This window comes from Mustelus asterias, chromosome 21 (genome assembly GCF_964213995.1).
Source record: "Mustelus asterias chromosome 21, sMusAst1.hap1.1, whole genome shotgun sequence".
NCBI classification, from domain to species: Eukaryota; Metazoa; Chordata; class Chondrichthyes; order Carcharhiniformes; family Triakidae; genus Mustelus; species Mustelus asterias.
Genome location: NC_135821.1, coordinates 15831711 through 15903799, shown reverse-complemented (window position 1 = coordinate 15903799; position 72089 = coordinate 15831711). Strand labels below are relative to the sequence as shown.

Below are 72089 nucleotides of genomic sequence, written 5' to 3'. Positions count from 1 at the left end.
ATCATAGTCTCATGGTCACCATTACCAAGATTAGCTTTTCAATTTATTAATGGAATTCAAATTCCATTGTGCCTTGGTGGGATTTGAACCCATGTCCCCAGAGCATTAGCCTTGACCTCTGGATGACCAATCCAGTGACATTAAAACTATACTGCCATCTCCCCTAGTGAACAGGAGTGAACATTGAGATGTTGAACTAGGGCCAGTGTGAATGTTAGTGAAAAATTCCACATCACTGTTGAGAGTTCACTCTGAAAAGTGATAAGATTTTTGTTATTCATAGTATGTGGATGTCGCTGGCTAGGCCAGCATTTATTGCCCATCCCTAATTGCTCGGCCATTTCAGAGGGCGTTTAAGTGTCAAGCACATTGCTGTGGGTCTGTTATCACATGTAGGCCAGACTGGGTAAGGATGGCAGATTTCCTTCCCGAAAGGAAGTGAACCAGATAGGGTTTTTTTTTTAAAGTTTTAGTTTTAAGTTTATTTATCAGTGTCACAAGCACTAACACTGTTACATTAACACTGCAATAAATTTACTGTGAAAATCCCCTAGCTGCCACACTCCGGCGCCTGTTCGCGTACACTGAGGGGGGAATTTAGCACGGCCAATGCACCTAACCAGCACGTCTTTCGGACTGTGGGAGGAAACCGGAGCACCCGGAAGAAACCCATGCAGACACGGGGAGAATGTGCAAACTTCGCACGGAGAGTGACCCAAGCTGGGAATCGAAATCCGGGTCCCTGGCGCTGTGAGGCAGTAGTGCCACCTGTGCCACCCATTGTTTTCACAACAATGGTTTCACGATTATCAATAGATTTTTAATTCCAAATTTTTACTGAATTCAAATTTCACCATCTGCTGTGGTGGGATTCGAACCCTGCTCCCCAGAGCATTACCCTGGATCCCTGGATTACTAACTAGTCCAGCGACAGTACCATTATACCACAGCTTCCCCATACTTTTGCTTTTGAATTTGAGTGATTAGATACATAGGTAAATGTGCCAGTAACACTCTGCAAGCAGGCACAAAGTGAATGGGTGGTGGTGTTGATTTAGGGCTGAATGTTGACCAAGATACTAAGAGAACTTGTTACACCCTCAACAGTGATGTGGAATTTCTCACTAACATTCACACTGGACCTAGTTCAACATCTCAATGTTCACTCCTGTTCACTAGGGGAGATGGCAGTATAGTTTTAATGTCACTGGACTGGTCATCCAGAGGTCAAGGCTAATGCTCTGGGGACATGGGTTCAAATCCCACCAAGGCACAATGGAATTTGAATTCCATTAATAAATTGAAAAGCTAATCTTGGTAATGGTGACCATGAGACTATGATCGATTGTTGTAAAAACCCATCTGATTCACTAAATATCCTTCAGTGAAGGGAATCTGCCATCCTTACCCGGTCTGACCTACATGTGACTCCAGACCCACAGCAATGTGGTTCACTCTGAAATGGCCAAGCAAACTATTCAATTCATAGAATCCCTACAGTGCAGAAGGAGGCCATTCGGTCCATCCAGTCTGCACCAACTCTCCGACAGAGCATCCCACCCATGTGCACCCCATCCCCATGTATTTACCCAGCTGACGTCACAGGTGGAGAAGGTGGTGAATGACGTCACAGGTGGAGAAGGTGGTGAAGAAGGCTTATGGCATGCTTGCCTTTATAGGACGGGGCATAGAGTATAAAAGTTGGGGTCTGATGTTGCAGATGTATAGAACGTTGGTTCGGCCGCATCTGGAATACTACGTCCAGTTCTGGTCGCCACACTACCAGAAGGACGTGGAGGCTTTGGAGAGAGTACAGAGGAGGTTTACCAGGATGTTACCTGGTATGGAGGGGCTTAGTTATGAGGAGAGATTGGGTAAACTGGGGTTGTTCTCCCTGGAAAGATGGAGGATGAGGGGAGACTTAATAGAGGTGTATAAAATTATGAAAGGCATAGATAGGGTGAACGGTGGGAAGCTTTTCCCCAGGTCGGTGGTGACGTTCACGAGGGGTCATAGATTCAAGGTGAAGGGGGGGAGGTTTAACACAGATATCAGATGGACATATTTCACACAGAGGGTGGTGGGGGCCTGGAATGCGCTGCCAGGCAGGGTGGTGGAGGCGGACACACTGGGAACGTTTAAGACTTACCTAGACAGCCATATGAACGGAGTGGGAATGGAGGGATACAAAAGAATGGTCTAGTTTGGACCAGGGAGCGGCGCGGGCTTGGAGGGCCGAAGGGCCTGTTCCTGTGCTGTATTGTTCTTTGTTTAATCCCCCTAACCTACACAGCTTGAGACACTAAGGGGACAATTTAGCATGGCCAGTCCAGCAAAGCTGCACATCTTTGAACTGTGGGAGGAAACCGGAGTGTGCAGGCATGGGGAGAACGTGCAAGCTTCCACAAACTCTCACCCCAGAGGAACCGTCACTCTCACTGGAAAACGGTGAGAGTGACGGTTCCTCTGGGGAGTGCAGCCAGAGCCAAGTTCACGGCACTGTGGGGGGGCTCGGCAGTACGAGGCGGGAGGAGTAAGAGTGGAAGAGCGATAGTGGTGGGAGACTCGATAGTGAGGGGTGCAGACAGGCGTTTCTGCTGCTGCAGATGTGACTCCAGGATGGTGTGTTGTCACCCGAAGCCAGAATCGAACTCGGTTCCCTGCGCTGTGAGGCAGCAGTGCTAACCACCGTGCCACCATTCACTGGGCAACAAATGCTGGCCTAAATAAATAGGCAAGCTCAGGTCCTGGACTAGATATTGACTCACTGTGCGACCAATTCCGTGAATAGGAACATAGAATCAAAGAATCCCTACAGTGCAGAAGATGGCCATTCGGTCCATCGAGTCTGCACCAGCTCTCCGACGGAGAATCGGTACATCACATCGTTATCCAATGGGACTGATGTAATGGAACTGTAGAAAGATACAACACAGAGGGAGGACCTTCAGCGCATTGTTCCAGGTCCTAATCCAGTCGAATTAATTCTACTTCCCTGAGTAAGATTCACCACACTGGGAGAGACATCACCTGAGTGAGACACAGCCAGAGTGAGTGGATTTAGGAATTTGGAAGAAAGTGGGAGTTCTGTGTGGAGGGGAAAGAGGTGACCTTTTTTGCTTTCTAACTGTTTCATCTTCAGAGAGTGGTCTTGCCCTGCTGCAGGAGTAGAGGTTACAGCAGAGAGAGAGCTGACCGGTAGGTAGTGGGTAAGTTATTGTGATAACCCCCAGGACTAACACTGCAATATATTTACTGTGAAAATCCCCTAGTTGCCACAGTCCGGCGGCCAATTGGCACAGTGGTTAGCACTGCTGCTTCACAGCTCCAGGGACCTGGGTTTGATTCCCGGCTTGGGTCACTGTCTGTGTGGAGTTTGCACATTCTCCTCGTGTCTGTGTGGGTTTCTTCCGGGTGCTCCGGTTTCCTCCCACAGTCCAAAGATGTGCGGGTTAGGTTGATTGGCCATGCTAAAATTGCCCCTTAATGTCCTGAGATGCGTAGGTTAGAGGGATTAGTGGGTAAAATATGTAGGGATATGGGGATAGGGCCTGGGTGGGATTGTGGTCGGGGCAGACTCGATGGGCCGAATGGCCTCTTTCTGTACTGTAGGGTTTCTATGATTTCTATGACTTGCACGGGGGAATCACTGATTGACCTCCCTGTAGAATACGAGCTCCCCGGTGATTGGTAATTACCTTACCAAGTGGAGCTCCTATACCGAGCCCCGTATAAAGCAGGCCCCTGAGTGGGTCAAATAACAAAGAAAAGTACAGCACAGGAACAGGCCTTTCGGCCATCCAAGCCTGTACCAATCATGATGCCTGCCTGAAATAAAACCATGTGCACTGACAGAGTCCGTATCCTGCCATTCCCATCCTATTCATATATTCGTCTAGTTGTCCCTTAAATGCCGCTATCGTACCTGCTCCCACCACCTCCCGGGGCAGCGCGTTCCAGATATTCACCACCCTCTGTGTAAAAAACTTGCCTCTAAACTTTTCCCCATGCACCTTAAACCTATGTCCCCGAGTACTTGACTTTTTTACCCTAGGAAAGAGCATCTGACTATCCAATACATTATTGTATTATCCTGCTTGGGACCTGTGTGTTCACCACAGGCTTGTGATTTTTGCTTTACTTCATTTTGTGCAATAAACCACTGTTCCTTTACAGCCGACTCCTGGAGTTACTGTAGTTATTTTCTCCACCTGAAAGCTACATTAAGGAAAGGTAAGAGTTCTCGCTTTTTCAAAAAAAACCGGCATGAATAATTTTCTAATTGGCGTGAATTTAATGCAAGTCTTTTAACTACGTGTGACTGGGGGAGCTCAGTACTGTGATTTGCACGGCCTGCAGCATGTGTAGGAGTCTTTAACCCTCTGTGCAGTCTGGGTGACCACATGTACAGGAGGTGGCACCGGTCTGACCAGCTTGAGAGCCAGGGTTTGGAGCGCTGGCTGGAGGCAGAGCAGTGTAACCGCGAGGCTGAGAGGTGGGTGGGTCGCACCTTTTTAAACATGGGGTCACCCCGCAGCTTAAGGAAGTGCAGTCAGAGAGGGAATGGGTGACCCACCAGTCAGAAGGACGCGGGGGGGGGGGGGGGGGGGGGGTGGGGGAGGGGGGGGGGAGGGTGGGGGGGCGGGGGGGGGGAGGGTGGGGGGGCGGGGGAGGGGAGGGTGGGGGGGCGGGGGGGGGGGGAGGGTGGGGGGGGGGGGGAGGGTGGGGGGGGGAGGGTGGGGGGGGGGCGGGGGGGGGGGGGAGGGTGGGGGGGGGGGAGGGTGGGGGGGGGGGAGGGTGGGGGGGGGGGAGGGTGGGGGTCAGGCAGGTAGTCAGGAAAGCCCCAAAGTGCATCTCACTCCAGAACCGTTTCTCTGTGTTGGAAAACGGTTAGAGTGACGGTTCCTCTGGGGAGTGCAGCCAGAGCCAGGTTCACGGCACGGTGTGGCGGGGCCAGAGCCAGGTTCACGGCACGGTGTGGCGGGGCCAGAGCCAGGTTCACGGCACGGTGTGGCGGGGCCAGAGCCAGGTTCACGGCACGGTGTGGCGGGGCCAGAGCCAGGTTCACGGCACGATATCTCAGCAGCACAAGAGGGGAGGAGTAAGAGTGGAAGAGTAATAATGGTAGGAGACTCGATAGTGAGGGGTGCAGACGGATGTTTGTGCGGCCGCAGATGTGACTCCAGGATGGTGTGTTGGCTTCCCTGGTGCCAGGGTCAGGGATGGCACTGAATGGCTGCAGGGCATTCTGAAGGGGGAGGGTAGACAGTCAGAGGTCATGGTTCACATTGGTACCAATGACATTGGTAGAAAGAAGGATGAGCTCCTGCAACAAGAAATAAGGGAGCGAGGAAGCACTTTGAAAAGCAGGAGCTAAAGGTTGTAACCTCTGGATTACTCCCCGTGTCATGTGCCAATGCGGCACGGTGGCACAGTGGTTAGCACTGCTGCCTCACAGCGCCAGTCACCCGGGTTCAATTCCGGCCTTGATTGACTGTCTGTGTGGAGTCTGCACATTCTCCCCGTCTCTGCGTGGGTTTCCTCCGGGTGCTCCGGTTTCCTCCCACACTCCAAAGACGTGCGGATTAGGTTGATTGGCCACGCTAAATTGCCCCTTAATGTCAGGGGGATTAGCAGGGGAAACAGATGGGATTACGAGGATAGGGCTTGGGTGGGATTGTTGTTGGTGCAGGCTTGATGGGCCGAATGGCCTCCTTCTGCACTGTAGAGATTCTACGAGTGCGGTTCAGGCTATGGCACCAATGGGCAAGGAACTGTAGGTGGGGGAGAAAGCAAAGAGTGGAAACACTGGGTGCGATCTTACCGACTGTTCACGCCACGCTCCCTCTGTAGCGAAGTCGGAGAATTTGACACCCAGCCAAATCTCTGTTCGCTGCAGCGGGAAGGGAAAATTCCGGTGGTGTGAATGGCCGTAACATTCCGGCCAATATGGTTATCGGAAATTCATTAGTCAGGCGGGCATTTCTGTAACCCTCATTGCGAGTCGAGCATGGTGTGGTTTTTTTATTTGTTTGTTCCTGGGATGTGTGGGCCTCATTGTCTAGACCCAGCATTTATTGCCCATCCCTAATTACCCTTGAGAAGGTGATGGTGAGCTGCCTTCTTGAGCCGCTGCAGTCCATGTGGTGTAGCATGCTTAGAGGATTGGTTAACAGGAAACAAGAGTCGAGATAAATGGGTCATTTTCTGGTTGGCAATCCATAACTAGTGAAATGCCCCAGGGATCAGTGCTGGGGCTTCAACTGTTTATGACTTACGTGGATGACTTGGATGAAGGGACCATGTGTATCGTAGACAAATTTGCTGATACGATGGTTGGTAGGAGGGAACACGAGTCTGAACTAGAATGTAGATAGATTCCGTGAGTGGGCAGAAGTTTGGCAGGTGGAGTATAGAATCATAGAAACCCTACAGTGCAGAAAGAGGCCATTCGGCCCATGGAGTCTGCACCGACCACAATCCCACCCAGGCCCTATGCCCATATCCCTACATATTTACCCGCTAATCCCTCTAACCTACACATCTCAGGACACTAAGGGGCAATTTTAACATGGCCAATCAACCTAACCCGCACATCTTTGGACTGTGGGAGGAGCACCCGGAGGAAACCCACGCAGACACGAGGAGAATGTGCAAACTCCACACGGACAGTGACCCGAGCCGGGAATCGAACCCAGGTCCCTGGAGCTGTGAAGCAGCAGTGCTAACCACTGTGCTACCGTGCCGCCCGTGTAAATGAGTATAACGTGGGAACCTTTGGTCACTTTGGCAGGAAGAACAGAAAAGCAGGGCATTATTTAAATGGGGAGAGACTGCAGAATGCTGCGGTACAGAGGGATCTGGGCATCCCGCGACATGAATCACAAAAAGTCAGCATGTAGGCCTTACACAGGGAGGAACATATTTGCTTTGGACACAGTTGGGAGAAGATTCATGAGGCTGATTCCTGGGGGTGGTGTTTTATGAGGAAAGGTTGAGCAGGTTGGGCCTATGTTCATTGGAGTTTAGAAGAATGAGAGATGATCTAATTGAAATATATAAGATTCTGAGGGGGCTTCAGGATAGATGCTGAGAGGATATTCCCCTCCCTGGAGGAATCTAGAACTAGGGGGCACTATTTCAAAATAAGGGGTTATGTAATGGCACGCTTTTGGTGTTGTCAGGAGACTTCAGGCTTTGTTAGGAAAGGATAAGCATTTATTGATGAAGAAAGACTTGGTACAGGGGTGTGCAGCCCTAGGTTGCCATGGAGCAATGCTTACTACATGGCTTCCAGATGTATTCTGCAAAGGAGAGGACCCCACCCTCTGGGGTGATCACTCGCTCTCGGTTCCCAATAGTCCCTCAAACCAGGCGACTCTCTTCTGCTGTGCTGAGTTAAAGAGACGAACAACACAATCACTACAGTCTCCCATTTAGAATCATAGCCTCATCGAATCTCTACAGTGCAGAAGGAGGCCATTCGGTCCATCGATTCTGCACCAACTCTTGCCCAGGTTTACCCCACAACCCCACGTATTTACCCCGGTAATCCCCTTAACCTATTTATCTTTGGACATTAAGAGGCAATTTAGCATTGCCAGTCAACCTAACCCGCACATCTGTGGAGTGTGGGAGGAAACCGGAGCACCCGGAGGAAACCCACGCAGACATGGGGGAGAACCTGCAATCTCCACGCAGACAGTCACCCAAGGCTGGAATTGAACCCGGGTCCCTGGCGTGGTGAGGTAGCAGTGCTAGCTGCTGTGCGACCGGACGGAGATGAGGAAGAATTTCTCCCGGGGGCGTTTAATCTTTGGAAGTGCCCACCCCACCCCCCCCCCACCCCCCCCACCCCCCCCCCCCCCCCCACCCCCCCCACCCCCCGCACTCCCCCCAGAGAGCAGTGGAAGCTGAGGCATTGAATGCATTCAAGGTTGAAGTAGATAGTTTTCATCTACAAGGAAGTCAAAGGTCGGTAGGGAGTGGCGTGGGGAGGGAATGATCAGAACAGCCATGATTGAATGACGGAGCAGAACTGAGGGGCCGAACGGCCTTCTCGTGTTCAAATAGTCAAAGACAATTAAAGATGGTTAATAAATACCAACCTTACCAGCAACACCACCTACATCCCATGAATGAATATAAAAAGGAATGTAGTGTACTGGGGTTGGATTGAGTGGCATTGTTCATGACGCTATTAGTGCAGAGCTCGATGGGATTAGTCAGTGTTAGTGACAATAGCAGATTAGTGCAGGGTTTAAATGGGATTGAGGGATGTTAGTGAGAACTGCTCTATCAGTTTCCAGTTTGCTTTCTGTCCAGTTCCGCTGAGTTGTTCCTGTAAGTTACTACAACCCACACAGGCGTCAGAGTTTTTCTGTGCTGTGCATTCAGGGAATTGGAAGCTAATTAGAGAGCCGAATCTCACTGGGCAGAATTCCTATGATCCAGTCCCAGCCACATGCTAAAATAGAGAAGGACAAAAGGGATTGGAGGAAACAAAGGCCGGAATCTTACCACTGTTCTCACCGGCGGGATTTTCCCATCCCGTCGCAGTGACGGGAGATTTGGCTGGGCGCCAAATTCTCCGACCTCGCTGCAGCGGGAGTGTGGCGTGAACTGGCGGTAAGATCGCTCCCGTGTCAAGAAGAGAGATCCACTTCAAACGTTGGCCCCAGTTCTGGGACAGGTAGAGACTTTTCCACAAGGCATGTTAATGTGGGGGCAAATTGAATAGCTAGGGAAGAAGAGAGGTATGGAGTAGATATAAGTGAGGGAAAGACTGACATAAACAAAGATAGTTTGGACAAAAAAATAGGATAAGGAATGGCATTTGGAGAAGAACGTATACATTAGAATGTGTCTGATGGAATGTGTGGAATAGGCTGGTGACTGGAAGCATTATAAAGCCATATTAAACACTCATTAGACCACAGCTAGAATACTGTGTGCAATTCTGGACACCACACTATAGGAAGGATGTGATTGCACTAGAGAGGGTGCAGAGGAGATTCACCAGGATGTTGCCTGGGCTGCAGCGTTTCAGCTATGAAGAGAGGCTGGTTAGGCTGGGTTAGGGTTTACCTTAGAGCTGGGTCACTGTCTGTGTGGAGTTTGCGCGTTCTCCCCGTGTCTGCGTGGAATTCCACCGGGCGCTCCGGTTTCCTCCCACACTCCGAAAGTAGTGCGGGTTAGGCAGATTGGTCATGCTAAATTGCCCCTTAGTGTCAGGGGGACTAGCAGAGTAAATACGTGGGGTTATGGGGATAGGGTCTGGGTGGATTATTGTTGATGCAGGCTGGATGGGCTGAATGGCCTCCTTCTGCATTGTAGGGATTCTGTGAGTGTGGTTCAGTGTATGGCAACAATGGGCAAGGAACTGTATGTGGGGGAGGCTGAGGGAGGCACCTGATTGAGGGGCAGAAAATTATGAGGGACATAGATAGGGTAGATAGGAAGGAACGTTTCCCCTTAGTAGAGGGGTCAATAACCAGGGGGGGCGTAGATTTAAGGTAAGGGGCTGGAGATTTAGAGGGAATTTGGGGAAGAACTTTTTCACCCAGAGGGTGGTGGGAATCTGGAACTCGCTGCCTGAGAGGGTGGGAGAGACGGGAACCCTCACAACACTTAAGAAGTATTTAGATGAGCACGTGAAAGGCCACAGCATACAAGGCCTCGGAGCAAGTGCTGGGAAATGGGATTAGAATGGATAGGAGCTTGATGGTCGATACAGACACGATGGGCCAAAGGGCCTCTTTCTGTGCTGTTAAACTCTATGGGGCGAATTTACCCTTTCCCCCTGCCACGGGAACCGTAGCGGGCGAGGGGCGGACCATGGAAAGGTCTGTTGACCTCGGGTGGGATTTTCTGGTTTCGGGGCGGACGAGACTGGAAAACCCCACCCTGCGACTCTATTTATTTTACAAGAAGGTCTGCAATTGAAGCATTTCCAGAAACCAGCTGCAAACTGGAAAAGAATAGTCACTAAATATAGCTCGATATATATATATATATTTAGGAGGTAGGGAAAAGAGAAGGGAGACCGAGAGCGATGTTGGTTGAGAACAAAGAGAAGTACAGCACAGGAACAGGCCCTTCGGCCCTCCAACCCTGTGCTGATCATGATGCCCTAACTAAACTGAAAACAAACCTTCTGCCCTTACTCGGTCCGTATCCCTCTATTCCCTCCCTATTCATGGACCCACCCAGATACCTCTTAAATGTTGCTCATGTGTCTGCTTCCACCATCTCCTCCGGCAGCGCGTTCCAGGCACCCACCACTCTGTGTGAAAAACTTCCCCCGCACATCTCCCTTAAACTTTCCCCCTCTCACCTTGAACCTGTGCCCCCTTGTAATTGGCGCTTCCACCCTGGGGAAAAAGCCTCTGACTATCCACCCTGTCCGTGCCTCCCATAATTTTGTCGCCCTCTATCAGGTCTCCCCTCAGCCTCCGTCTCTCCTGTGAGCGAATGTGATTTAGGGCTGTTTGTTCATATATGCGTGGAGTAAACAGGGCACAGAATGATGGGCCAAATGGCCTGCTTCCATTTTGTGACCTTACTGTATTTCTGTACAAACCCATGCTTGGGCAGGGGGATACACAAGATCACGGAGATGGATCAAATGAATATCACTGGCCTTATATTTTTGCCTATTTACTTGTTCAGTATTTCTCAGTGACAGTTCTCACCACGCTTTAACCAAGTGACCACAGAGAGATGCACAAAGTACAGAGCTGGTCACACTGACCCAGTGAGTGCTGTTCACCTCTCTCCATCCGAGGAGCTGTGTTTGTATAGAAACAAACTGGTGCCAGGCTGGATTTGTCCGTGACCGGTTCACGCTAGTGTCTGGGTTCTAATATTTCTCTTTGAGCTTTGGATTTTTCCCCGTTATAATTCGACTCAATCTTGTCAGCACCTGGGGTCCAAAAAAAAAGTGGATTTCAGCAAATGCCCTCTGCTTGTTGAGCTAAATAGCTGCACTGACCCTCTCGATGAATATTTGGGCAGCTTTGTTATTCTGCTGGACTTGACGCTTCCACTCTTTACTGCTGAACTGTATTGAGCAAGTGTATATTTTGGCTAATGTTACATCATGTGACAGGGGTGTCACAGTGACACAGTGGTTAGCACTGCTGCCTCACAGTGCCAGGGACCCAGGTTTGATTCCCGGCTTGGGTCATGTCTGTGTGACGTTTGCACGTTCTCCCCGTGTCTGCGTGGGTTTCCTCCGGGTGCTCCGGTTTCCTCCCACAGTCCGAAAGGCGTGCTGGTTAGGTGCATTGGCCATTCTAAATTCTCCCTCCGTGTACCCGAACAGGCGCCGGAGGAACAGGTGCCAGAGTGTGGCAACTGGGGGATTTTCACAGTAACTTCATTGCAGTGTTAATGTAAGCCTACTTGTGACAATAATAAATAAACTTTAAACATAGGTAACATATGAGAAATGGAACATTTTATAACTTCGAATTAGTGACTGGAATACGCTACCTAAAAGTTGAACAGACTGAAAGTGTTTAAACCTGGGGGGTGGGGGGGGGGTTTCCGCCCCTGTTTTTGGCAGGAAGGAATGCACCGTGGGCAGAGAATCCAACGCAAGTCCCCAAACTGTTTTTTAGCCTTTGGGGCTTTCCATTCCGATTGCCCCCAACACCCAACCCGACCCCCCCCCCCACGCTCCTCCCCCTCCCCCCTCCACCAACCAATGGCGTTCCTGCTATGAAAGGTCAGGAACCCCATTAGCATACTTTGTAATATCATTCTTACCTCAGGTTGGTGGGGATTACAATATCTTTGACAAAACGGGGATGTGGTGAAGGGAACCTGCAAGGGATTCACAGTAATTACAGCCTCTAGGGGGCGGGGAGGGGGGGGGGTTTATGCCCGGGTGCTGTGTTTAACCTGTGTCATAGCTGTCCTGGGAGTGTTTAATGGGGACGGTGTAGAGGCAGCTTTACTCTGTATCTAACCCTGTGCTGTACCTGTCCTGGGAATGTTTGATGGGGACAGTGTAGAGGGAGCTTTACTCTGTATCTAACCCCGTGCTGTACCTGTCCTGGGAATGTTTGATGGGGAGAGTGTAGAGGGAGATTTACTCTGTATCTAACCCTGTGCTATACCTGTTCTGGGAATGTTTGATGGGGCAGTGTAGAGGGAGCTTTACTCTACATAACTCCGTGCTGTACCTATCCTGGGAGTGTTTGATGGGGACAGTGTAGAGGGACCTTTACTTTGTATCTAATCCCGTGTTGTACCTGTCCTGGGAGTGTTTGATGGGGACAGTGTAGAGGCAGCTTTACTCTGTATCTAACCATGTGCTGTACCTGTCCTGGGAATGTTTGATGGGGTGGGGGGGGGGGGGAGGGTGGGGGGGGGGGGAGGGTGGGGGGGGGGGGGGGTGGGGGGGGGGGAGGGTGGGGGTCAGGCAGGTAGTCAGGAAAGCCCCAAAGTGCATCTCACTCCAGAACCGTTTCTCTGTGTTGGAAAACGGTTAGAGTGACGGTTCCTCTGGGGAGTGCAGCCAGAGCCAGGTTCACGGCACGGTGTGGCGGGGCCAGAGCCAGGTTCACGGCACGGTGTGGCGGGGCCAGAGCCAGGTTCACGGCACGGTGTGGCGGGGCCAGAGCCAGGTTCACGGCACGGTGTGGCGGGGCCAGAGCCAGGTTCACGGCACGATATCTCAGCAGCACAAGAGGGGAGGAGTAAGAGTGGAAGAGTAATAATGGTAGGAGACTCGATAGTGAGGGGTGCAGACGGATGTTTGTGCGGCCGCAGATGTGACTCCAGGATGGTGTGTTGGCTTCCCTGGTGCCAGGGTCAGGGATGGCACTGAATGGCTGCAGGGCATTCTGAAGGGGGAGGGTAGACAGTCAGAGGTCATGGTTCACATTGGTACCAATGACATTGGTAGAAAGAAGGATGAGCTCCTGCAACAAGAAATAAGGGAGCGAGGAAGCACTTTGAAAAGCAGGAGCTAAAGGTTGTAACCTCTGGATTACTCCCCGTGTCATGTGCCAATGCGGCACGGTGGCACAGTGGTTAGCACTGCTGCCTCACAGCGCCAGTCACCCGGGTTCAATTCCGGCCTTGATTGACTGTCTGTGTGGAGTCTGCACATTCTCCCCGTCTCTGCGTGGGTTTCCTCCGGGTGCTCCGGTTTCCTCCCACACTCCAAAGACGTGCGGATTAGGTTGATTGGCCACGCTAAATTGCCCCTTAATGTCAGGGGGATTAGCAGGGGAAACAGATGGGATTACGAGGATAGGGCTTGGGTGGGATTGTTGTTGGTGCAGGCTTGATGGGCCGAATGGCCTCCTTCTGCACTGTAGAGATTCTACGAGTGCGGTTCAGGCTATGGCACCAATGGGCAAGGAACTGTAGGTGGGGGAGAAAGCAAAGAGTGGAAACACTGGGTGCGATCTTACCGACTGTTCACGCCACGCTCCCTCTGTAGCGAAGTCGGAGAATTTGACACCCAGCCAAATCTCTGTTCGCTGCAGCGGGAAGGGAAAATTCCGGTGGTGTGAATGGCCGTAACATTCCGGCCAATATGGTTATCGGAAATTCATTAGTCAGGCGGGCATTTCTGTAACCCTCATTGCGAGTCGAGCATGGTGTGGTTTTTTTATTTGTTTGTTCCTGGGATGTGTGGGCCTCATTGTCTAGACCCAGCATTTATTGCCCATCCCTAATTACCCTTGAGAAGGTGATGGTGAGCTGCCTTCTTGAGCCGCTGCAGTCCATGTGGTGTAGCATGCTTAGAGGATTGGTTAACAGGAAACAAGAGTCGAGATAAATGGGTCATTTTCTGGTTGGCAATCCATAACTAGTGAAATGCCCCAGGGATCAGTGCTGGGGCTTCAACTGTTTATGACTTACGTGGATGACTTGGATGAAGGGACCATGTGTATCGTAGACAAATTTGCTGATACGATGGTTGGTAGGAGGGAACACGAGTCTGAACTAGAATGTAGATAGATTCCGTGAGTGGGCAGAAGTTTGGCAGGTGGAGTATAGAATCATAGAAACCCTACAGTGCAGAAAGAGGCCATTCGGCCCATGGAGTCTGCACCGACCACAATCCCACCCAGGCCCTATGCCCATATCCCTACATATTTACCCGCTAATCCCTCTAACCTACACATCTCAGGACACTAAGGGGCAATTTTAACATGGCCAATCAACCTAACCCGCACATCTTTGGACTGTGGGAGGAGCACCCGGAGGAAACCCACGCAGACACGAGGAGAATGTGCAAACTCCACACGGACAGTGACCCGAGCCGGGAATCGAACCCAGGTCCCTGGAGCTGTGAAGCAGCAGTGCTAACCACTGTGCTACCGTGCCGCCCGTGTAAATGAGTATAACGTGGGAACCTTTGGTCACTTTGGCAGGAAGAACAGAAAAGCAGGGCATTATTTAAATGGGGAGAGACTGCAGAATGCTGCGGTACAGAGGGATCTGGGCATCCCGCGACATGAATCACAAAAAGTCAGCATGTAGGCCTTACACAGGGAGGAACATATTTGCTTTGGACACAGTTGGGAGAAGATTCATGAGGCTGATTCCTGGGGGTGGTGTTTTATGAGGAAAGGTTGAGCAGGTTGGGCCTATGTTCATTGGAGTTTAGAAGAATGAGAGATGATCTAATTGAAATATATAAGATTCTGAGGGGGCTTCAGGATAGATGCTGAGAGGATATTCCCCTCCCTGGAGGAATCTAGAACTAGGGGGCACTATTTCAAAATAAGGGGTTATGTAATGGCACGCTTTTGGTGTTGTCAGGAGACTTCAGGCTTTGTTAGGAAAGGATAAGCATTTATTGATGAAGAAAGACTTGGTACAGGGGTGTGCAGCCCTAGGTTGCCATGGAGCAATGCTTACTACATGGCTTCCAGATGTATTCTGCAAAGGAGAGGACCCCACCCTCTGGGGTGATCACTCGCTCTCGGTTCCCAATAGTCCCTCAAACCAGGCGACTCTCTTCTGCTGTGCTGAGTTAAAGAGACGAACAACACAATCACTACAGTCTCCCATTTAGAATCATAGCCTCATCGAATCTCTACAGTGCAGAAGGAGGCCATTCGGTCCATCGATTCTGCACCAACTCTTGCCCAGGTTTACCCCACAACCCCACGTATTTACCCCGGTAATCCCCTTAACCTATTTATCTTTGGACATTAAGAGGCAATTTAGCATTGCCAGTCAACCTAACCCGCACATCTGTGGAGTGTGGGAGGAAACCGGAGCACCCGGAGGAAACCCACGCAGACATGGGGGAGAACCTGCAATCTCCACGCAGACAGTCACCCAAGGCTGGAATTGAACCCGGGTCCCTGGCGTGGTGAGGTAGCAGTGCTAGCTGCTGTGCGACCGGACGGAGATGAGGAAGAATTTCTCCCGGGGGCGTTTAATCTTTGGAAGTGCCCACCCCACCCCCCCCCCCCCCCCCCCACCCCCCGCACTCCCCCCAGAGAGCAGTGGAAGCTGAGGCATTGAATGCATTCAAGGTTGAAGTAGATAGTTTTCATCTACAAGGAAGTCAAAGGTCGGTAGGGAGTGGCGTGGGGAGGGAATGATCAGAACAGCCATGATTGAATGACGGAGCAGAACTGAGGGGCCGAACGGCCTTCTCGTGTTCAAATAGTCAAAGACAATTAAAGATGGTTAATAAATACCAACCTTACCAGCAACACCACCTACATCCCATGAATGAATATAAAAAGGAATGTAGTGTACTGGGGTTGGATTGAGTGGCATTGTTCATGACGCTATTAGTGCAGAGCTCGATGGGATTAGTCAGTGTTAGTGACAATAGCAGATTAGTGCAGGGTTTAAATGGGATTGAGGGATGTTAGTGAGAACTGCTCTATCAGTTTCCAGTTTGCTTTCTGTCCAGTTCCGCTGAGTTGTTCCTGTAAGTTACTACAACCCACACAGGCGTCAGAGTTTTTCTGTGCTGTGCATTCAGGGAATTGGAAGCTAATTAGAGAGCCGAATCTCACTGGGCAGAATTCCTATGATCCAGTCCCAGCCACATGCTAAAATAGAGAAGGACAAAAGGGATTGGAGGAAACAAAGGCCGGAATCTTACCACTGTTCTCGCCGGCGGGATTTTCCCATCCCGTCGCAGTGACGGGAGATTTGGCTGGGCGCCAAATTCTCCGACCTCACTGCAGCGGGAGTGTGGCGTGAACTGGCGGTAAGATCGCTCCCGTGTCAAGAAGAGAGATCCACTTCAAACGTTGGCCCCAGTTCTGGGACAGGTAGAGACTTTTCCACAAGGCATGTTAATGTGGGGGCAAATTGAATAGCTAGGGAAGAAGAGAGGTATGGAGTAGATATAAGTGAGGGAAAGACTGACATAAACAAAGATAGTTTGGACAAAAAAATAGGATAAGGAATGGCATTTGGAGAAGAACGTATACATTAGAATGTGTCTGATGGAATGTGTGGAATAGGCTGGTGACTGGAAGCATTATAAAGCCATATTAAACACTCATTAGACCACAGCTAGAATACTGTGTGCAATTCTGGACACCACACTATAGGAAGGATGTGATTGCACTAGAGAGGGTGCAGAGGAGATTCACCAGGATGTTGCCTGGGCTGCAGCGTTTCAGCTATGAAGAGAGGCTGGTTAGGCTGGGTTAGGGTTTACCTTAGAGCTGGGTCACTGTCTGTGTGGAGTTTGCGCGTTCTCCCCGTGTCTGCGTGGAATTCCACCGGGCGCTCCGGTTTCCTCCCACACTCCGAAAGTAGTGCGGGTTAGGCAGATTGGTCATGCTAAATTGCCCCTTAGTGTCAGGGGGACTAGCAGAGTAAATACGTGGGGTTATGGGGATAGGGTCTGGGTGGATTATTGTTGATGCAGGCTGGATGGGCTGAATGGCCTCCTTCTGCATTGTAGGGATTCTGTGAGTGTGGTTCAGTGTATGGCAACAATGGGCAAGGAACTGTATGTGGGGGAGGCTGAGGGAGGCACCTGATTGAGGGGCAGAAAATTATGAGGGACATAGATAGGGTAGATAGGAAGGAACGTTTCCCCTTAGTAGAGGGGTCAATAACCAGGGGGGGCGTAGATTTAAGGTAAGGGGCTGGAGATTTAGAGGGAATTTGGGGAAGAACTTTTTCACCCAGAGGGTGGTGGGAATCTGGAACTCGCTGCCTGAGAGGGTGGGAGAGACGGGAACCCTCACAACACTTAAGAAGTATTTAGATGAGCATGTGAAAGGCCACAGCATACAAGGCCTCGGAGCAAGTGCTGGGAAATGGGATTAGAATGGATAGGAGCTTGATGGTCGATACAGACACGATGGGCCAAAGGGCCTCTTTCTGTGCTGTTAAACTCTATGGGGCGAATTTACCCTTTCCCCCTGCCACGGGAACCGTAGCGGGCGAGGGGCGGACCATGGAAAGGTCTGTTGACCTCGGGTGGGATTTTCTGGTTTCGGGGCGGACGAGACTGGAAAACCCCACCCTGCGACTCTATTTATTTTACAAGAAGGTCTGCAATTGAAGCATTTCCAGAAACCAGCTGCAAGCTGGAAAAGAATAGTCACTAAATATAGCTCGATATATATATATATATTTAGGAGGTAGGGAAAAGAGAAGGGAGACCGAGAGCGATGTTGGTTGAGAACAAAGAGAAGTACAGCACAGGAACAGGCCCTTCGGCCCTCCAACCCTGTGCTGATCATGATGCCCTAACTAAACTGAAAACAAACCTTCTGCCCTTACTCGGTCCGTATCCCTCTATTCCCTCCCTATTCATGGACCCACCCAGATACCTCTTAAATGTTGCTCATGTGTCTGCTTCCACCATCTCCTCCGGCAGCGCGTTCCAGGCACCCACCACTCTGTGTGAAAAACTTCCCCCGCACATCTCCCTTAAACTTTCCCCCTCTCACCTTGAACCTGTGCCCCCTTGTAATTGGCGCTTCCACCCTGGGGAAAAAGCCTCTGACTATCCACCCTGTCCGTGCCTCCCATAATTTTGTCGCCCTCTATCAGGTCTCCCCTCAGCCTCCGTCTCTCCTGTGAGCGAATGTGATTTAGGGCTGTTTGTTCATATATGCGTGGAGTAAACAGGGCACAGAATGATGGGCCAAATGGCCTGCTTCCATTTTGTGACCTTACTGTATTTCTGTACAAACCCATGCTTGGGCAGGGGGATACACAAGATCACGGAGATGGATCAAATGAATATCACTGGCCTTATATTTTTGCCTATTTACTTGTTCAGTATTTCTCAGTGACAGTTCTCACCACGCTTTAGCCAAGTGACCACAGAGAGATGCACAAAGTACAGAGCTGGTCACACTGACCCAGTGAGTGCTGTTCACCTCTCTCCATCCGAGGAGCTGTGTTTGTATAGAAACAAACTGGTGCCAGGCTGGATTTGTCCGTGACCGGTTCACGCTAGTGTCTGGGTTCTAATATTTCTCTTTGAGCTTTGGATTTTTCCCCGTTATAATTCGACTCAATCTTGTCAGCACCTGGGGTCCAAAAAAAAAGTGGATTTCAGCAAATGCCCTCTGCTTGTTGAGCTAAATAGCTGCACTGACCCTCTCGATGAATATTTGGGCAGCTTTGTTATTCTGCTGGACTTGACGCTTCCACTCTTTACTGCTGAACTGTATTGAGCAAGTGTATATTTTGGCTAATGTTACATCATGTGACAGGGGTGTCACAGTGACACAGTGGTTAGCACTGCTGCCTCACAGTGCCAGGGACCCAGGTTTGATTCCCGGCTTGGGTCATGTCTGTGTGACGTTTGCACGTTCTCCCCGTGTCTGCGTGGGTTTCCTCCGGGTGCTCCGGTTTCCTCCCACAGTCCGAAAGGCGTGCTGGTTAGGTGCATTGGCCATTCTAAATTCTCCGTGTACCCGAACAGGCGCCGGAGGAACAGGTGCCAGAGTGTGGCAACTGGGGGATTTTCACAGTAACTTCATTGCAGTGTTAATGTAAGCCTACTTGTGACAATAATAAATAAACTTTAAACATAGGTAACATATGAGAAATTTAACATTTTATAACTTCGAATTAGTGACTGGAATACGCTACCTAAAAGTTGAACAGACTGAAAGTGTTTAAACCTGGGGGGTGGGGGGGGTTTCCGCCCCTGTTTTTGGCAGGAAGGAATGCACCGTGGGCAGAGAATCCAACGCAAGTCCCCAAACTGTTTTTTAGCCTTTGGGGCTTTCCATTCCGATTGCCCCCAACACCCAACCCGACCCCCCCCCCCACGCTCCTCCCCCTCCCCCCTCCACCAACCAATGGCGTTCCTGCTATGAAAGGTCAGGAACCCCATTAGCATACTTTGTAATATCATTCTTACCTCAGGTTGGTGGGGATTACAATATCTTTGACAAAACGGGGATGTGGTGAAGGGAACCTGCAAGGGATTCACAGTAATTACAGCCTCTAGGGGGCGGGGAGGGGGGGGGGTTTATGCCCGGGTGCTGTGTTTAACCTGTGTCATAGCTGTCCTGGGAGTGTTTAATGGGGACGGTGTAGAGGCAGCTTTACTCTGTATCTAACCCCGTGCTGTACCTGTCCTGGGAGTGTTTGATGGGGACGGTGTAGAGGGAGCTTTACTCTGTATCTAACCCTGTGCTGTACCTGTCCTGGGAATGTTTGATGGGGAGAGTGTAGAGGGAGATTTACTCTGTATCTAACCCTGTGCTATACCTGTCCTGGGAATGTTTGATGGGGCAGTGTAGAGGGAGCTTTACTCTACATAACTCCGTGCTGTACCTATCCTGGGAGTGTTTGATGGGGACAGTGTAGAGGGACCTTTACTTTGTATCTAATCCCGTGTTGTACCTGTCCTGGGAGTGTTTGATGGGGACAGTGTAGAGGCAGCTTTACTCTGTATCTAACCATGTGCTGTACCTGTCCTGGGAGTGTTTGATGGGGACAGTGTAGAGGGAGCTTTACTCTGTATCTAACCCCGTGCTGTACCTGTCCTGGGAGTGTTTGATGGGGACAGTGTAGAGAGAGATTTACTCTGTATCTAATTCCGTGCTGTACCTGTCCTGGGAGTGTTTGATGGGGGACTGGGAAGAGGGAGCTTTACTCTGTATCTAACCCTGTGCTGTACTTGTCCTGGGAGTGTTTGATGGGGACAGTGTAGAGGGAGCTTTACTCTGTATCTAACCCCGTGCTGTACCTGTCCTGGGAGTGTTTGATGGGGACAGTGTAGAGGGAGCTTTACTCTGTATCTAACCCCGTGCTGTACCTGTCCTGGGAGTGTTTGGTGGGGGGACAGTGTAGAGGGAGCTTTACTCTGTATCTAACCCCGTGCTGTACCTGTCCTGGGAGTGAGTATTTGACGTGGACAATGTCAAGAGTGCTTCACAGGTCTGGTCCCTGAGTATTGTGCATTCGACACTGATTAACAGGTTATTAAGGCAGTGACTGGAACATAATCGAAGAATGAATTGGATCATTGTTTGTTAAGGAAAGGGACAGAAGGATGGGGATGAATGTTGCATGGTGGGAAGAGGCAGTGGTGTGAACACGTTGGGCTGGAAGGCCTGTTTCTCTGCTGTAGGTACCGGGTAATATGAACGGATCTGGGGAAAGGGCAGGTTTTGGAGTAACTGGTCCAACCTTGGCACCGATGAATGTCCTCCTTCCGTGATATCATGTGATCCTGAGGCTTTTCCATCTTCCCAATATCCAAGTTCCGGGGATTGATGTGAAACAGTTGTTCTGTCGCTGGTTCTGCCCTTAGCTGCGGACTGAGGGCACGTGGCCAGATGTACAGTCTCCATGGCTGATTCCAAATCACCTTTGTACATTGACTGAGCTCTGTTTGCAGTCTGATAAGCAAGAACAGTCATAGTTCCAGAGCTGCTGTGAGCAAAACTAGCAGTTATCCAGTCTAGCTGCGAGTAGGGGGACAGTCTCTGGGCTCTGGACATAGCATTGGGCACAGGGGTGGAGGCAAACCTCTTCTTGACGGCGTATTTTCCAAATTCCCAATCGCAAACTTTTCAGAATTTAGCCGAGATGAATCAAAGAATTCCAAAGCTGATGTTCTGGAAATACAAACTGATGCTCTTGATTTTAATTCTAATCAGCTTGGTGCTGCACGTCTTGATAGCTCTGATGCCAGTGCAGGAGCTAAGCAGGCAGGAAAGGTGTGACCGTCGCACACAGGCTGGAGGCCAGAGGGTTAATGTCCCCCGAAACCGATCGGGCATGAAGGGAAAGCCATCCAAGACGAACAGAGAACTTCAGAATTACGCCAGCACCAGGTCTTCGAGCCGAGCGTCTCAATCCCAGGCAGATTCGAATGACAAGAGCCAATCCTTCCATCGGAAGCAACAATCTCGGGCGAACTTGAGGCCAGAGAGTAAGTCTCAGAGGGAGCTCTACAAGCTGAATGTTTCCAAGCTGGCAGCATTGTTTCAACATCCTCTCTACAATATACCACTTCCAACCCTCACACCTGATGACCAACTCTTCTCTATCAACTCGGCGGAAAAGTTCAGCCCCAAAAGCAGCGACAGTGATGGTTGGTGAGTCCGGCATGGCTCCGTTCATCGGTAGCAGGGCAGGGATGGTCGATACAACACAGACGTAGGGCGGGATTTTACGGTCTCATTCCGTGGCGGGCGAGGTGGTAGAATTCTGGCAATAATGTGAGTTGATGCATTCTGAGAGGCAAGGGAATGCACAATGAACGGTACAACGTTAGGATATACGGAAGACCAGGGGGACCTTGGGGTGCATGAGCAAAGATCCCTGAAGGCAGCAGGACAGGTAGATAAGGTGGTTAAGAAGGCACATGGGATACTTGCCTTTATTAGCCAAGGCGTAGAATATAAGAGCAGGGAGGTTATGATGGAGCTGTATAAAACACTGGTTAGGCCACAGCTAGAGTACTGTGTGCAGTTCTAATCTCCACACTATGGGAAGGATGTGATTGCACTGGAGAGGTTGCAGAGGAGATTCACCAGGATGCTGCCTGGGCTGGAGCGTCTCAGCTATGAAGAGAGGCTGGTTAGACTGGGCTTGTTTTCCTTAAAGCAGAGAAGGCTGAGGGGGGACCTGATTGAGGTGTTAAAAATTATGAGGGACGTAGATAGGAAGAAACTTTTCCCCTTAGTAGAGGGGTCAATAACCGGGGGGGGGGCGTAGATTTAAGGTAAGGGGCAGGGGATTTAGAAGGGATTTGACGGAAAACTTTTTCACCCAGAGGGTGATGGAATCTGGAACTCACTGCCTGAGAGGGTGGTAGAGGCGGGAATCCTCACAACATTGAAGAAACATTTAGATGAACACTTGAAACGCCCTAGGCTACAGAGCAAGTGCTTGAAAATGGGATTAGAATGGTTAGACGCTTGATGGCCAGTGCAGACACGATGGGCTGAAAGGCCTCTTTTTGTGCTGTAAGAATCTGTCTCTGAAATGACATAGAGGCAGGGAAATGCACTGGTATCAACCAGGATTAATGTAAACTTTAGTGTAAAACAAAGTCTACACTATACTCATATAATTAAGAATGTGCATGGTACACTAATATAACACAGTGTGTGCATGGTACACTAATATAACACAGTGTGTGCATGGTACACTAATATAACACAGTGTGTGCATGGTACACTAATATAACACACTGTGTGCATGGTACACTAATATAACACAGTGTGTGCATAGTACACTAATATAACCGTGTGTGCATGGTACACTAATATAACACACTGTGTGCATGGTACACTAATATAACCCTGTGTGCACGGTACACTAATATAACACAGTGTGTGCATGGTACACTAATATAACACAGTGTGTGCACGGTACACTAATATAACACAGTGTGTGCACGGTACACTAATATAACCCTGTGCGCACGGTACACTAATATAACAGTGTGTGCATGGTACACTACATGGTACACTAATATAACACAGTGTGTGCATGGTACACTAATATAACACACTGTGTGCATGGTACACTAATATAACACAGTGTGTGCATAGTACACTAATATAACCGTGTGTGCATGGTACACTAATATAACACACTGTGTGCATGGTACACTAATATAACCATGTGTGCACGGTACACTAATATAACACAGTGTGTGCATGGTACACTAATATAACACAGTGTGTGCACGGTACACTAATATAACCCTGTGTGCACGGTACACTAATATAACACACTGTATGCATGGTACACTAATATAACACAGTGTGTGCATGATACACTAATATAACACAGTGTGTGCACGGTACACTAATATAACACAGTGTGTGCATGGTACACTAATATAACACAGTGTGTGCATGGTACACTAATATAACACAGTGTGTGCACGGTACACTAATATAATACAGTGTGTGCATTGTACACTAATATAACACTGTGTGTGCATGGTACACTAATATAACACAGTGTGTGCATGGTACACTAATATAACACAGTGTGTGCACGGTACACTAATATAATACAGTGTGTGCATGGTACACTAATATAACACAGTGTGTGCACGGTACACTAATATAATACAGTGTGTGCATTGTACACTAATATAACACAGTGTGTGCATGGTACACTAATATAACACAGTGTGTGCACGGTACACTAATATAACACTGTGTGCACGGTACGCTAATATAACACAGTGTGTGCATGGTACACTAATATAACACAGTGTGTGCATGGTACACTAATATAACACAGTGTGTGCATGGTACACTAATATAACACAGTGTGTGCACGGTACACTAATATAATACAGTGTGTGCATTGTACACTAATATAACACTGTGTGTGCATGGTACACTAATATAACACACTGTGTGCATGGTACACTAATATAACACACTGTGCATGGTACACTAATATAACACAGTGTGTGCATGGTACACTAATATAACAGTGTGTGCACGGTACACTAATATAACACAGTGTGTGCATGGTACACTAATATAACACAGTGTGTGCACGGTACACTAATATAACACAGTGAGTGCACGGTACACTAATATAACCCTGTGTGCACGGTACACTAATATAACAGTGTGTGCATGGTACACTAATATAACACACTGTATGCATGGTACACTAATATAACACAGTGTGTGCATGGTACATTAATGTAATTCAGTGTGTGCATGGTACACTAACACAGTGTATGCATGGTATGCTAATATAACACAGTATATGCATGGTACTCTAATATAATACAGTGTGTGCATGGTACACTAATACAACACAGTGTTTGCACCATACACTAATATAACACAATGTGAGCACAGTACACTAATATAACTCAGTGTGTGCATGGTACACTAATATAACTCAGTGTGTGCATGGTACACTAATATAATTCAGTGTGTGCATGGTACACTAACACAGTGTATGCACGGTACTCTAATATAACACAGTGTGTGCACGGTACACTAATATAACACAGCGTGTGCACGGTACACTAATATAACACAGCGTGTGCATGGTACACTAATATAACACAGCATGTGCATGGTACACTAATATAACACAGCGTGTGCACGGTACACTAATATAACACAGCGTGTGCACGGTACACTAATATAACACAACATGTGCATGGTACACTAATATAACACAGTGTGTGCATAATACACTAATATACCTCCGTGTGTGCATGGTACACTAACACTGTGTGTGCATGGTACACTAATATAACACAGTGTATGCACGGTTCTCCATTAAAACACCAAAACCCGGATTCATCTTTGGCTTACAAGGGATGTTAAGGGTAGTATTAGATTTTTTAAAAAGCGTATACAGTTGCAAAGAATAGTAGTAAGGCTGAGGATTGGGAGTGTATCAAAGACCAACAAAGAATGACCAAAGTTTGAATAAAAATAGAGAAAAAGAATATGGGAGTAAATTAGCCCGAAATGTAAAACCAGAGTGTAAAGCATTTAAAAGTATACTAAAAGGAGGAGAGTAGCTAAAGTAAATATTGGTCCCTTAGGCAGAGAGAGGAGAAGTTATCCTGAAAATGACACTAGATGTTGAAGAAATATTTGGTGTCCATCTTTATAGTGAGGGATATAAATGATTACCGGAAATGGAAGGTAGCCAGGAGATGGATAATGGGTGAGGAACTTCAGTCTCTCCAAAAACCTTTTCACTGCTGATATTATTTACCCTGGAGGGTGACCTGGTGGCCTACATCCCAGGCTTCTAAAAGAGCTAACTGCAGAGATAGTGGATCCACTGGTTATAATTTCACAAAATATGACACTGTGCTATATTAGTGTATGGTGCACACACTGTGCTATATTAGTGTACCATGCACACACTGTATTATATTAGAGTACCACGGATTCTAGAACGGTCCCTGTGGATTGGAAAAAGAAAGAGAAGGGAAAGAAAGCAGGGACCGGCAGGCTAATTAGTCTGACATCAGCCATCGGGTAAATGCTGGAACCGATTATGAAGGAAACCTTAACAGAAAATCATTGTAATAAAAGGCTAAATCAACATGGCTTTATAAAATGGAAATTGTGTTTGACGAGAGTTTTGTGAGGATGTGACCAGCCGGCTAGATAAAGGGAACATTGGAGATATGGTATTCTTGGATTTAAAAAGCATTCAATAAGATGCCACACAAAAGGGTAATATACAAGGCTGGAGCATATAAAATAAGAATAGCAGTGGGCCATTCAGTAATTGAGATAGTGGGTGAGCTACAAATTGGTAAATTTGATCTGATTTGATCTGATTTATTATTGTCACTTGTATTAACATACAGTGAAAAGTATTGTTTCTTGCGCGCTGTACAGACAAAATGTACTGTTCGTAGAGAAGGAAAGGAGAGGGTGCAGAATGTAGTGCTACAGTCATAGCTAGGGTGTAGAGAAAGATCAACTTAATATGAGGTAGGCCCATTCAAAAGTCTGATGGCAGCAGGGAAGAAGCTGTTCTTGAGTCGGTTGGTACGTGACCTCAGACTTTTGTATCTTTCTCCCGAAGGAAGAAGGTGGAAGAGAGAATGTCCAGGGTGCGTGGGGTCCTTGATTATGCTGGCTGCTTTGCCGAGGCAGCAGGAAGTGTAGACAGAGTCAATGGATGGGAGGCTGGTTTGCGTGATGGATTAGGCTACATTCACGACCTTTTGTAGTTTCTTGCGGTCTTGGGCAGAGCAGGAGCCATACCAAGCTGTGATACAACCAGAAAGAATGCTTTCTATGGTGCATCTGTAAAAGTTGGTGAGAGTCGCAACTGTCATGCCAAATTTCCTTAGTCTTCTGAGAAAGTAGAGGCGTTGGTGGGCTTTCTTAACCATAGTGTCGGCATCGGTGGGGGGACCAGGACAGGTTGTTGGTGATCTGGACACCTAAAAACTTGAAGCTCTTGAAAGAGGAGAGATTAGAGAGGCTGGCTGTACTTAGCGTTGATAAGTTACTAGGACGTGGGCGACACGGTAGTGCAGTGGTTAGCACTGCTGCTTCACAGCTCCAGGGACCCGGGTTCGATTCCCGGCTTGGGTCACTGTCTGTGTGGAGTTTGCACATTCTCCCCCTTGTCTGTGTGGGTTTCCTCCGGGTGCTCCGGTTTCCTCCCACAGTCCAAAGATGTGGGGGTTAGGTTGATTGGCCATGCTAAAATTGCCCCTTAGTGTCCCGGGATGCGTAGATTAGAGGGATTGGCAGGTAAAATATGTAGGGATATGGGGGTAGGGCCTGGGTGGGATTGTAGTCGGTGCAGACTCGATGGGCCGAATGGCCTCTTTTTGTACTGTAGGGTTTCTATGACCGGGAGAGATGCAACAGGGGATATTGCGGGAAGGGTGTAAATCATGCAAGTACTGGCCATAATTTTGCAATCCTCCTCAGTTACAGGATGGTGCCAGAGGACCGGTGAATTGCCAATATTGTATCCTTCATGAAAGGATAGACCCAGCTATTACAGGCCAGTCAGTTTCTTTTATTCTTTCGGAGGATGGGGCATCACTGGCTCAGCCCAGCACTTATTGCCCATTCCTGACACGGTTAAAGTTTATTAGTGTCACAAGTAGGCTTACATTAACACTGCAATGAAGTTACTGTGACAATCCCCTGAGAAGGTAGTGATGAGCTGTCTCCTTGAACCACTGCAGTCCATGTGGTGTCGGTACACCCGCAGTGCTGTTAGGGAGGGAGTTCCAGGATTCTGACTCAACGACACTGAATGAATGGCCAATATATTTCCAAGTCGGGATGGTGAGTGACTTGGAGGGGGAACTTACAGCTGGTGGTGTTCCTATGGATCTGCTGCCTTTGTGCTTCCAGGTAGTAGAGGTCGCGACTTTGGAAGGTGCTGTCCTCAGTGCCAGGAAAGCTTTTAGAAACAATAACGTGGTGCAAAATTAAGGAGAAATGTGGATTAATTAAGGCGAGCCAGCACAGATTTGTTAAGGACACATCATGTTTCACAAAGTTGCTTTAGTTTATTGATGAGCAAGCAGGGGGTTGATGAGTGTAATGGTGTTAATATGGTGTATGTGGAGTTCCGTAATACATTTAATAAAGTGCCACAAGACAGCCTTGTCAGCAGAGTTAGAGCCAATGGACTAGAAGGGATAGTGGCAACATGGACACAGGAAACAGAGTGATGGTGAAGGGATGTTTTGTGGATTGGAGGAATGTAGATAATAGGGTTCCCCAAAGGTCATTGTTAGGACAATGTTCGGATGATTCCAACAGTATGGGTTCAATACCCATACCGGCTGAGGTTATTCGGCCGCACGGTGGCACAGTGGTTAGCACTGCTGCCTCATAGCGCCAGGGACCCAGGTTCAGTTCCGGCCTTGGGTGACCGTGTGGAGTTTGCACATTCTCCCCGTGTCTGCGTGGGTTTCCTCCGGGTGCTCCAATTTCCTCCCACACTCCAAATATATGTGGGTTAGGTTGATTGGCCATGCTAAATTGCCCCTTAGTGAGAGGGGGACGAGCAGGACAAATGTGTGGGGTTACAGGGATAGGGCCTGGGTGGGATTGTGGTGTTCCTCTCTCTGGTGTCCCCCCATGGATCTCTCCTTGGCTCCCTGTTGTTCTCCGTCTATATCTGCCCCTAGGTGACATTGTTGGAGAGCAGTGTTAGTTTTCACATGTACACTGACAACACCCTGGTCTATCTCGGCGCTGCCTCTCTTGACCCCTTCACTGTTGCTGCACCTGCATATCTGACATTCAGCACTGGATCAGCAGAACAGCGTCCACTTTACACTCTGGTCTCTGGATACAGATTCCATCCCTCTCAAGTTACACCTGTTTGCGGCCCCAGTGTCATATCTGACCCCGAGATGCGTTTCTGACCACATGGTCATACCATCATTAAGTCTGTCCATTCTCACTCCTAACATTGCCCAACTTTGCCCTGGATTCAGCCCATGAGCCGCTGAAATCCCCCTTTGTCGTTACGGATGTCACCTCCAGATGGACTGTCCTAACGCACCCTTGGCTGGACTCCCTCATTCTGCCCCTCTGTAAAACTTGAAACCATCCAAAACTCTGCCGCCCCCATGTCTTAACCGGCAGTGAGTCCCCGTTCCCCAGTTGCTACTGCGCTTAGTGCCTGACATTAACTCCTGGCTAAAGAACCTCTTGATTTTAAAATTCTCATTGTTATTTTAAAATCCCTCCGTGCCTTTCTGGAATCTCCTGCAGAGCTACGACCCTCTGAGATCTCTGCACTTCTCTAATTCTTGCCTCTGAGTACCCCTGACTTGAATCGCTCCATCGGCATCCATTGCCTTCAGCTGCCTATGCCTCAAGCTCTGGAATTCCCCCCCTACACCTCTCCATTTTTCTACCTTGCTTGTCTCCTTTAAGGCGCACCTTAAAACTTTGACAAAGGGTCGTCCAGACTCGAAACGTTGGCTCTATCCTCTCTCCACAGACGCTGTCCGACCCGCTGAGATTTTCCAGCATTTTCTGTTTTTGTTTCAGATTCCAGCATCCGCAGTATTTTGCCTTCACCTTGGGACTTATCGCTTTGACCCAACCTTTGGTCATCTGACCCAATACCAGTACAAAGATGTGCGGGTTAGGTGGATTGGCCGTGCTAAATTGCCCCTTAGTGTCAGGGGGGACTAGCCAAGGTAAATGCATGGGGTTATGGGGATAGGGCCTGGGTGGGATTGTGGTCGGTGCAGACTCGATGGGCCAAATGGCCTCCTCCTGCGCTGTAGGATTCTATGATTAATATGTCTTTGTGTGTCCCAGTGTCACATTTTGTTGAATAATACACCTGTAAAGCAGCTCAGAAGCTTCATTACATTAGTAAATGTGTGTTTGTTGGACACTCTGATGTAATCCAGTGTGAAATCTCTGGAGCTCTGCAATAACACTGCCTGGATGGTGCTCTGCAATGGTTGAAGTGTATTTTCTTTCTCTCTCCCCATTCCCAGGGTCAGTCACGGGCAGGAATACGTTCTGCCGGTTGCTGATTCTCCCGTGGACAGTTATCCAAACTGGATGAAATTCTTCCTGGGAATAAATCGCCATGAGCTGTACTCACGCAACAGCAGCACCATCGGGTCCTTGCTGCGGGAACTCAGTACCAGTAAAGTTGTCAGCGTCGGTAAGGACGTTTTTCTATTTCTGCATTAGTGGGATTGGGTTTCATGGTGACAAAACGACGTAAGAAATAGGAACATTCGGCCCATCTAACCTGTTCTGTCATTCAATATGATCTTGTCCTCAGCAGACGCAGATGCATCTGTCCATGACGGTATTGGTAGCAATAACCACTGCACAGCCAGTCCTGTCTTTACACTGAGCATACCCTCCTGTGTTGTGTGGCGCGACCACTGTACCTCAGAACAATCTGTAACCTCATGAAGCAGCAGATGGGTGGCGCGGTGGTTAGCACTGCTGCCTCTCAGCACCAGGGACCCGGGTTCAATTCCGGCCTCGGGTCACTGTCTGTGTGGAGTTTGCACGTTCTCCCCGTGTCTGTGTGGGTTTCCTCCCACAGTCCAAAGATGTGCGGGTGAGGTGGATTGGCCATGCTAGATGTGTGGGGTGAGTGACCTGAAGGCCCAGGCTCTCACTCTCAATAGACATCCTGCAGTGTGTGTTTGACACTAACAGTGGACCCAGTAAAGCATACAGCCTGGTGGCTGTTCGCAGGGTGGGGTAGGATGGTGGGGCGGGGGAGAATAGTGGGGTGGGGGAGGTGGTGGGATGGGAGAGAATAGTGGGGCTGGGGTGGGGGAGAATGGTGGGGCGAGGGAGAATGGTGGGGCGGGGAAGAATGGTGGGGCGGGGGAGGTGGTGGGGTGGGAGAGAATAGTGGGGTGGGGGAGGTGGTGGGGTGGGGGAGAATAGTGGGGCGGGGGAGGTGGTGGGGTGGGGGAGAATAGTGGGGCTGGGGCGGGGGAGAATGGTGGGGCGGGGGAGGTGGTGGGGTGGGGTAGGGTGGCGGGGCGGAGGGTGATGGGGAGGGAGAAGGTTGGAGGGAGGAGGTGTGCAGGATGGTGGGCCGATGCAGTCCACCTGCTCGATGAGGGGGTAACAGTTAAAGTAGGGGATTTGCGTTAGCAGGACGGTAACTTTTGAATTTTGTTTTTCCAGTTCAGAAGCTTGGTGGGACACAGTTGAAGTTGACAATGACATTACAGGACTACGGGAAGGCCCTGTTCAAACCCATGAAGTAAGTCACACTGAGAACAGGCCCATTGTACTAAATGTGGAAAGTGGCTGCTGCCACTTAGGAGTTCGGGTTAGTGATAGACTGGCAGGACACAGACATCCCTCACCCACCACTCAGGCCAGGGTGTAACTCAGAGTCTGAATAACCAGGACATCTCTCTGCTCGACAATACAGAATAATTGAGCTGGGCAGTGCCAGTATCAGGCCCCTGGTTCCCAACGTGGAGCTGTCAGCCTGGAGAGAGCATCGCCAGACTGAATTCAACCAACACACTCTGCCCTGTACGACTCTCTCTGTGCCATTCTCTCTCTCTCTCTATCCCTCAAACTCTATCTCTGTGCTGTTCATTCTCTCTCTCTCTGTGCTGTTCTGTCTCTGTGCTGTTCTCTCTCTCTGTGCTGTTCTCTCTGTGCTGTTCTCTCTCTCTGTGCTATTCATTCTCTCTCTCTCTGTGCTGTTCTGTCTTTGTGCTGTTCTCTCTGTGCTGTTCTCTCTCTCTGTGCTATTCATTCTCTCTCTCTCTCTGTGCTGTTCTGTCTCTGTGCTGTTCTCTCTCTCTGTGCTGTTCTCTCTGTGCTGTTCTCTCTCTCTGCTGTCTCTCTCTCTGTGCTGTTCTCTCTGTGCTGTTCTCTCTCTCTGCTGTTCTGTGCTGTTCTCTCTCTCTGTGCTGTTCTCTCTCTCTGTGCTGTTCCCTCTCTCTGTGCTGTCTCTCTCTCTGTGCTGTTCTCTCTGTGCTGTTCTCTCTGTGCTGTTCTCTCTGTGCTGTTCTCTCTGTGCTGTTCTCTCTGTGCTGTTCTCTCTGTGCTGTTCTCTCTCTCTGCTGTTCTCTCTGTGCTGTTCTCTCTCTCTGTGCTGTTCTCTCTGTGCTGTTCTCTCTCTCTCTCTGTGCTGTTCTCTCTCTCTGTGCTGTTCTCTCTCTCTGTGCTGTTCTCTCTCTCTGTGCTGTTCTCTCTCTCTGTGCTGTTCTCTCTCTCTGTGCTGTTCTCTCTCTCTGTGCTGTTCTCTCTCTCGGTGCTGTTCTCTCTCTCGGTGCTGTTCTCTCTGTGCTGTTCTCTCTCTCTGTGCTGTTCTCTCTCTCTGTGCTGTTCTCTCTCTCTGTGCTGTTCTCTCTCTCTGTGCTGTTCTCTCTCTCTGTGCTGTTCTCTCTCTCTCTCTCTGTGCTGTTCTCTCTCTCTGTGCTGTTCTCACTTTCTGTGCTGTTCTCTCTCTCTCTGTGCTGTTCTCTCTCTCTCTGTGCTGTTCTCTCTCTCTCTGTGCTGTTCTCTGTGCTGTTCTCTCTTTCTGTGCTGTTCTCTCTCTCTCTGTGCTGTTCTCTCTGTGCTGTTCTCTCTCTCTCTGTGCTGTTCTCTCTGTGCTGCTCTCTCTGTGCTGTTCTCTCTCTCTGCACTGTTCTCTCTCTCTGCGCTGTTCTCTCTCTCTGTGTGCTGTTCTCTCTCTCTGTGTGCTGCTCTCTCTCTCTGTGCTGCTCTCTCTCTCTCTGTGCTGCTCTCTCTCTCTCTGCTCTGCTCTCTCTCTCTCTGCTCTCTCTCTGTGCTGCTCTCTCTCTCTCTCTGTGCTGCTCTCTCTCTCTGCTCTGCTCTCTCTCTCTCTGCTTTCTCTCTCTCTCTCTCTGCTGTCCTGTCCATCTCACTCTCTCTGATCTGTCCTCTTCCCCCCCCTCCCTTTCTCCCTCTGACGTATCCTCTCTCTCCTTACTGTCCTCTCTCTTTGTGCTGTTCTCTCTTTCTCTCTCTGCTGTTCTCTCTCTCTTTCCCTCTGATCTGTCCTCTTCCTCCCTCTCTCTCTCTCTCTCTCACATCTGTCCTCTCTCTGTGCTGTTTTCTCTCCCTTTCTCCCTCTCTCTGTGCTGTCCTCTCTCTCTCTCTCTATCTGGCTATCAGGGTTAGTGTCTCTGGATTTTCCTGCCTGCTTTTTGTACGTTAATTCTCTTTGATTCTTTCAGACAGACTCGAGATGAAGAAACTTCTGTCGACCTTTTTTATTTCTCTGATTTTGAACGTCACAATGCGGAGATTGCTGCGTTCCACTTGGATCAGTGAGTGTTCGCCAGGCGGAGAGAGAGCGCGGGGTCTAATCAAAGTCTTTCTGAGGATCTAGATCACTCACATGCATTGAACTTCTGGGGCTGGGGGTCAGATAGTCTAGGACTGACTGGACGATCACAGGCCGCGTCAGGGGCCGTGGCAGGGGTCAGGGGTCGCGGCAGGGGTCAGGGGCCGCGGCAGAGGTCAGGCTGTGGAGTGGGCCAGAAATTTGGGCCATGGGAGAAACCAGGAGTGCAGAGGTTAACGGTTGATTGATTGATTTGATTTATTATTGTCACATGTATTTGTATACAGTGAAAAGTATTGTTTCCTGTGCGCTAAACAGACAAAGCATATCGTTCATAGAGAAGGAAAGGAGAGAGTGCAGAAAGTAGTGTTACAATCCTAGCTAGGGTGTAGTAATGCGAGGTAGGTCCATTCAAAAGTCTGATGGCAGCAGGGAAGAAGCTGTTCTTGAGTTGATTGGTACGTGACCTCAGACTTTTGTATTTTGTTCCCGAAGGAAGAAGGTGGAAGAGAGAATGTCCGGGGTCTTTAATTATGCTGGCCATGGAGTTTGGACATGAGTTTCGTGGGAATAATAGTGTTGAAGGCTGAGCTGTAGTCAATAAATAGGAGTCTGATATAGGTGTCCTTGTTATCTAGGTGTTCCAGGGTTGAGTGCAGGGCCAGGGAGATGGTGTCTGCTGTGGACCTGTTGTGGCGGTAGGCAAACTGTAGTGGATCCAGGCAGTCCGGGAGACTGGAATTTATTCGTGCCATGACTAGCCTTTCGAAGCACTTCATAATGATGGCTGTTAGAGCCACCGGCCGATAGTCATTAAGGCACGCTGCTTGGCTTTTCTTTGGTACCAGGATGATGGTCGTCTTCTTGAAGCAGATAGGGACCTCAGATTGTTGTAAAGAGAGGTTGAAGATGTCTGTGAATACCTCCGCCAGCTGATCCACGCAGGATCTGAGCGCACATCCGGGTACCCCATCCGGGCCAATCGCTTTCCGTGGGTTGACCCTCGAGAAGGCTGCTCTGACATCTGCAATGGTGACCCCAGATACAGGTCCATCCAGGGTAGAGGGCATGCTCTCACTGACCTCTTGCTCAAAACAGGCGTAGAATACATTGAGCTTATCAGGGAGGGGTGCATTGGAGCCGGCGATTTTACATGCCTTCATCTTGTAGACTGTTATGTCTTGCAGACCTCGCCATAGTCGGCGGGGGTCGGTGTGGCTAGCCTGGGACTCTAGCTTGGTCCGGTATTGTCTTTTGGCATCTTTGATGGATCTCCTTAGATCATATCTGGCTTTCTTGTATAGGTCAGTGTCGCCTGACTTGAATGCCTCAGGCCTGGACTTCAGCAAACAGTGGATATCCCTGTTCATCCATGGTTTCTGGTTGGGAAATACACGGATTTACTTCTTTGGCACACAGTCTTCTACACCCTTACTTAATAAAGTCAGTTACTGTAGTGCGTACTCGTTCAGGCTGGTCGCAGAGTTTTTAAATACTGACCAGTCAACTGACTCCAAGCAGCTCCGTAGGAGATCATCCGATCCCTCAGACCAACATTGCACGACTCTCTTTGACGGATTCTCCCACTTCAGTTTTTGTTTGTGAGCCGGGAGCAGGAGCGCAGCCTCGTGGTCTGATTTGCCAAAATCTAAATCTAAAATAAAGAATACAATATAAGATGTAAAGAAGACAATTCTAAAGGGGTGCAAGAACTGAGTGGGCTGCGGGTATTGGCACAAAGCGCTGAGGAGACTGGACAGCTTTAAAATGCTGGTTAGAAAAAGCCAATCTTTATAAACACAGGCATTCAGAACAGTCAGCTTGGTTAAACCTTTAGCTCTTGGCTGGGGTATTGTGCTCAATTCTGGGCTGGGCAGTGGGTATTGGGGGTGGGGTATGGGGGGGTGGGGTACTGGGTGGACAGCAGGTATTGGAGTACTGGAGGGCAGTGAGTGTTAGGGTACTGGGTGGACAGTGGGTATTGGAGTACTGGTGGGCAGTGGGTATTGGAGTACTGGGTGGGCAGTGGGTATTGGGGTACTGGGTGGACAGTGGGTATTGGGGTACTGGGTGGGCAGTGGGTATTGGGGTGCTGGGTGGGCAGTGGGTATTGGGGTACTGGGTGGGCAGTGGGTATTGGGGTACTGGGTGGACAGTGGGTATTGGGGTACTGGGTGGACAGTGGGTATTAGGGTGCTGGGTGGGCAGTGGGTATTGGAATACTGGGTGGGCAGTGGGTATTGGGGTACTGGGTGGGCAGTGGGTATTGGGGTACTGGGTGGGCAGTGGGTATTGGGGTACTGGGTGGGCAGTGGGTATTGGGGTACTGGGTGGGCAGTGGGTATTGGGGTACTGGGTGGGCAGTGGGTATTGGGGTACTGGGTGGGCAGTGGGTATTGGGGTACTGGGTGGGCAGTGGGTATTGGGGTGCTGGGTGGGCAGTGGGTATTGGGGTACTGGGTGGGCAGTGGGTATTGGGGTACTGGCTGAGCAGTGGGCATTGGGGTGCTGGGTGGGCAATGGGTATTGGAATACTGGGTGGGCAGTGGGTATTGGGGTACTGGGTGGGCAGTGGGTATTGGGGTACTGGTTGGGCAGTGGCTATTGGGGTACTGGGTGGGCAGTGGGTATTGGGGTACTGGGTGGACAGTGGGTATTGGGGTACAGGGTGGGCAGTGGGTATTGGGGTGCTGGGTGGGCAGTGGGTATTGGAATACTGGGTGGGTATTGGGGTACTGGGTGGACAGTGGGTATTGGGGTACTGGGTGGGCAGTGGGTATTGGGGTACTGGGTGGACAGTGGGTATTGGGGTACTGGGTGGGCAGTGGGTATTGGGGTACTGGGTGGGCAGTGGGTATTGGGGTACTGGGTGGACAGTGGGTATTGGGGTACTGGGTGGGCAGTGGGTATTGGGGTACTGGCTGAGCAGTGGGTATTGGGGTGCTGGGTGGGCAGTGGGTATTGGAATACTGGGTGGGCAGTGGGTATTGGGGTACTGGGTGGGCAGTGGGTATTGGGGTACTGGTTGGGCAGTGGGTATTGGGGTACTGGGTGGGCAGTGGGTATTGGGGTGTTGGGTGGACAGTGGGTATTGGGGTACTAGGTGGGCAGTGGGTATTGGGGTGCTGGGTGGGCAGTGGGTATTGGGGTACTGGGTGGGCAGTGGGTCGCTGTGCGTTAATCCCCAATGTTGATGTTTTGAAGAATTTTAGGTTTCCGCCGGATCCCCCCAGTGTCGGGTCGTCTGGTCGACTTGGTGACGGAGATTCGAGACCGGACAACTGATGGACACCTAGAGAGGACATTCTTCATCTCCCCAGGTAACCAGGTAGAGAGGGAGGGTGAGGAGAGGGAGGGCGAGGAGAGGGAGGGTGAGGAGACGGAGGGTGAGGAGGACAACAGGAGACGGGAGGGAGCGGGGACACAAGGTGAGCGAGAAATGGGGAAGGGCAAAGTGGGCTCGGGATGCAGGTGTGAGGAGAGCTCCAGATAGGGGATTGATAAAGGTGTGAGACACTGGGAGAGGGGGCAGAGTCACTGGGAGGGGGGGAGAGACACTGGGAGGGGGGGCAGAGACACTGGGAGGGGGGGCAGAGACACTGGGAGGGGGGGCAGAGACACTGGGAGCGGGGGCAGAGACACTGGGAGGGGGGCAGAGACACTGGGGGGGGGCAGAGACACTGGGAGGGGGGAGAGACACTGGGAGGGTTGTGGCGGCGAGGGGATGGGGGGGTGGGGGGGGGGGCGGGAGGTGGGGCGGCGGGGCGGGGGGTGGGGGAGAGGGGGGCGGCGGGGCGGGGAGGGGGGGCGGCGGGGCGGGGGGGTGGGGGAGGGGGGGCGGCGGGGCGGGGGGGTGGGGGAGGGGGGGCGGCGGGGCGGGGGGGTGGGGGAGGGGGGGGCGGGGGGGTGGGGGAGGGGGGGGCGGCGGGGCGGGGGGCGGGGGAGGGGGGGGCAGCGGGGCGGGGGGGTGGGGGAGAGGGGGGCGGCGGGGCGGGGGGTGGGGGAGGGGGGGCGGCGGGGCGGGGGGTGGGGGAGGGGGGGAGGGGGGGCGGCGGGGCGGGGGGGTGGGGGAGGGGGGGCGGCGGGGCGGGGGGGTGGGGGAGGGCGGGGCGGCGGGGCGGGGGGTGGGGGAGGGCGGGGCGGCGGGGCGGGGGGTGGGGGAGGGGGGGCAGCGGGGCGGGGGGGTTGGGGTCACAGACCTGCTGCTCGGGGATATGAACATGAACAGTTATCTTTCTCTGTCAGCGAAGAATGTTTGTTTCTATGGTGACTGCTCCTATTACTGTGACATGGAGCACCCTCTGTGTGGGAAACCTAAGTTAATGGAGGGATCGATGGCGGCCTACCTCCCCGATGTGAAACTGGCCAAACGATTGTCCTGGAGAAACCCCTGGAGACGTTCGTACCACAAAACCAAGAAAGCCAAGTGAGTGCACACTCTGTACCCCAAAATCACCCCCTGTGCCCCAAAACACCCCCTGTGCCCCAAAACACCCCCTGTGCCCCAAAACACCCCCTGTGCCCCAAAACACCCCCTGTGCCCCAAAACACCCCCTGTGCCCCAAAACACCCCCTGTGCCCCAAAACACCCCCTGTGCCCCAAAACACCCACTGTGCCCCAAAACACCCCCTGTGCCCCAAAACACCCCCTGTGCCCCAAAACACCCCCTGTGCCCCAAAACACCCCCTGTGCCCCAAAACACCCCCTGTGCCCCAAAACACCCCCTGTGCCCCAAAACACCCCCTGTGCCCCAAAACACCCCCTGTGCCCCAAAACACCCCCTGTGCCCCAAAACACCCCCTGTGCCCCAAAACACCCCCTGTGCCCCAAAACACCCCCTGTGCCCCAAAACACCCCCTGTGCCCCAAAACACCCCCTGTGCCCCAAAACACCCCCTGTGCCCCAAAACACCCCCTGTGCCCCAAAACACCCCCTGTGCCCCAAAACACCCCCTGTGCCCCAAAACACCCCCTGTGCCCCAAAGTACCCCCTGTGCCCCAAAGTACCCCCTGTGCCCCAAAGTACCCCCTGTGCCCCAAAACCACCCCGTTCCCTAAAATCACCCCCATACCCCAAAATCACACCCATACACCAAATTCACCCCCTGTACCCCCAGACCAATGCCCTGTACCCCCAGACCAATGCCCTGTACCCCCAGACCAATGCCCTGTACCCCCAGACCAATGCCCTGTACCCCCAGACCAATGTCCTGTAGCCCCAGACCAACGCACTGTACCCCAGAACACTGAGGCTCCCTGTACCCCAGAACACTGACACTCCCCGTACCCCTGAACACTGGCACTCCCCATACTCCAGAACACTGACACTCCCCGTACTCCAGAACACTGACACTCCCCGTACTCCAGAACACTGACACTCCCCGTACTCCAGAACACTGACACTCCCCGTACCCCAGAACACTGACACTCCCCGTACCCCAGAACACTGACACTCCCCGTACCCCAGAACCCCGACACTCCCCGTACCCCAGAACACGCGACACTCCATGTACCCCTGAACACCTGACATTCCCCGTACCCCAGAACACTGACACTCCCCGTACCCCAGAACACTGACACTCCCCGTACCCCAGAACACTGACACTCCCTATAACCCCGAACACTGTCACTCCCTGTACCCCAGAACCCCGACACTCCCTGTACCCCAGAACCCCGACACTCCCTGTACCCCAGAACGCCGGCATTCCCTGTACCCCAGAACACTGAAACTCCCTGTATCCCCGAACACCGACACTCCCAGAACCCTGACACTCCCAGTACCCCAGAACATTGACACTCCCTGTACCCCAGAACACTGACACGACCTGTATCCCCGAACACTGACACTCCGTGTTCCCCCGAACACTGACACTCCCTGTACCCCAGAACACAGACACTCCCAGTACCCCAGAACATTGACACTCCGTGTTCCCCCGAACACTGACACTCCCTGTACCCCAGAACACTGACACTCCCTGTACCCCAGAACACAGACACTCCCTGTACCCCAGAACACTGACACTCCCTGTACCCCAGAACACTGACACTCCCTGTACCCCAGAACACTGACACTCCCTGTACCACAGAACACAGACACTCCCTGTACCCCAGAACCCTGACACCCCCTGTACCCCTGAACACTGACACTCCCTGTACCCCAGAACCCTGACACCCCCTGTATCCCAGAACCCTGACACCCCCTGTATCCCCGAACTCTGACACTCCCTGTACCCAGAACACTGACACTCCCTGTACCCCAGAACCCCGACACTCCCTGTACCCCCGAACACTGACATTCCCTGTACCCCAGAACTCTGACACTCCCCGTACCCCAGAACACCCAACATTCCATGTACCCCAGAACCCCGACACTCCCTGTACCCTTGAACACTGACACTTCCCGTACCCCAGAACACACCACACTCCCTGTACCCCAGAACACTGACACTCCCTGTACCCCCGAACCCCGACACTCCCTGTACCCCCAAACACTGACACTTCCTGTACCCCAGAACACCCGACAGTCCCTGTACCCCAGAACACTGACCCTCTCTGTACCCCCGAACACTGACACTCCCTGTACCCCAGAACACTGTCACTCCCTGTACCCCAGTACCCCGACACCCCCTGTACTCCTGAACATTGACACTCCCTGTATCCCCGAACTCTGACTCTCCCTGTACCCAGAACACTGACACTCCCTGTACCCCAGAACCCCGACATTCCCTGTACCCCAGAACACTGACACTCCCTATACCCCAGAACCCTGACACACCCTGTACCCCAGAACACTGACACTCCCTGTTCCCCCGAACACTGACACTCCCTGTACCCAGAACTCTGACACTCCCTGTACCCCAGAACACTGACACACCCTGTACCCCAGAACACTGACACTCCCTGTACCCCAGAACACTGACACTCGCTTTACCCCAGAACACTGACACTCCCTGTACCCCAGAACACTGACACTCCCTGTACCCCAGAACACTGACACTCCCTGTACCCCAGAACACTGACACTCCCTGTACCCCAGAACACTGACACTCCCTGTACCCCAGAACACTGACACTCCCTGTACCCCAGAACCCCGACACTCCCTGTACCCCAGAACCCTGACACTTCCTGTACCCCAGAACACTGATACTCCCTGTACCCCAGAACACTGAAACTCCCTGTACCCCAGAACACTGACACTCCCTGTACCCCAGAACCCCAACACTCCCTGTATCCCAGAACACTGACACTCCCTGTACCCCAGAACACTGACACTCGCTGTACCCCAGAACACTGACACTCCCTGTACCCCAGAACACTGACACTCCCTGTATCCCCGAACACTGACACTCCCTGTACCCCAGAACACTGACACTCCCTGTACCCCAGGACCCCGACATTCCCTGTACCCCAGAACACTGACACTCCCTGTACCCCTGAACACTGACACTCCCTGTACCCCAGAGCACAGACACTCCCTGTACCCCAGAACCCTGACACCCCCTGTACCCCTGAACACTGACACTCCCTGTATCCCCGAACTCTGACACTCCCTGTACCCAGAACACTGACACTCCCTGTACCCCAGAACCCCGACACTCCCTGTACCCCCGAACACTGACATTTCCTGTACCCCAGAACTCTGACACTCCCCGTACCCCAGAACACCCAACACTCCATGTACCCCAGAACCCCAACACTCCCTGTACCCCTGAACCTGACACTTCCCGTACCCCAGAACACTGACACTCCCTGTACCCCAGAACCGCGACACTCCGTGTAACCCAGAACACTGACACTCCCTATACCCCAGAACACTGACACTCCCTATACCCCAGAACATTGAGACTCACTGTACCCCAGAACACTGACACTCCCTGTACCCCAGGACCCGGACATTCCCTGTACCCCAGAACACTGACACTCCCTGTACCCCAGAACACTGACACTCCCTGTACCCCAGAACCCCGACACTCCCTGTACCCCAGAACACCCGACACTCCCTGTACCCCAGAGCACTGACACCCCCTGTACCCCAGAACACTGACACTCCCTGTACCCCAGAACCCCGACACCCGCTGTACCCCAGAACACTGTCACTCTCTGTACCCCAGAACCCCGACACCCCCTGTACACCAGAACCCCGACACTCCCTGTACCCCCGAATACTGACACTCCCTGTACCCCAGAACACTGACACTCCCTGAACACCCGAACACCCGACACTCCCTGTACCCCCGAACACTGACACTCCCTGTACCCCCGAACACTGACACTCCCTGTACCCCAGAACACTGACACTCCCTGTACCCCAGAACAGTGACACTCCCTGTACCCCAGAACCCCGACTCTCCCTGTACCCCAGAACCCTGACACTCCCTGTACCTCAGAACACTGACACTCCCTGTACTCCAGAACCCCGACACTCCCTGTACCCCAGAACCCCGACGCTCCCTGTACCCCAGAACCCCGACACTCCCTGTACCCCAGAACCCCGACACTCCCTGTACCCCAGAACCCCGACACTCCCTGTACCCCAGAACCCCGACACTCCCTGTACCCCAGAACACTGACACTCCCTGTACCCCAGAACCTCAACACTCCCTGTACCCCAGAACACTGTCACTCCCTGTACCCCAGAACCCCGACACTCCCTGTACCCCAGAACCCGACACTCCCTGTACCCCAGAACAGTGATGCTCCCTGTACCCCAGAACCTCGACACTCCCTGTACCCCAGAACCCCGACACTCCCTGTACCCCAGAACACTGACACTCCCTGTACCCCAGAACACCGACACCCCCTGAACACTGACACTCCCTGTACCCCAGAACCCCGACACCCCCGTACCCCTGAACACTAACACTCCCTGTATCCCCAAACACTGACACTCCCTGTACCCCAGAACCCCGACACTTACCTGTACCCCAGAACACAAACACCTGAACACATCGCCTCTTCCTCTCCACAGTGCTGTCCCTCCATCCTGCCCTGCTCCACCTCTACCTTCATTACCCCTCCTCTGCGTCTCGATCACTTTCCCTGCTCCCTCAGCCAAGCCGCTCTCTCCTCACCTCTCATTCTCTCTATTTCAGGTGGGAGTTGGACCCCGATTACTGCGACCAGATTAAGAGAAGTCCCCCGTACAAATACGGGAGCCGCCTGCTGGATGTCATTGACATGACCGTCCTGGACTTCCTGATGGGTGGGGGCACATCCGCGCGGGGGATGGGTGTGGGGGTGTGTCAGGGTGGGTGTATGTGTGGATGGGGATGCGTGTATGGGTGAGGTTGTGTCTCAGGGTTTGTGTGTTTGTGGGTGTGTGTGTATCTGTGTGGGTGGGTGTGTGTGTGTATCTGTGTGGGTGGTGTGTGTATATCTGTGGGCGGTGGTGTGTGTGTGTGTATGTGTGGGTGTGTGTGTATCTGTGTGGGTGTGTGGGTGGGTGGAGGTGACTTTGAGGTTGCCATTATTTTCAGCCCCGATCTCACACCTGCCCCACCCCACCCCACCCCACCTTGCCCCCACCCTGCCCTGCCCCCGCTCTTCCCCATCCTGCCCTACCCCCACCCTGTCCCACCCCTGCCCTGCCCCATCCCACCCCCACCCTGCCTCACCCCACCCCACTCTACCCACATCCAGCAACCAGTGAACCCTCCCCCAGTATCCATCAGCCAGTGATCCCCTCCCCACAACAAAACATCCCTGAGCCAGGAACCACACCCCCTCCCCAAACCCCCCGGTGCCCATCTCCCTGACCACATTTGGGCCACATTTGGAGTACTGCGTCCAGTTCTGGTCGCCGCACTACCAGAAGGACGTGGAGGCGTTAGAGAGAGTGCAGAGAAGGTTTACCAGGATGTTGCCTGGTATGGAGGGTCTTAGCTATGAGGAGAGATTGGGTAAACTGGGCTTATTCTCCCTGGAAAGATGGAGAATGAGGGGAGATCTAATAGAGGTGTACAAAATTATGAAGGGTATAGATAGGGTGAACGGTGGGAAGCTTTTTCCCAGATCAGAAGTGATGATCACGAGGGGTCACGGGCTCAAGGTGAGAGGGGCGAAGTATAACTCAGATATTAGAGGGATGTTTTTTACACAGAGGGTGGTGGGGGCCTGGAATGCGCTGCCAAGTAGGGTGGTGGAGACAGACACGCTGACATTGTTTAAGACTTACCTGGATAGTCACATGAGCAGCCTGGGAATGGAGGGATACAAATGATTGGTCTAGTTGGACCAAGGAGCGGCACAGGCTTGGAGGGCCGAAGGGCCTGTTTCCTGTGCTGTACTGTTCTTTGTTCTGATGGGCTCTCCACCCCATTCAGCTGATGTCCATCTCCTTTGTGGGTTGGGATAAAAGCCTCAAAGGCTGGCTGCTGCCCTTCAAAAGCTGCTGAGACTCCATCCATGCCCCCCCCCCCGCACGTCCCTTTCCCCTGCCCCTCTGCACCCGGCTCCCCTGTTTCCCCCCCTTCCCCCGCTTCTCCCCCGCCCCTGCGTGTCTATTGTAAAGCTCCTCAGGCGGTGAATGAGTTGTCTCCACACCGGACCCTCAGTTCACTAACAGGACTAACGAGCCTCCTGTTCTCCGTGTCCTTCCTGCAGGCAACATGGACCGACATCATTACGAAACCTTCCAGAAATTTGAGAATAACAGCTTTATCCTTCATTTAGACAATGGGCGAGGGTGAGTGACACGAGCAAACACAAACACTCCGGCGCCTGTTCGGGTTACACTGAGGGAGAATTTAGCACGGCCAATGCACCCTAACCAGCACGTCTTTCGGACTGTGGGAGGAAACGGGAGCATCCGGAGAAAACCCACGCAGACACGGGGAGAACGTGCAGACTCCACACAGACAGTGACCCAAGCCGGGAATCGAACCCAGGTCCCTGGCGCTGTGAGGCAGCTGTGCTAACCACGGTGCCACCACAGGATTGGGTAATAAAAAGGATGGGAAGCGCCAACAACGGCGGAGTTTGATTAAAAACACGGGATTGGGTAATAAAGGGACTGGATTCCTGCTCTCGCCCATTCCGCATTTTGAAAGTTCCTCTGAGTGGCCCTTCAGCTGGGAGTTGGTGGAATGAGTTGCTGACTTTGCGTTTGTATTGCTGTCGTTTGGAAGCTGTGCTGGGGGATGTAAGTGTGTGGCTGCCAGTGTTCAACCAGTTTCTTGCCTTGCTTTCAAGGTTTGGGAGACACTCTCAGGATGAGCTCTCGATCCTGGTCCCTCTTCAGCAATGCTGCAGGTAAGAAACATAGAAACATCAAAGATCGGAGCAGGAGGAGGCCATTCGGCCCTTCGAGCCTGCTCCACCATTCACCACGATCATGGCTGATCGTCCAACTCAATAGCCTAATCCTGCTTTCTCCCCATAACCTTTGATCCCATTCACCCCAAGTGCTATATCCAGCCGCCTCTTGAATACATTCAATGTTTTGGCATCAACTACTTCCTGTGGTAATGAATTCCACAAGCTCACCACTCTTTGGGTGAAGAAATGTCTCCTCACCTCCGTCCTAAATGGACCACCCTGAATCCTCAGACTGTGACCCCTGGTTCTGGACTCCCCCCCCACCATCGGGAACATCCTCCCTGCATCAACCCTGTCTAGACCTGTTAGAATTTTATAAGTCTCTATGAGATCCCCCCTCATTCGTCTGAACTCCAGTGAAAACAATCCTAACCTAGTCAATCTCTCCTCTCACATCAGTCCCGCCATCCCCGGAATCAGCCTGGTAAACCTTCGCTGCACTCCCTCGAGAGCAAGAACATCCTTCCTCAGAAAAGGAGACCAAAACTGCACACAATACTCTAGGTGTGGCCTCACCAAGGCCCTGTATAGTTTCAACATCACATCCCTGCTCCTGTACTCGAAACCTCTCGCAATGAAGGCCAACCTGCCATTTGCCTTCTTTACCACCTGCTGCACCTGCATGCTTACCTTCAGTGACTGATGCACAACGACACCCAGGTCCCTCTGGACACTCCCCTCTCCCAATTTACAGCCATACAGGAGTAATCTGCCTTCTTGTTTTTGCTTCCAAAGTGAATAATGCACACTTATCCAAATTGTGCTGCATCTGCCATTGATTTGCCCACTCACCCAACCTGTCCAGATCATTCTGAAGGATCTCTGCATCCTCGTCACAGTTCACCCTCCCACCCAACTTGGTACCATCTGCAAACTTCCAAGCCTGCCCTCTGCACCCGTGCATCTGTGGGTAACAGCTGGGGTCGCCAACCCTCCAGGATTGGCCTGGAATCTCCAGGATTTGAAGATCCATCTGCTCTCTGCAACTCTGGAGAAAAATCATCCGGATGTGAAAATAAATGTTATTTTAGTCTTTTTCTTTGAACCAGACAGAAAAATATTGAAAATGGGGAAGTAAAGGCTGATTGGCTGACAGCCAAGCGTCACCCAATTGGGTAACGAGTCTTTATGCTTTCCGATTGGTGTAGGTCGTCCGTGTGTCACAGGGATGATGTGATGGCCGACCGATGACTGGTGGGGGCGGACAGGGGGGGGGGGGGGGGGGGGCGGTGGAGGTCATGTGATGGAACCTCCAGGAATACATTTAATCTGAGTTGGCAACCCGGGTTACAGCAGGTCCAGGGAGGATAACTCGCCAAGAGCTCTGCACATCATTGATAAGATACCGGAACTAACTCAGAATAAGCCTGTCCTATCACTCCCGGCTCTACAGTTCCTGCATCAGGCTTCACAAAGAGAGAGCGAGAGGCCCTTCAGCCCATCGATTATCACCCTCCACAATCAGGCTCCAAGTTAACAAATTCCTCTCTTCAGACCCAGCTGCCATTTTCACCCTCGTTTCATTTTTTTTCTCTTCTTGCCTGTGAATGGTCACTTCCCTTTGACCTCCCACTGTCTCTGCCCCTTGACCTCCCACTGTCTCTGCCCCTTGACCTCCCACTGTCTCTGCCCCTTGACCTCCCACTGTCTCTGCCCCTTGACCTCCCACTGTCACTGCCCCTTGACCTCCCACTGTCACTGCCCCTTGACCTCCCACTGTCACTGCCCCTTGACCTCCCACTGTCACTGCCCCTTGACCTCCCACTGTCTCTGCCCCTTGACCTCCCACTGTCACTGCCCTTTGACCTCCCACTGTCTCTGCCCCTTGACCTCCCACTGTCTCTGCCCCTTGACCTCCCACTGTCTCTGCCCCTTGACCTCCCACTGTCTCTGCCCCTTGACCTCCCACTGTCTCTGCCCCTTGACCTCCCACTGTCACTGCCCCTTGACCTCCCACTGTCTCTGCCCCTTGACCTCCCACTGTCTCTGCCCCTTGACCTCCCACTGTCACTGCCCCTTGACCTCCCACTGTCTCTGCCCCTTGACCTCCCACTGTCACTGCCCCTTGACCTCCCACTGTCTCTGCCCCTTGACCTCCCACTGTCACTGCCCTTTGACCTCCCACTGTCTCTGCCCCTTGACCTCCCACTGTCTCTGCCCCTTGACCTCCCACTGTCTCTGCCCCTTGACCTCCCACTGTCACTGCCCCTTGACCTCCCACTGTCTCTGCCCCTTGACCTCCCACTGTCTCTGCCCCTTGACCTCCCACTGTCACTGCCCCTTGACCTCCCACTGTCACTGCCCCCTGACCTCCCACTGTCACTGCCCTTTGACCTCCCACTGTCACTACCGCTGACCTCCCACTGTCTCTGCCCCTTGACCTCCCACTGTCACTGCCCCTTGACCTCCCACTGTCACTGCCCCTTGACCTCCCACTGTCTCTGCCCCTTGACCTCCCACTGTCACTGCCCCTTGACCTCCCACTGTCTCTGCCCCTTGACCTCCCACTGTCTCTGCCCCTTGACCTCCCACTGTCTCTGCCCCTTGACCTCCCACTGTCTCTGCCCCTTGACCTCCCACTGTCACTGCCCCTTGACCGCCCACTGTCACTGCCCTTTGACCTCCCAGACCATGCTCTGTGACTCCAGAGGGTCTGTGCCTTTGACCTATCCCACAGCCTGAAACCCAGGGTGAAAGGCTGATTCAGAGCTTGTTGTCCAACCGTTTTGGGCATTTTAATCTTGTGCTGATGCCACACTGAAACGTGGCGTTTGTTGTTGTTGTACAGGATGCGGAGAGGGACCTTCCTCCGCCTTCAGCTGCTGGCCTCCGAGAGCTACAGACTCAGTGACGTAATGAGGGAATCGTTGCAGAGTGACAGACTCTCCCCCATCCTGTGTGAGCCTCACCTCATTGCCCTTAACCGCAGACTGCTCACCATCCTGGAAACCACCAAAGATTGTATCAGTCGCCACGGCGAACGCAAGGTGCTGCAGAATGATCTGGGAGCTTGGCCTGCCAGGCACTAACAGAAGGGGGCGCCCTTGGGGGAGAAGTCACGGGGGAGGGGAGGACTGACATTGTGCGGATGATTCTGGACTCTTGACGCACACGGGATCTACGAACATACAGATTAATCTCGACCTCCTCGGTGTCGACTATCCTCCAACGTGGTGTCGTTTGTAAATATAGAGATTGTGTTCTTGATTCCAAAGTCCAAATCATTAATTCTCCCAGCACTGATCCCTGTGGAACGTCACATTCCACATTCCACTCTTAACAAACAAACATATGAATTAGGAGCAGGAGGAGGCCATTCGACCCCTCCAGCCTGCTGCCCCATTACCTCAACCTCACATTCTCACCCACCCCCGATAACCTTTCACCCCCTTGTTAACCAAGAATCTATCTAGCTCTGCTTTAAAAATATTCAAAGACTCTGCTTCCACTGCCTTTTGAGGATGAGAATTCCAGAGACTCACCAGCTTCTGAGAAAATAAAGCTTCTCTCCTCTGCCTTAAATGAGCGACCTTTTATTCTTAAACAGTGACCCCTTGTTCTAGATCCTCCCACAAGGGGAAACATCCTCTCCACATCCACCCTGTCAATGCCCCTCAGGATCTTAAAGGTTTCAATCAAGCCACCCCTTATTCTTCCAGTGGGTGCAATCCTAACCCCTTCAAGCTTTCCTCATAAGACAACCCATCCATTCCTGGTATTAGTCTAGTAAATCTTCTCTGAACTGTTTCCAACGCATTTACATCTTTCCTTAGATAAGGAGACCAGCACTGTACACAATGCTCCAGATATAGTCTCACCAATGGCCTGTATAACTGAAGCATAACCTCCCTATTCCTGTAACCAATCCCTCTCTCAGTAAACGATAACATTCTATTAGCTTTCCTAATTACTTGCTGTACCTGCGTACCAGCCTTTTGTGATTCATGCACTCGGACACCCAGATCCCTCTGCAGCTCAGAGTTCTACGAGCTCCCACCATTTAGATAAAAGCTTTTTTATTTTTCCTGCCAAAACGGACAATTTCACATTTGCCCACATTCATTTGCCAGATCTTTCCCCACTCACTTACCCAATCTCTGTCCCTTTGTATCCTCCTTACGTCCACTTCGCAATTTACTTTCCTACCTATCTTTGTGTCGTTAGCAAATTTAGCAACCAAACCTGTCCTACACACCGCACTGCTTCCCCCTGCCCCTTGCACAGACCCCCCCACCCCGCACAAATTATCCACCCCTCATATTCCCCACTGCAGATCCAGCAACCTCTGCCTCCCCCTCACCCCGCCACTCCCCTCTCTCTGAACCCTGTGCCCACACACACCGTCCCTGAGGTGGACACCGTGATGTAAATACAGAGCAGCGCACAAGGTCAGTGAGAGAAACATCAGTTAGAAAGTTGAAATAAACTCTGTTTTTGCTGCTGGAAATAATGTTCATTTCCTTCAGTTGGTCTGAGAGACTCTGTCTGCACCACACAGTAAGAAGTCTCACAACACCAGCTTAAAGTCCAACAGGTTTATTTGGTAGCAATACCATAAGCTTTCGGAGCGCTGCTCCTTCGTCAGATGGAGTGGAAATGAACAGGATGGACAGATCCTACTTCCCCACCCCTTCCACTGTGCACACAAGCATCTCCCTCTACAGCCTGCATTGTCAAAGGGTCAGTACTGAGGGAGTGCCGCACTGTCAGAGGATCAGTACTGAGGGAGTGCCGCATTGTCAAAGGGTCAGTACTGAGGGAGTGCCGCACTGTCAGAGGGTCAGTACTGAGGGAGTGCCGCACTGTCAGAGGATCAGTACTGAGGGAGTGCCGCACTGTCAGAGGGTCAGTACTGAGGGAGTGCCGCACTGTCAGAGGGTCAGTACTGAGGGGGTGCCGCACTGTCAGAGGGTCAGTACTGAGGGGGTGCCGCACTGTCAGAGCGTCTACAGTGCATTTGGCTTCCACCTGCTGCTTGTTATTGCTACTGCCTTCCTCACAGCTCTCCCATCTCCTCCATCCCAGCAGTGGACTCACCTGTGATTGGAAGAAATTGTTCAGAAAGCAGGGATCAACCTCAAAACCCCTCGCCAGTGGTTAGCACTGCTGCCTCACAGCACCGGGAACCCGGGTTCGATTCCCGGCTCGGGTCACTGTCCGTGTGGGGTTTGCACATTCTCCTCGTGTCTGCGAGGGTTTCCTCCGGGTGCTCCGGTTTCCTCCCACACTCCAAAGATGTGTGGGTTCGGTGGATTGGCCATGATAAATTGCCCTTTGGTGTCCCAAGTTGTTTAGATTAGGGGGATTAGTGGGGTAAATATGTTGAGTTATGGAGATAGGACCAGGGTAAGATGCTCTGTTGGAGAGTCAGTGCAGACTCGATGGGCTGAATGGTCTCCTCTTGCACTGAAGGGATTCTATGAAACATAATTTTCTAAAGTTGGAAATCTCTGAGACAAGTTTAACACAGCAGCAATGATCCTGTAATGACAGAGCAGCAATGATCCTGTAATGACACAGCAGCAATGATCCTGTAATGACAGAGCAGCAATGGTCCTGTAATGACACAGCAGCAATGATCCTGTAATGACACAGCAGCAATGGTCCTGTAATGACACAGCAGCAATGGTCCTGTAATGACACAACAACAAGGATCCTGTAATGACACAGCAGCAAGGATCCTGTAATGACACAGCAGCAATGGTCCTGTAATGACACAGCAGCAAGGATCCTGTAATGACACAGCAGCAATGGTCCTGTAATGACACAGCAGCAATGATCCTGTAATGGCACAACAGCAATGATCCTGTAATGACACAGCAGCAAGGATCCTGTAATGACACAGCAGCAAGGATCCTGTAATGACACAGCAGCAAGGATCCTGTAATGGCTGAAGGATGTTTCAATTCCACCTGGAAAGGCTGTTCCTGTGGGTGGATCATTGAGAACAATGTTAGGAACCATTCCCAAACAAGTTTAATTTGATAACGGAATGAATTTCCTCACTGAGTTTCAGTAGCTCAGGACACAAGCACCTTGGACATTATAGGAGTCACAGGAAGTGTTTCCGGCCACTGTTTTCGGAGTTTAATCTGTCGGTTTAGCTCCTGGGATTGGACAGTGGATTCTCAGTCCTGGGGACGGCTCCTTGAGGCAGTTTTTATTCATCCCACCAGGTGGCAACACACTCCAAACTAACCCCATTTCATCAGACACTGAGCCAATCACTGACCATCACTGTGACCACCAGTGTCAGCCAGTGCCCAGTCACTAGCGGTCAGTGCGTGAGCCAGTGCCCAGTCTCTAGCGGTCAGTGTGTGACCCAGTGCCCAGTCTCTAGCGGTCAGTGTGTGACCCAGTGCTCAGTCTCTAGCGGTCAGTGTGTGACCCAGTGCTCAGTCTCTAGCGGTCAGTGTGTGACCCAGTGCCCAGTCTCTAGCGGTCAGATGTGTGAACCAGTGCCCATTCTCTAGTGGTCAGTGTGTGAACCAGTGCCCAGTCAGTTACCATTCACTGGTGGTCAGTGTGTGAGCCAGTGCCCAGTCTCTAGCGGTCAGTGTGTGAGCCAGTGCCCAGTCTCTAGCGGTCAGTGTGTGAGCCAGTGCCCAGTCTCTAGCGGTCAGTGTGTGACCCAGTGCCCAGTCTCTAGCGGTCAGTGTGTGAGCCAGTGCCCAGTCTCTAGCGGTCAGTATGTGAGCCAGTGCCCAGTCACTAGCGGTCAGTGCGTGAGCCAGTGCCCAGTCTCTAGCGGTCAGTATGTGAGCCAGTGCCCAGTCTCTAGCGGTCAGTGTGTGAGCCAGTGCCCAGTCAGTTACCATTCACTGGTGGTCAGTGTGTGAGCCAGTGCCCAGTCTCTAGCGGTCAGTGTGTGAGCCAGTGCCCAGTCTCTAGCGGTCAGTGTGTGAGCCAGTGCCCAGTCTCTCGCGGTCAGTGTGTGAACCAGTGCCCATTCTCTAGCAGTAAGTGTGTGAACCAGTGCCCATTCTCTAGCGGTCAGTGTGTGACCCAGTGTCCAGTCCCGAGCGGTCAGTGTGTGAGCCAGTGCCCAGTCTCTCGCGGTCAGTGTGTGAACCAGTGCCCATTCTCTAGCGGTCAGTGTGTGAACCAGTGCCCATTCTCTAGCGGTCAGTGTGTGACCCAGTGTCCAGTCCCGAGCGGTCAGTGTGTGGGCCAGTGCCCAGTCTCTAGTGGTCAGTGTGTGACCCAGTGCCCAGTCTCTAGCGATTAGTGTGTGGACAGTGCCCTTTCACTAGTGATCAGTGTGTGAGCCTGTGTCCAGTCTCTAGCGGTCAGTGTGTGACCCAGTGCCCAGTCTTTAGTGGTCAGTGTGTGAGCCTGTGCCCAGTCCCTAGTGGTCAGTGTGTGACCCAGTGCCCAGTTTCTAGCGGTCAGTGTGTGAGCCAGTGCCCAGTCTCTAGCGGTCAGTGTGTGACCCAGTGCCCAGTCTCTAGCGGTCAGTGTGTGACCCAGTGCCCAGTTTCTAGCGGGCAGTGTGTGAACCAGTGCTCAGTCCCTAGTGGTCAGTGTGTGAACCAGTGCTCAGTCCCTAGCGGTCAGTGTGTGAGCCAGTACCCAGTCTCTAGCGGTCAGTGTGTGAACCAGTGCTCAGTCTCTAGCGGTCAGTGTGTGACCCAGTGCCCAGTTTCTAGCGGGCAGTGTGTGAACCAGTGCTCAGTCCCTAGTGGTCAGTGTGTGACCCAGTGCCCAGTTTCTAGCGGTCAGTGTGTGAGCCAGTACCCAGTCTCTAGCGGTCAGTGTGTGACCCAGTGCCCAGTTTCTAGCGGTCAGTGTGTGAGCCAGTGCCCAGTCTCTAGCGGTCAGTGTGTGACCCAGTGCCCAGTCTCTAGCGGTCAGTGTGTGACCCAGTGCCCTGTCTTTAGTGGTCAGTGTGTGACCCAGTGCCCAGTCTCTAGCGGTCAGTGTGTGACCCAGTGCCCTGTCTTTAGTGGTCAGTGTGTGACCCAGTGCCCAGTCTCTAGCGGTCAGTGTGTGAGCCAGTGCCCAGTCACTTTTCCAGCCTTGTTACCGGAAGGATCCTGATTGTGTCCGGTGCTCCTAGATGCTCAGGCAGGAGATATCGAGCTGTGTGTGTGTGCTCAGTGAGTGGGTTAAGAATCCTCTGGAGCTGAGTGCTGGGTTTGAGGTGGGAGTGCTCACTCCATCCCCTCTCCATGCCTCAATGATGCTCTGACTGAGGATCAGTCTCCGGCAGGTTGACACTAGAGCCCACGAGGTGGTGGCTGCTCGCTGAGTGATTCCTGTTTCATTACAGCGACATCGGCTGTTTCTTTGTTTTCCTCTGCCTCCAATCGCACAGATTGCAGAATATTAACAGTTGGTTTGAAACAATTTCTCACCTGGAACAATTGCGTCTGGTAATACCATGCCTTTGAAAGTCTAAGAACAGCGACACGGTGGCACAGTGGTTAGCACTGCTGCCTCACAGCGCCAGGGACCCGGGTTCAATTCCGGCCTCGGGTCACTGTCTGTGCGGAGACTGCACGTTCTCCCCGTGTCTGCGTGGGTTTTCTCCGGGTGCTCCAGTTTCCTCCCACAGTCCAAAGATGTGCGGGTTAGGTGGATTGGCCGTGCTAAATTGCCCCTTCCTGACAAGGAGATCAACAGGGTAAATACGGGGGTTACTGGGATCTCCTGCGCTCCTTGACGTTAAGGCAGGACGTATCAAGCTGTGTGAGTGTGCCCAGTGAATGGGTTAAGAATCCCCTGGAGCTAAGTATAACCTAACACAGAACAGGAGAGTGTATATACACAGCCCAACACAGAATAGGTTAGTGCATATACACAGCCCAACACAGAACAGGACAGTGTATATACACAACCCAACACAGAACAGGACAGTGTATCTACACAACCCAACACAGAACAGGACAGTGTATATACACAACCCAACACAGAACAGGACAGTGTATCTACACAACCCAACACAGAACAGGACAGTGTATATACACAACCCAACATAGAACAGGACAGTGTATCTACACAACCCAATACAGAACAGGACAGTGTATATACACAACCCAACACAGAAAAGGACAGTGTATATACACAACCCAACACAACAGGACAGTGTATATACACAACCCAATGCAGAACAGGACAGTGTATATACACAGCCCAACACAGAACAGGACAGTGTATATACACAACCCAATGCAGAACAGGACAGTGTATATACACAGCCCAACACAGGACAGTGTATATACACAACCCAACACAAAACAGGTTAGTGCATATACACAGCCCAACACAGAACTGGACAGTGTATATACACAGTCCAACACAGAACTGGGCAGTGTATATACACAGCCCAACACAGAACAGGACAGTGCATATACACAACCCAACACAGAACTGGGCAGTGTATATACACAACCCAACACAGAACTGGGCAGTGTATATACACAACCCAACACAGAACAGGACAGTGTGTATACACAGCCCAACACATAACTGGACAGCGTTTTTAGTGTTTTTTATCTTTCTTATCCAAATAAAAGTTCAATGCTGAATGGTAAAAATTGAGAGTTCACTGTTTATGAGTCGTTATGTGGCTGCGACAGAATGTTTGCAGGTTCACCTTTAGATTTCAGGAGTTGAGTTGAAGCCCATATAAAAATATAATCCATCTCTTCTGGAAGCTGATGATGTTTGCATCTGATGTTCCTTTCGATGGAAATTCACTATCTCTGTGCTGGATTTTTTTGAATTGTAACTGATAGGGCATTGACCTGAGAGAGGAGAGAAGAGGGATAGTATTACTGTCCCTGAGAGAGGAGAGAAGAGGGATAGTATTACTGTCCCTTTGGCAGGTTCTACTGACTACCAGCTGTGCCTGTCTTCAGCAACTTACGTGCTGCTGAAGAGATTTCAAAATGGCTACCTCAGTCACATGACCCATCTCTTCCCATATCGATTTCAGGAGGCGTTTGTTTATCTGAGCTCTGACCAACAGTTGCTTTTGTTTCATGGCATGGGTGATTAGATTCTGTAATGTCTCAGCCATTAAGCTCCTGAATGAGTCATTAACTATCTTGATGAGATAGGAAGACATATTTCTATATAACCATTGTTATAGCAGACTTCCTGTCTCCAGTGGAGAGTAGTCTTATAGAAATGCGAATGCTATGTCCAGTACATTTCAGTAAATCCTTTCAAAAGTAGTTCTTGACATCTTCATGTGTGAAATTCCAGAGAAGGATGTGGTGGCACGTCAGAATTGCAATTCACGTTGGAACTTTCCAGAAGCTGGTCACCTTGCAATACCAGATGTCAGGTGACTTGTGGCAGCCACCTTTAGTCAGTGTATTCTTTTGTCTTTAAAAAGTTTTTTCAAACAGTTCAGTATATGTTCAGTCAGTTGGTGAAATTGCAGAATTAATATCACTCGTGCATAAGTCACATCATCATGAGAGATGGGATGGTTAGCTGCGCTAATTAAATAAGAAATTTACAAATGATATGGATAGGTTAAGTGAATGGGGCAGAATCTGGCAGATGAAGGTTATCCATTTTGATAAGAGAAATACAAAGGCAAATTATTATCCAAATGGTGACAAGCTTCATAGTGTTTCAGTGCAGAGGGATCTGGGTGTCCTTGCGCATGAATCACAGAAAGCTAGAAAGAGCGGATATTAAGGAAGGAAAATGGAATTTCGGCATTTATTGCTGAAGGAGTAGAGTATGAAAGTATTGAAGTGTTTTATTAGAGTCTTTCAGGCATCAATGTTACCTGCCACATTGTCCAGATCTGGATGGACACGGATTGCTTCAGTATCTGAGGAGTTGTCAATGGGACTGAAAGCTACAATCATCGGCGAACATCCCCACTTCTGACCTTATGGTAGAGGGAAAGTCATTGATGAAGCAGCTGAAGATGGCTGGATCTAGGATACTACCCTGAGGAACTCCCGCAGAGATATCCTGGGGCTGAGGTGATTAACCTCCAACCAGCGCAACCATCTTCCTTTGTACAGGTATGACTCCAACCAGCGGAGAGTTCTCCACCTGATTCCCATTGACTCCAGTTTTGCTGGGGCTCCTTGATGCCACACTCAGTCAAATGCTGCCTTGATGTCAAGGGCAGTCACTCTCATCTCACCTTTCTCTACACCCCTGTACATTTGTTCTCTTTGGGCATTGTTTCCAATTCTCTTTTCAAGACCTCAATTCAATCTATCTCTAGCACGCTCTCGGGCAATGGGTTCCAAATCCTAAACACTCACTGCATCAAAATGCTTTATCTCACATTGCTGTTAATTATTTTGCCAATCTACCTTTAAGCCAATGGGAACAGTCCCTCGCTCTCTACTCAGTCCAGACCCCCTCACGGTTTTGAACACCTTGTCAAATTTCCTCTCAACATTCTCATCTCCCAGGTAAACAGTCCCAACTTCTCCGATCTCTCCACGTTACTGAAATTGCTCATTCCCAGAAATATTCTCATGAATCATTTCTAATCTAAAGCCTTCACATCCTTCCGACAGTTCGGTTCCCAGAATTGGACACAATTCTCCAGTTGATGCCGAGCCAGTCTTTCAGAAAGGTTCATCACAACTTCCTTGCTTTTGTGTGCCTTATTCATCCTGTCCTGTCACCTTCCACAACTTGTGCACTTTTACACCCAGGTCCCTCTGCTCCGGCATCTTCATCTAGAATTTCATCTCTCATTTTATATTGCTGCTCCTTCATCGTTCTGTCAACATGTGTCACTTCACATTTCTCTGCATTAACATTCATCTGCCCATTCCCCCAGTCTGTCTATGTCACAGAATCCCTACAGTGCAGAAGGAGACCATTCGACCCATTGAGCCTGCACCGACAACAATCCCACCCAGACCCTATACCTGTAACCCGACGTATTTACCCTGCTAATCCCCCTGACATGAAGGGACAATTTAGCATAGCCAATCAACCTAACCCGCACATCTTTGGACACTAAGGGGCAATTTAGCATGGCCAATCCACCTAACCTACACATCTTTGGATACTAAGGGGCAATTTAGCATGGCCAATCCACCTAACTTACACATCTTGGGATACTAAGGGGCAATTTAGCATGGCTAATCAACCTAACCTACACATCTTGGGATACTAAGGGGCAATTTAGAATGGCCAACCCACCTAACCTTCACATCTTTGGATACTAAGGGGCGATTTAGAATGGCCAACCCACCTAACCTTCACATCTTTGGATACTAAGGGACAATTTAGCATGGCCAATCCACCTAACCCGCCCATCTTTGGAGTGTGGGAGGAAACCGGAGCACCCGGAGGAATCACACGCAGACACAGGGAGAACGTGCAAACTCAACACAGACAATGACCAGAGGCCGGAATTGAATCCGGGTCTCTAGCACTTTGAGGCAGCAGTGCTAACCACTGTGCCACCATGCCGTCCTCTTTGAAAGCTAGCTCTATCCTTTTCACAATACTTCTAAGCTTTGTATCATCTGCACATATTGAAATTGAGTCCTGTTCCCCCAAGTTAGGTTGTTACGCACAAAGAAAAGCAATTTAGTACCGACCTCTGGGAACCTCACCTTTCTCCAGTCCACAAAACTATTCACTATGACTCTCTGTTTCCTGTCACTCAATCATATCCACGCTCCTACTGTCCCTGTCATTCCATGGGTTTCAGCTTTGTTGATGAACCTGTTATTCTGTGGCGCTTTATCACTTTATGGACTTTGGAAGTCCCTGTATACCACATCCATCACGTTACCCTCATCAACCTTCTCTGTGATCCTAACAAAAAAACTCAAACAAGTCAGTTAAATGCAATAAATGTTAAACAAATCCATGCAGGCTTTTCTTAGTAGGAGAGATGATGGTGTAGTGGTATTGTCGCTGGACCCGTAATCCAGGGACCCAGCGTAATGCTCGGGGGACCTGGGTTCGAATCCCACCACAGCAGATGGTGAAATTTGAATGAAGTAAAAACCTGGAATTAAAAGTCTACTGATGACCATTGTGGATTGTTGTAAAAGCCCTTCTGGTTCATTAATATTTTACCTCTTTAGGAAAGGAAATCTGCTGTCCTTACGCAGTCTGGGCTGCACATGACTTCAGACACACAGCAGTGTGGTTGACTCTTTAAATGGTCAAGCAAGCCACTCAGTTAATGGGCAATAAATGCTGTCTCAAACCAGGAATGACTGAAACAGAAAAAGAATCTGCACTTGTTCCAGTGATTCTTACTTTTATTCCAGAATGAAAGGTTAACTGACCCTGTCGCTGCTAGATTTATCCTGACAACCATTTTTGAGCAATTCTCCAATCCTCTGGCACCACCCCATGTGGGACATTATGGTCAGTATCTCCAGAATCTCCATCCTTCTCGCCCTCAGCACCCTCGATGACTCTCACCCAATCCTGGTGACTTATTAACTTTAAGTGCAGGCAGCCTCTCTAATATCACCTCTTGATCAACTCTTAACCAATCCAGCGTCTCAATTCCCTCTTCCTTCACTGTGATTTGGACAGTTTCTTCTTCCTTGGTAAAGACAGATGGAAAATACTCATTTAGTATCTCAACCTGCCCTCTGTCTCCATACGGAGCTCATCTTCTGGTCCCTAAGTGGCTCCACTCCCCCAACACTCCAATGGTTGATTCTGAAATGGGCCTAGCGACACACTCAGTTCAAGGGCAATTAGGGATGGACAACAAATGCAAGGCCCACATCTCATGGAAGAACAAAGAGTAGTCTTCTTTCCAACTGGGCCAGAAAAATGCTGATCTGTACATTTCCTGAACTCTTTCCCTTTGCGCTTTTACAATCCAGTCTACATTAGGACAACAAAAGGCCCCCATTCTCACTACTCAATAGATTTAGTACCTCTCGGTCATTCCCCTGCATCTTTCCTACTAGTTGCTGGCCGATAGACTATACGCAGTTACTGCGCACGCCCCTTACAACCTAGGACAGTGTTTTACACACCGTCCAATGTAGATACCACACAAGAGAAGGATTCTGAAATGTTTGGGCTAGATTTAAGTGCTTTGGTGACACGGGGGGCTAGACAGGAGTGGCGGGCTAGACAGGAGTGGCGGGTTAGACAGGAGTGGCGGGCTAGACAGGAGTGGCGGGCTAGACAGGAGTGGCGGGCTAGACAGGAGTGGCGGGCTGGACAGGAGTGGCGGGCTGGACAGGAGTGGCGGGCTGGACAGGAGTGGCGGGCTGGACAGGAGTGGCGGGCTGGACAGGAGTGGCGGGCTGGACAGGAGTGGCGGGCTGGACAGGAGTGGCGGGCTGGACAGGAGTGGCGGGCTGGACAGGAGTGGCGGGCTGGACAGGAGTGGCGGGCTGGACAGGAGTGGCGGGCTGGACAGGAGTGGCGGGCTGGACAGGAGTGGCGGGCTGGACAGGAGTGGCGGGCTGGACAGGAGTGGCGGGCTGGACAGGAGTGGCGGGCTGGACAGGAGTGGCGGGCTGGACAGGAGTGGCGGGCTGGACAGGAGTGGCGGGCTGGACAGGAGTGGCGGGCTGGACAGGAGTGGCGGGCTGGACAGGAGTGGCGGGCTGGACAGGAGTGGCGGGCTGGACAGGAGTGGCGGGCTGGACAGGAGTGGCGGGCTGGACAGGAGTGGCGGGCTGGACAGGAGTGGCGGGCTGGACAGGAGTGGCGGGCTGGACAGGAGTGGCGGGCTGGACAGGAGAGGCGGGCTGGACAGGAGAGGCGGGCTGGACAGGAGAGGCGGGCTGGACAGGAGAGGCGGGCTGGACAGGAGAGGCGGGCTGGACAGGAGTGGCGGGCTAGACAGGAGTGGCGGGCTGGACAGGAGTGGCGGGCTGGACAGGAGTGGCGGGCTGGACAGGAGTGGCGGGCTGGACAGGAGTGGCGGGCTGGACAGGAGTGGCGGGCTGGACAGGAGTGGCGGGCTGGACAGGAGTGGCGGGCTGGACAGGAGTGGCGGGCTGGACAGGAGTGGCGGGCTGGACAGGAGAGGCGGGCTGGACAGGAGAGGCGGGCTGGACAGGAGAGGCGGGCTGGACAGGAGAGGCGGGCTGGACAGGAGAGGCGGGCTGGACAGGAGTGGCGGGCTAGACAGGAGTGGCGGGCTAGACAGGAGTGGCGGGCTAGACAGGAGTGGCGGGCTAGACAGGAGTGGCGGGCTAGACAGGAGTGGCGGGCTAGACAGGAGTGGCGGGCTAGACAGGAGTGGCGGGCTAGACAGGAGTGGCGGGCTAGACAGGAGTGGCGGGCTAGACAGGAGAGGCGGGCTAGACAGGAGTGGCGGGCTAGACAGGAGTGGCGGGCTAGACAGGAGAGGCGGGCTAGACAGGAGAGGCGGGTTAGACAGGAGTGACGGGTTAGAAACGGTGCAGTGAGAGGAATGTGAGTTTGGTGCTGGGACACAGGCCCAATAATTGTTGGGTGATAGTTAACTGCGGCATTTTTCACAGGGTGAATCGGAGTGCGAGAGACCCTGCCAGTTCGAGTGTGGCTGTTAGGGTGAATGCGCTAGCTGTGTAATTATGAGGCTGGCTTGTGGTATCGCTGTGAGTGGCAGTGGTTGTATGTTTTAATGCAAGTGTGAAGGAGAGAGTAAATTTGATGAGACAGTGTGAGAACTCTCAATGGATCATCCAGGAATCGATCGCTGCTTTTCAATTGAGGCATCCGACTCTTCAGAATTTTCCTGAGTTGCGAGAACTATACTTTGTTTTTTCCCCCTCAGTAAGAATGTCCTGGAGGATGGGCGAATGCAACAGCATAGTTCATAGGGTCATAGAGTCATATGGTACAGAAGTAGACCCTTCGGCCCATCGAGTCTGCACTGACAAAACTACACTAGTCCCGCGTTCCAGCACTTGGCCCATAGCCTTGGATGTTATGACAGGGCCAGCAAGGTGGCACAATGGTTAGCAGTGCTGCCCCCGACAGCACCAGGGATCTGGCTTTGATTTTGGCCCTGGGTGACTGTGCAGAGTCTGCACCTTCTCCCTGTGTCTGCATGGGTTTCCTCGGGGTGCTCTGGTTTCCTCCCACAGTCCAAAGATGTGCAGGTTAGGTGGATTGGCCATGCTAAATTGTTCCTTAGTGTCTAAAGATGTGCAGGTTAGGTGGATTGGCCATGCTAAATTGCCCCTTAGTGTCCAAAGATGTGCAGGTTAGGTGGATTGGCCATGCTAAATTGCCCCTTAGTGTCCAAAGATGTGCAGGTTAGGTGGATTGGCCATGCTAAATTGCCCCTTAGTGTCCAAAGATGTGCAGGTTAGGTGGATTGGCCATGCTAAATTGCCCCTTAGTGTCCAAAGATGTGCAGGTTAGGTGGATTGGCCATGCTAAATTGCCCCTTAGTGTCCAAAGATGTGCAGGTTGGGTGGATTGGCCATGCTAAATTGCCCCTTAGTGTCCAAAGATGTGCGGGTTAGGTGGATTGGCCATGCTAAATGTGCGGCGTTACGGGGATAGGCTTTTTAAAGGTTGTGAGGTTTCTCACCTTTATTATCCTCCCATCCTCCCAGGCAGTGCACTGCAGACTCCCACTGTCGTCTGGGTAAAAAAGTATTTTTCTCAAATCCCCTCTAAACCCGCTGTCCCGCATTAGTGACCCTTCAACTCAGGGGTCCTTGGTAGAAAGGAACAAAATCTGTGAAAGCTGCAATTGCTGCATTCGGACCCCTTTCACTTGCTCTCAGAGTGCTGCCTGGAGAATAATCTCTGGCCGCTGCCACCCAAAGGCAAATGGATAATGACGAGGTCAAAGAGAGGGACAGGGAGAATGTGAAAATTAAAGAGGGAAGCTAGTCGAATCTCGATTGGCATTGAGTGGAGATTCCCTGATGTCCTGCCCATTGACTGATGCCACTTAAAGTAGTTTAACTGCCATGCATGTCACTGCTGTTCATGGGAGGTGGGCGTCACTGGCTAGGCCAGAACTTAGAATTGTTGCAGCACAGGAGGCCATTCAGCCTGCGGTGTCTGTGCTAGCCCTCCAAATAAACTATACACCGAGTGTCATTCCCCCCTAACCCTACACATTCTCCCTTTTCAGGTAATAATTCAATTCCTTCTTGAATCCCTTCAAAATCTTCTATGTGAAATCACAGAAACCCTACAGTGCAGAAGGAAGCCATTCGGCCCATCGAGTCTGCACCAACCACAATCTCACCCTATCCTTGTCACCCCACATAATTACCCCGCTAATCCCTCTAAACTATGCATCCCGGGACACTAAGGGGCAATTTAGCATGGTCAATGTACCGAACGCGCACATCTTTGGAGTGTGGGAGGAAACCGGAGCACCCGGAGGAAACCCACGCAGACACGGGGAGAATGTGCAGACTCCGCACAGACAGTGACCCGAGGCCGGAATCGAACCCAGGTCCCTGGTGCTGTGAGGCAACAGTGCTAACCCACTGTGCCACCGTGCCGCCCTTATAATGATTGCCTGAGCCTGAGTTGCAGGAAGATCCAGAAACAAGCACATCCTCGACACAGCCACCCATCCTAAGTGGATTAGAAACATAGAAACTAGAAGCAGGAGGAGGCCATTCAGCCCTTCGATCCTGCTCCACCATTCATTATGATCATGGCTGATCATCAAATTCAATATCCTGATCACCCCATATCCCTTGATCCCTTTAGCCCCAAGAGCTATATCTAATTTCTTCTTGAAATCAGACAACGTTTTGGCCTCAACTACTTTCTGTGGTAGTGAATTCCACTGGGATGGCACGGTAGCACAGTGGTTAGCACTGCTGCCTCACAGCGCCAGGGTCCCGGGTTCGATTCCCAGCTTGGGTCACTGTCTGTATGGAGTCTGCACGCTCCCCACATGTCTGCATAGATTTCCTCTGGGTGCTGCGGTTTCCTCCCACAGTCTGAAAGACGTGCTGGTTAGGGTGCATTGGCCATGCTAAATTCTCTCTCAGTGTACCCGAACAGGCGCCGGAGTGTGGCAACTAGGGGAATTTCACAGTAACTTCATTGCGGTGTAAGTGGAGTTGTGACACTAATAAATAAACTTTTAAAAGTGTAAAATAAGGTAGTGGTGTGCTGCCTTCTTGGAGTGCTTAATGCAGGGCCTACATGACAGGCTTTAACTACCTGTTTGCACTCTGCCTGATTGCAGAAGTCAAAGGGTGGCACCATTCACAACATGTTTGCTGTAGTAAATACTTATTAAAATACAGCTCGCATTTACTAACTCTCCAGTCAATGGATGAGTTGATGAATCGATGGGGTTGTTGGATAGGGTTCAGGGGTTCTGGATTTTTAAAAATTCATTCATGGGATGTGAGTGTTGCTGTTTGGGCCAGTATTTGTTGCCCAACCCTGACTGCCCTCGAACTGAGTGGTCATTTCAGAGTCAACCACATTGGTGTGGCTCTGGAGTCACATGTAGGCCAGACCGGGTAACGTCGGCAGATTTCCTTCCCTAAAGGACATTAGTGAACCAGATGGGTTTTGTGACAATCGACATCATTAGACCTTTAATTCCAGATATTCTTTATTGAATTTAAATTTCACCATCTGCCGTGGCGGGATTCGAACCCGGGTCCTCGGAGCATTACCCTGGGTCTCTGGGTTAATAGTCAGATGACACTACCACGACGCCACTGTGAGAGGGTTCTGGACGGGAATGAGAGGGTTCCAGAAGGAGATGAGGGAATTCTAGGAGGGGATGAAGGGGGATTTGGGTTCTGGATTGGGGTGACGCAGTGGGGGTGGTTCTGGGTTGGGACGAGGGGGATTCGGGTTGGGAGAAGGGAATTTGGGTTCTGGATTGGGATGTGGGGGGGGGGTTAGTTCTGGGTTCCGGATGAGGCTGTAGATGTGTAGTTACAATAACATTTGATGATCTTTCGTTCTGGAGACATGTCCCAGGCCGGATGTTTACCTCAGATGTGGCTCCTGCTTCATTCAAATCAATAAATCTGAAGAAAGTTGATCAGATTGGAAGCCGCTCAGTCTGTGTCCAGGTGGGAGCAGCTCAGAGACACTCCTGATCCAATCAGCACCCTGTGACACACAGCGAACGCTGAATCTAAACACCAAACAATGGCATCCTTCAAACTCAGCACAACTCTACAAAGAGACCTTGAGAGCAGATAATAATCTGGGAGAGATTACAATCCACATAAACATCCAGTACAAATCTAACACTTCATACATTCAACCCTCGCTCACTTTAAGGAAATGTGAGCCCTGAACCTTCACAGAGCTCTTTGTAATCCATCTCTGATTACAAATATCACAAAAAACATTCAACACATTCTCCATGTTCACCGTCCTGAAGCTGGGACTGAGTGGGTGCAACTGGTACACCGTGATCAATGAGTGTGTACACGCGAGTCAACACAAAGAGTGTGCACGCTGAGTGTACACGAGGAGTGTGGATAGCGAGTGTACATGAGGAGTGTGGACAGTGAGTGTACATGACGAGTGTGGATAGTGTAAGTGCGTGGACAGCGAGTGTCCACGAGGAGTGTGGAGAGTGTGTGTACATGACAAGTGTGGCTAGTGAGTGTACACAGTGTGGACAGTGAATGTATATGAGGGGTGTGGACAGTGAGTGTACACGAGGAATGTGGACAGTGAGTGTACATGAGGAGTGTGGACAGTGAGTGTACACGAGGAATGTGGACAGCGAGTGTACATGAGGAGTGTGGACAGTGAGTGTACACGAGAAGTATGGACAGTGAATGTACACGAGGAGTATGGACAGTGAGTGTACATGAGGAGTATGGACAGTGAGTGTACACGTGAAGTATGGACAGTGAGTGTACACGAGGAGTGTGGACAGTGTGTACATGAGGAGTGTGGACAGTGTATGTACACGAGGAGTATGGACAGTGAGTGTACATGAGTGTGGACAGCGAGTGTACACGAGAGGTGTGGACAGCGAGTGTACACGGGAAGTATGGACAGTGAGTGTACACGAAAAGTATGGACAGTGAGTGTACACGAGAAGTATGGACAGTGAGTGTACATGAGGAGTGTGGACAGTGGGTGTACACGAAAAGTATGGACAGTGAGTGTACACGAGAAGTATGGACAGTGAGTGTACATGAGGAGTGTGGACAGTGGGTGTACACGAGGAGTGTGGACAGTGAGTGTACACGAGGAGTATGGACAGTAAGTGTACATGAGGGGTGTGGACAGTGAGTGTACACGAGAGGTGTGGACAGCGAGTGTACACGAGAAGTATGGACAGTGAGTGTACATGAGTGTGGACAGTGAGTGTACACGAGAGGTGTGGACAGCGAGTGTACACGAGAAGTATGGACAGTGAGTGTACATGAGTGTGGACAGTGGGTGTACACGAGGAGTATGGACAGTGAGTGTACATGAGTGTGGACAGTGGGTGTACACGAGGAGTATGGACAGTGAGTGTACATGAGGGGTGTGGACAGTGAGTGTACATGAGGGGTGTGGACAGCGAGTGTACACGAGAAGTATGGACAGTGAGTGTACATGAGGAATGTGGACAGTGAGTGTACATGAAGAGTATGGACAGTGAGTGTACATGAGGGGTGTGGACAGCGAGTGTACACGAGAAGTATGGACAGTGAGTGTACATGAGGAGTGTGGACAGTGAGTGTACACGAGGGGTGTGGACAGCGAGTGTACACGAGAAGTATGGACAGTGAGTGTACATGAGGGGTGTGGACAGTGAGTGTACACGAGAGGTGTGGACAGCGAGTGTACACGAGAAGTATGGACAGTGAGTGTACATGAGTGTGGACAGTGAGTGTACACGAGAGATGTGGACAGCGAGTGTACACGAGAAGTATGGACAGTGAGTGTACATGAGTGTGGACAGTGGGTGTACACGAGGAGTATGGACAGTGAGTGTACATGAGGGGTGTGGACAGTGAGTGTACATGAGGGGTGTGGACAGTGAGTGTACATGAGGGGTGTGGACAGCGAGTGTACACGAGAAGTATGGACAGTGAGTGTACATGAGGAGTGTGGACAGTGAGTGTACACGAAGGGTGTAGACAGCGAGTGTACATGAGAAGTATGGACAGTGAGTGTACACGAGAAGTATGGACAGTGAGTGTACACGAGAAGTATGGACAGTGAGTGTACACGAGAAGTATGGACAGTGAGTGTACATGAAGAGTATGGACAGTGAGTGTACACGAGAAGTATGGACAGTGAGTGTACATGAAGAGTATGGACAGTGAGTGTACACGAGGGGTGTGGACAGCGAGTGTACACGAGAAGTATGGACAGTGAGTGTACACGAGAAGTATGGACAGTGAGTGTACACGAGAAGTATGGACAGTGAGTGTACACGAGAAGTATGGACAGTGAGTGTACATGAAGAGTATGGACAGTGAGTGTACACGAGAAGTATGGACAGTGAGTGTACACGAGAAGTATGGACAGTGAGTGTACATGAAGAGTATGGACAGTGAGTGTACATGAGGGGTGTGGACAGCGAGTGTACACGAGAGGTGTGGACAGCGAGTGTACACGAGAAGTATGGACAGTGAGTGTACATGAGTGTGGACAGTGGGTGTACACGAGGAGTATGGACAGTGAGTGTACACGAGGAGTATGGACAGTGAGTGTACACGAGGAGTATGGACAGTGAGTGTACATGAGGGGTGTGGACAGTGAGTGTACACGAGGAGTATGGACAGTGAGTGTACACGAGGAGTATGGACAGTGAGTGTACACGAGGAGTATGGACAGTGAGTGTACACGAGGAGTATGGACAGTGAGTGTACACGAGGAGTATGGACAGTGAGTGTACATGAGGGGTGTGGACAGTGAGTGTACACGAGGAGTATGGACAGTGAGTGTACATGAGGGGTGTGGACAGTGAGTGTACACGAGGAGTATGGACAGTGAGTGTACACGAGGAGTATGGACAGTGAGTGTACATGAGGGGTGTGGACAGTGAGTGTACATGAGGAGTGTGGACAGTGTGTGTACACGAGGAGTATGGACAGTGAGTGTACATGAAGAGTGTGGACAGTGTGTGTACACGTTAAAGGCTAAGTTCAATCAGGCAGGAATATTCAGAGGGAAGGTGTACTGGGAGTCTGTATATGCTAAATGTTCATTCCTGTATTTCCAGTGTGATCCTCCTGTAATGGGAACCTGTACGATAGTTTGCCACAATGGACACCAGGTCCGGATACTATTTATGCCAGGTACTGACTGTCTCCTCATTGCCGAATCCTCCACCATGAACAAACTGCCCAGCAGCACAGAGCAGAGCGCTAACTGGAGCCACCGTATCGCCTCCGAGTCTACTCGGCGAGGAGACAGGCTGCGATCCCTCAATCCCGGACTCCTCAAAGCCTCTCCAACATCAGCCTATATCAGGAATGTTAAGGAGGGTGACTAACCACACACCTCCGCACAACAGCTCAAGAAGATCGGCACAAAGCCATTCACTCGATGGGGGCCCCTGACACGCGATTCAATATCTGTGCCCTCCACAACTGAGGATATGGGGTGCACCAGATGAACTATCTGTAATAACTCAGGTGGCCAACTGCAAAGGGATGGCGTTTTATTTATCAAAGCAGAAATTAAAGCACAAGCCGGTGGTAGGTGTACATGAGTTCCACCCGGGACAATAGAAAACTGGATCTGCTCAGGTGTCCATCTTATCAAGGACTCAGGATACAAGTTCCAGCTGGTTAGGCAATTGCCTATTTCCATGGAAAATCATATTCCACGCGTCCCACAGGGAGGTCCATTGGGGATTCCCCATGAGAGTACTGGGGGTTATCACTGTACCAAAGATACATTGATGTGGAGATGCCGGCGTTGGACTGGGGTAAACACAGTAAGGAATCTAACAACACCAGGTTAAAGTCCAACGGGTTTATTTGGTAGCAAACGTCACTAGCTTTCGGAGCGCTGCTGGGAGCAGCGCTCCGAAAGCTAGTGACGTTTGCTACCAAATAAACCTGTTGGACTTTAACCTGGTGTTGTTAGACTCCTTATCAAAGATACAATGACAGAGTTTCCCATTGATTCCTCCACACCATCAACTCCAAGTCACATCCCATCCTGACTATATGTAACGTGGATCATTCATTCTTTCTTGAAGTGACAGATATGCCCATTCACAGGGGCCCATTCTCTGCAAGCTAAAGGAACATGTCCAAGCCTTGTGTCCTTTTTCTTTAATTACCCGGTGGGACTGGGTAGTCTTTGATTTCCCTGTCATTTTCTCAATTGCAGCCTCGGGTCACTGTCTGTGTGGAGTTTGCACCTTCTCCCCGTGTCTGCGTGGGTTTCCTCCCACAGTCCAAAGACGTGCGGGTTAAGTGAATTGACCGTGCTAAATTGCCCCTAAGTGTCCCAAGATGTGTAGGTCCCAAGAACTTGTTTTTTGTGGAGAATGGGAACAGGCCTAATGGGCTGAATGGCCTCCTTCTGTGCTGTCATCACTCTATGATTCCATTCTATTCGATGCTGTGAATGACATTGTGTAATTCCTTGATTTGATTTGGTTTATTATTGCCACATGTATTGGGATACAGTGAAAAGTATTGTTTTTTTTGCGCGCGATACAGACAAAGCATACCGTTCAGAGAGTACATAGAGGAGAAGGAAAGGAGAGGGTGCAGAATTTAGTGTTACAGTCACAGCTAGGGTGTAGAGGTCACTAATACTAAAAGTCTCCTTTCTGCACTGTGTTGTCGGAGGAGCAGTCTGTATAAGGTGCATGTGCCCCAGCGTCATATCCCAGTTTATCGTCTGTAAACAGCGTCTGTATCAAAGGACTTTGATGGGACGGTGGAATGTGGAGCTATTGTCTGCTGATGACCCAACTTTTATGTTTTGAAAGAATAGCCAGGGCCTGATCTGGCACTGGGCAGGTCTGCAGACTGCACTGACTAAAAAAAAAATGAACAAACATATGTTAAAGAGAGGAAATATTGCGAAGGGATTATTGTATGTCTGGAATGTGGAGGAGCTTTGGCCCGTGGCCAGGCTTTTATAGTCAATATAGATCTTTTGTAATCAGACAATGGCCTGCTCCATGGCACTTCCTGTGTTTGAAGCGAGTCAAAGCCTAGTTGCTAGGCCTGATTTCCTGTGTAACAATAACTTCAGTAATAAAACTGAGCTGAGTGCCTGTCACTCGCTTACCTCATTTTGTTTTTAAAGAAGAATTTGTTCCTTGGCCTTGACTAAACAAACAGTCTGATTTCTGGACATCTGACAGCACCGTTTCCAGAAAGCAGAGATTAAGACAAACATGTTGTTCATGGCCGGTGTTGTTTAAAGCTGTCAGATCCTGTCCCGATCTCCTGGATTGTGCAACTCTGGAGTAACAGGATGGAGGTGTTCCACATCTGAAGGTTAAAGCTTCACATTCCTTACAGTCACCAAGTTTCAATCCTGATGCTCTTTATCTCCCGGCCTGAGCTCCACCTGTCCAAATTTAGACATCTAAATCACGTCTGCCTGAATTCTAAATTCCACCTCCTCCAAACTATCTGAATTCATATGTCCTGCCTCTCTCCTCCTGAATCCAGATGTTCAGATTCTCTCCTCCGGAATCCAGATGTTTAGATTCTCTCCTCCTGAATCCAGATGTTCAGATTCTTTCCTTCTGAATCCAGATGCCCTACCTCTCTCCTCCTGAATCCAGATCTCCTGCCACTCTTGTCCTGAATCCAGAGGTCCTGCCTCTCTCCTGAGTCCAGATGTTCAGATTCTCTCCTCCTGAATCCAGAGGTCCTGCCTCTCTCCTGAATCCAGATGTTCAGATTCTCTCCCCCTGAATCCAGAGGTCCTGCCTCTCTCCTGAATCCAGATGTTCAGATTCTCTCCCCCTGAATCCAGAGGTCCTGCCTCTCTCCTGAATCCAGATGTTCAGATTCTCTCTTCTCCATTTGTCCCAATTAAACTCAATAACCTTGCCTTCTCCTCCACAACGATCTCACTCCTGGTCTTGTCCTCTCCCCAGCTGCCTGTATCCAGATGTTCGATGTCTCTCCTTCTCCTGAGCCTTTCATTGTTACATCCTCTCCTCTCCATCCCTGTCTAAATCTGTGATGTGGAGATACCGGCGTTGGACTGGGATGGGCAGTAAGAAGTCTCACAACACCAAGTTAAAGTCCAACAGGTTTATTTGGAATCACGAGCTTTCAGAGCGCTGCTCTTCCCTCAGTTGACTCACCTGATGAAGGAGCAGCGCTCCGAAAGCTCATGATTCCAAATAAACCTGTTGGACTTTAACCTGGTGGTGTTTAAGACTTATCTAGATAGCCACATGAATGGAGTGGGAATGGAGGGATACAAAAGAATGGTCTAGTTTGGACCAGGGAGCGGCGCGGGCTTGGAGGGCCGAAGGGCCTGTTCCTGTGCTGTATTGTTCTTTGTTCTCTCTGAATCCTGATGGTTCTGCCTTTCTCTGCTCCCCAGTGTTGTGAATCCTGATGATCGGCTCAGCTCCACCTCACACCTTCCTGAATCCAGGGGTTCTGCTTCTCTCTCCCTTCCTCCTCTCCGGGTTCACGTGCTTACATCCGATACGACTCTGGCACAGGCCATTCGGCCCAGCCACTTCATGCTGGTGTTGATGTTCCACTTAAGCCTCATCTAAATCTATCACCGTCACCCTCTATTCCCTTCTCCCTCAAATGCTTATCTAATTTCCCCTTATATACATCCACATTATTTACTTCAACCACATTCGCATCTCTCTCTGGATAAAGAAGTTAATTATTAACTCCCTGCTGGGTTTATTAGTGACTATCTTATGTTGATGGCTTCTGGTGATGTTCTTTCCCCACAAGAGGAAACGTCCGCTCTGTGACCACTCTACCAAAACCTTTCCGAATTTTAAAGATCTTTACTATGGGGTGGCACGGCGGCACAATGGTCAGCACTGCTGCCTCACAGTGCCAGGGACCCGGGTTTGATTCCCGGCTTGGGTCACTGTCTGTGCAGAGTCTGCACGTTCTCCCTGTGTCTGCGTGGGTTTCCTCCGGGTGCTCCGGTTCCTTCCCACAGTCCGAAAGACGTGCTAGTTAGATGCATTGGCCGTGCTAAATTCTCCCTCAATGTACCCGAACAGGCGCCGGAGTGTGGCGACTAGGGGAATTTCACAGTAACCTCATTACAGTGTTAATGTAAACCTATTTGTGACATTAATAAGTAAACTTTAAACTTTGCATCACCCCCTTCCAAGAGAAAAAAAATCCCAACTTTTAAAATTCATTCATGGGATGTGTGCGTCGCCGGCTTGGCCAGTATTTGTTGCCCATCCTTAATTGTCCCTTGAGAAGGTGGTGGTGAGCCGCCTTCTGGAACCACTGCAGTCCACGTGGTGCAGGTACACACACCGTGCTGTTAGGGAGGCAGTTCCAGGATTTTGACCCAGTGACAGTGAAGGAATGGCTGATATATTTCCAAATCAGAATGGTGAGTGGCTCGGAGGGGAACTTGGAGGTGGTGGTGTTCCCATGCTTCTGCTGCCCTTGTCCTTCTAGATGGTAGAGGTCACAATGTTGGAAGGTGCTGTTGAAGGAATTATGCTCTACCTGTGTACTAGCTTTTGTGATTCATGCACTGGGACACCTGGATCCCTCTGCAACTCAGAGCTCTGCAGTCACTCACCATTTAGATAATAAGTTTAATCGTTATTCTTCCTGTCGAAATGGACAATTTCCCATTTGCCCACATTAAACTCCATTTGCCATTCACTTACACTATGTCCCTTCGTAGCCTCCTTACGTCCATTTCACAATTTACTTTCCTACCTACATAAGAACATAAGAAATAGGAGCAGAGGTAGGCCATCTAGCCCCTCAGGCCTGCTCCGCCATTCAATAAGATCATGGCTGAACTGATAGTGGGTTCAGTTCCACTTACCCGCCCGCTCCCCATAACCCTTAATTCCCTTAATGGTTAAAAATCTAACTTTCTGTGACTTAAATACATTTAACGAGGTAGCCTCTACTGCTTCATTGGGCAGAGAATTCCAAAGATTCACTACCCTCTGGGAGAAGAAGTTCCTCCTCAACTCTGTTCTAAATTGACTCCCCCGTATTTTGAGGCTTGTCCTTGTTTCCATTGTAAGTGGAAATAACCTCGCTGCTTCTACCCTGTCTAGCCCCTTCATTATCTTATATGTCTCTATAAGATCTCCCCTCAACCTTCTAAACTCCAGTGAGTACAGGCCCAGTCTACTCAATCTCTCCTCATAAGCTAACCCCCTCATCTCTGGAATCAACCTGGTGAACCTTCTCTGTACCCCCTCCAAAGCTAATATATCCTTTCTTAAATAAGGGGACCAAAATTGTACACAGTACTCTAGGTGCAGCCTCACCAGTACCCTATACAGTTGCAGCATGACCTCCCTGCTTTTATACTCCATCCCTCTCGCGATAAAGGCCAACATTCCATTTGCCTTCTTGATCACCTGCTGCACCTGCAAACTGAGTTTTTGTGATTCATGCACAAGGACCCCCAGGTCCCTCTGCACAGTAGCATGTTGTAATTTTTCACCATTTAAATAATAGTCCATTTTACTATTGTTCCTTCCAAAGTGGATAACCTCACACTTACCAACGTTATACTCCACCTGCCAGATCCTTGCCCACTCACTTAGCCGATCCAAATCTCTCTGCAGACTCTCTGTGTCCTCCACGCACTTTGCTTTCCCACTCATCTTTGTGTCATCCGCAAACTTTGTTACCCTACACTCGGTCCCCTCCTCCAGATCGTCTATGTATATGGTAAATAGTTGAGGCCCCAGCACCGATCCCTGCGGCACGCCACTAGTCACTGATTGCCAACCGGAAAAGCACCCATTTATTCCGACTCTCTGCTTTCTGTTAGAAAACCAATCCTCAATCCATGCTAACACTTTACCTCCAACTCCGTGTACCTTTATCTTATGCAGCAACCTTTTGTGTGGCACCTTATCGAATGCCTTCTGGAAATCTAAACACACCACATCCACCGGTTCCCCTCTGTCGACCGCACTCGTTATATCCTCAAAAAATCCCAGTAAATTAGTCAAACATGACTTTCCCTTCATGAATCCATGCTGCGTCTGCTTGATTGAATCATTCTTTTCCAGGTGTCCTGCTATTTCTTCC

General features: G+C 50.8%; 1 protein-coding gene across 1 annotated transcript; it reads left to right on the top strand.

The window, feature by feature from the left end:
- The first annotated feature begins 20862 nt into the window (after window positions 1–20862).
- On the top strand, window positions 20863–47388 carry LOC144508930 (extracellular serine/threonine protein kinase FAM20C-like). Its single transcript, XM_078237144.1, has 10 exons — window positions 20863–21536; window positions 29411–29583; window positions 30579–30657; window positions 32600–32692; window positions 35914–36029; window positions 36955–37135; window positions 41802–41911; window positions 43312–43393; window positions 43900–43959; window positions 46814–47388. Exons 1-10 carry the CDS (start codon window positions 21025–21027, stop codon window positions 47052–47054), a joined length of 1647 nt encoding a protein of 548 aa, XP_078093270.1. The 5' UTR covers window positions 20863–21024; the 3' UTR covers window positions 47055–47388.
- Window positions 47389–72089: the final 24701 nt, after the last annotated feature.

Coding starts and splice junctions, on each gene's coding strand:
- LOC144508930 (XM_078237144.1), top strand. CDS start 21,025: ATGAATCAAAGAATTCCAAAGCTGATGTTCTGGAAATACAAACTGATG. Junction 21,537..29,410: donor AGCAGCGACAGTGATGGTTG/GTGAGTCCGGCA, acceptor CCCCATTCCCAG/GGTCAGTCACGGGCAGGAAT. Junction 32,693..35,913: donor GCTGCGTTCCACTTGGATCA/GTGAGTGTTCGC, acceptor GATGTTTTGAAG/AATTTTAGGTTTCCGCCGGA.